This window comes from Dendrobates tinctorius, unplaced genomic scaffold (assembly GCF_039654945.1).
Source record: "Dendrobates tinctorius isolate UK_male_01 unplaced genomic scaffold, ASM3965494v1 ptg000070l, whole genome shotgun sequence".
NCBI classification, from domain to species: Eukaryota; Metazoa; Chordata; class Amphibia; order Anura; family Dendrobatidae; genus Dendrobates; species Dendrobates tinctorius.
Genome location: NW_027361738.1, coordinates 38,650,617 through 38,722,705, shown reverse-complemented (window position 1 = coordinate 38,722,705; position 72,089 = coordinate 38,650,617). Strand labels below are relative to the sequence as shown.

The 72,089-nt window shown below is 44.5% G+C and overlaps 1 protein-coding gene and 2 long non-coding RNA genes across 4 annotated transcripts; 2 read left to right on the top strand and 1 right to left on the bottom strand.

Annotated features, from left to right (window-relative positions):
- Nucleotides 1-12,967: 12,967 nt before the first annotated feature.
- On the bottom strand, nt 12,968-36,089 carry INSIG1 (insulin induced gene 1). Of its 2 annotated transcripts, none has more exons than XM_073581579.1 (6): nt 36,063-36,089; nt 30,353-30,704; nt 20,858-20,982; nt 17,086-17,252; nt 15,492-15,591; nt 12,968-14,680 (listed from the first exon to the last, which is right to left on the bottom strand). In XM_073581579.1, the coding sequence occupies exons 1-6, from the start codon at nt 36,072-36,074 to the stop codon at nt 14,651-14,653; spliced, it is 786 nt and encodes a 261-aa protein (XP_073437680.1). In that variant the 5' UTR covers nt 36,075-36,089; the 3' UTR covers nt 12,968-14,650. The 2 variants fall into 2 exon arrangements, with proteins under 2 accessions (XP_073437680.1, XP_073437681.1); XM_073581580.1 differs by lacking the exon at nt 36,063-36,089 and adding an exon at nt 35,815-35,980.
- On the top strand, nt 36,034-36,917 carry LOC141095537 (uncharacterized). The gene is made up of 2 exons (XR_012233417.1): nt 36,034-36,469; nt 36,621-36,917. It is a non-coding gene; the product is annotated as an uncharacterized lncRNA (long non-coding RNA).
- A 4,502-nt stretch (nt 36,918-41,419) lies between these two features.
- Nucleotides 41,420-61,202, top strand: LOC141095535 (uncharacterized). The gene is made up of 2 exons (XR_012233416.1): nt 41,420-43,572; nt 60,157-61,202. It is a non-coding gene; the product is annotated as an uncharacterized lncRNA (long non-coding RNA).
- Nucleotides 61,203-72,089: the final 10,887 nt, after the last annotated feature.

Below are 72,089 nucleotides of genomic sequence, written 5' to 3'. Positions count from 1 at the left end.
CAAACTTTGCAAAAAAAAAAAAAATTGTGCCCTTTTCTGAGACCCGTAGCATCTCCATTTTTCGTGATCTCAGGTTGGGTGAGGGCTTATTTTTTGTGCACCGAGCTGATGTTTTTAATGATAACATTTGTGTGCAGATATATTCTTTTGATCGCCCGTTATTGCATTTTAATGCAATGACGCGGCGGCAAAAAACCCCCACAATTCTGACGTTTCGATTTGTTCTCTCGCTCAGCCATTTAGCGATCGGGTTAATCCTTTTTTTAGTGATAGATCGGGCCATTCTGAACATGGCAATACCAAATATGTGTAGGTTTGGTTTTTTTTATAGTTTAGTTTTGAATGGGGAGAAAGGGGGTGATTTAAACTCTTGTTTTTTTTAATTTTTTAATATTTTTAAAAACTTTTTTTTATTTTGGCATGCTTCAATAGCCTCCATGGGAGGCTAGAAACTACCATGACTCGATCGCCTCTGCTACATAGAGGAGATGCATAGATCACCTCTATGTAGCAGAATTACAGGTGTGCTATGAACGCCGACCACAGGGTTGCGCTCATAGCAATCCGGCATCAGCAACCATAAAGATATGACTCTAATCTTATAGGAGTTTATCATTGATTTGTTTTTCTTACTTTTTTATATGATTTTCCAGTTGAGAAGAAAAATATATCTGCATTAAACTTGGGAGAAGAGAAAAACCCAGAAATAGTGGCAGAGACAGAACCTAGCAGTGGTAAGTGTGACAATAAGGTCTATGTTGTCTGATGTCGACAACTGGGAATAATTGAGGAGGAGGATATATTATATGTCAAAGGTGGGATTTTCACATCTATGACTGACAATAATCATTGACTTGTTTTTCTTACTTTTTTATATAATTTTCCAGTTGAGGCGAAAAATACCTCTGCATTAAAACTGGGAGAAGATCAAGACCCAGAAATAGTCGCAGAGTCAGAGCCTAGCAGAGGTAAGTGTGACAATAAGGTCTATGTTGTCTGATGTCGGCGACTGAGAATAATTCACGAGGAGGATATATTATATGTAGTGATGAGCAATTGTGCTCGTTACTCGAGCTCTTCTAACATGTTCGGGTGTTCTCTGAGTAGTTTGGGCGTGCTCGGGAAGCAAGTTTTAGTCCCCGCAGCTGCATGATTTGAGACTGCTAGACAGCCTGAATTCATGTGAGGATTTCCGAAGAAACTGGCAATCCTCCCCACATATATTCAGGCTATCTAGCAGCTGCAAATCATGCAGCTGCGGGGACTAAACCTTAATTCACGAGCACGCTCAAAAGGCTTAGAGAACACCAGCATGCTGGAGTAACGAACACACTCCCTCATCACTATTTGTCAATGGTGGGATTTTCACATCTATGACCGACAATAATCATTGACTTGTTTTTCTTACTTTTTTTATATGAATTTCCAGTTGATACAAAAAATACATCTGCATTAAAACTGGGAGAAGATCAAGACCCAGAAATAGTAGAGACAGAACCTAGTAGAGGCAAGTGTGACAATAAGGTCTATGTTGTCTGATGTTGGTAACTGAGAATAATTCATGAGGAGGATATATTATATGTAGTGATAAGCGAGTGTGCTTTTCCTCGAGTTTTCCGAATATGCTCGGGTGTTCTCTGAGTAGTTTGGGCGTGCTCGGAAATCAAGTTTTAGTCCCCGCAGCTGCATGATTTGAGACTGCTAGACAACCTGAATACATGTGAGGATTTCCAAAAAAACGTGCAATCATCCCCACATGTATTCAGACTGTCCAGCAGCTGCAAACCATGCTGCTGCGGGGACTAAAATTTAATTTCCGAGCATGCCCAAAATACTCAGAGAACACCTGAGCATGCTTGGAAAACTCAAGTAACGAGCACACTCGCTCATTACTACATATAATATATCCTCCTCTGGAATTATTCTCAGTCGCCGACATCAGACAGTCAGTCCCCGCAGCTGCATGATTTGCAGATGACAGCCTGAATACATGTGGGGTTGCCGTTCTTTAGCAAAAATCCCCACATGTATTCAGGCGTTCCAGCAGCCGTAAATAATCCGGCGGTGGGGACTAAAACTTAATTCACGAGTACGCTCAAAATACATGGAGAACACCCGAGCATGCTCGGAAAACTCCAGTAACGAGCACACTCGCTCATCACTATAAGTCAGTGGTGGGATTTTCACATCTATGACTGACAATGATCATTGACTTGTTTTTCTTACTTTTTTACATGAATTTCCAGTTGTGACAATAAATACATCTGCATTAAAACTGGAAGAGCAAAACCCAGTAATAGCAGCAGAGACACAACCTAGCAGAGGTAAGTGTGACAATAAGGTCTATTTTGTCTGATGTCGGCGACAGAATAATTCAGAAGGAGGATATATTATATGTCAATGGTTGGATTTTCACATCTATGACTGACAATGATCATTGACTTGTTTTTCTTACTTTTTTACATGAAATTCCAGTTGTGACAATAAATACATCTGCATTAAAACTGGAAGAGCAAAACCCAGTAATAGCAGCAGAGACAGAACCTAGCAGAGGTAAGTGTGACAATAAGGTCTATTTTGTCTGATGTCGGCGACAGAATAATTCAGGAGGAGGATATATTATATGTCAATGGTGGGATTTTCACATCTATGACTGATAATGATCATTGACTTGTTTTTCTTACTTTTTTACATGAATTTCCAGTTGAGACAAAAAATACATCTGCAATAAAACTGGGAGAAGAGCAAGACCCAGAAATAGTAGTAGAGACAGAACCTAGCAGAGGTAAGTGTGACAATAAGGTCTATGTTGTCTGATGTCGGCGACTGAGAATAATTCATGAGGAGGAGATGTTAACTCCCAGTGATACGATTGCCACATGTATGATGACTGACAATGATCACTGACTTGTTTTTCTTACTTTTTTATATGAATTTCAAGATGAGACAAAAAATACCTCTGCATTAAAACTGGGAGATGATGAAGACCCAGAAATAGTCCCAGAGACAGAACCTAGCAGAGGTAAGTGTGACAACAAGGTCTATGTTGTCTGATGTCGGCGACTGAGAATAATTCACGTTGAGATGTTAACTCCCAGTGATACGATTGCCACATGTATGATGACTGACAATGATCATTGACTTGTTTTTCTTACTTTTTTTATATGAATTTCAAGATGAGACAAAAAATACCTCTGCATTAAAACTGGGAGACGATGAAGACCCAGAAATAGTCCCAGAGACAGAACCTAGCAGAGGTAAGTGTGACATTAAGGTCTACATTGTCTGATGTCGGCGACTGAGAATTATTCATGAGGAGATGTTAACTCCCAGTGATACGATTGCCACATGTATGATGACTGACAATGATCACTGACTTGTTTTTCTTACTTTTTTATATGAATTTCAAGATGAGACAAAAAATACCTCTGCATTAAAACTGGGAGATGATGAAGACCCAGAAATAGTCCCAGAGACAGAACCTAGCAGAGGTAAGTGTGACAACAAGGTCTATGTTGTCTGATGTCGGCGACTGAGAATTATTCATGAGGAGATGTTAACTCCCAGTGATACGATTGCCACATGTATGATGACTGACAATGATCACTGACTTGTTTTTCTTACTTTTTTATATGAATTTCAAGATGAGACAAAAAATACCTCTGCATTAAAACTGGGAGATGATGAAGACCCAGAAATAGTCCCAGAGACAGAACCTAGCAGAGGTAAGTGTGACAACAAGGTCTACATTGTCTGATGTCGGCGACTGAGAATTATTCATGAGGAGGAGATGTTAACTCCCAGTGATACGATTGCCACATGTATGATGACTGACAATGATCATTGACTTGTTTTTTTACTTTTTATATGTATTTCTAGTTGAGAAGAAAAATAACTCTGCAATAAAACTGGTAGAAGAGGAAAATGCCAAATTAGAAGAAGAGCGAAAACCTAGAAGACGTAAGTGTGATAATAAGGTCTATGTTGTTTGATGTTGGCCAGTGAGAATAATTCATGTGGAGAAGATGTTATCTGTCAGTGGTGGGATTGTCACATGTATGATGACTGACAATGATCCTGTTCCTCTGCACAGTTAAGGTTTCTCTACCGTCCTGCCACAATGAAACCAAAGCAGTATCCTCTAATATGGAGTCCCATTACTTACATTAGTTTTATATCTCTTCTCCTAGGATCCATCTTCTGCCGGATTATATCATCCTGCCGGCGTGGATTATCCAGGGCCGGTCGCAGCATCAGAAGATGCATTTGCCCAATCTCTGATTAGGGCACCATATACATCTAGTACAGCAAGTCCATCATCAAAGCTGTACTTGGGCAGCACGGTGGCTCAGTGATTAGCACTGTTGCTTTGCAGCACTGGGATCCTGGGTTTAAATGTCACTAAGGAAAACATCTGCAAGGAGTTTGTATGTTCTCCCCGTGTTTGCGTGGGTTTCCTCCGGGTACTCCGGTTTCCTCCCACACACCAAAGACATACTGATAGGGAATTCCTAATATAAAAAAATAAAATTAAAATTCTGAATTAATGTTCCTTTGTAATAGAATATTTCTGAAATATATGGCATACCAATGCTGTACGTCGTACATGTTTGAAGTACCCTCATGAAGTTTTGTTTTTTCACTAAACGTGTATGTATTGTAGTGTGGTGGGGTAATATACTTCCCTACTGCCGTCTTCTCTGAGATCAAGCTCTGTCCGGCTCCTCTTTTGTGTGATGTCATAGCTACATAGTTACATACATAGGTTGAAAAAGACCTAGGTCCATCAAGTTTAACCTTTCTCCACCAATTGTCCATTTTGTCACTAAATTAAATATAACCACAATGTTATGTGTATTGAGGAAATCATCCAGCCCTGGTTAAAAGCTGTTGTAGTGTCTGCCATTACTAGTTCTTGTGGTCGGCATTCCACAGTCTGACTGCTCTAACTGTAAATAACCCTTTCCAATTTAGCTGTCAGAATTGCCAGTCATCGCTCTTCGGCTCACTCTATGCTCTCGGTGTGAGCGAGAAGTTTCTTCTATAATGCAAGCCTATGGGGCCTTGCTCTGACGCTCAATAGGCTTACGTTGATAAAGGCAACCTGTCTCCTCATTTTTCAGCTATAAGCTGCGGCCACTGCCTTTCGGGGCTTATCTACAGCATTCTAGGAAGCTGTAGAAAGGCAGTGGCCTCAACTTATAGCTGAAAAACGAGGTGACAGGTTCCCTTTACTCACTGCATACTTGCCGATGTGGGAGATGCTGTGACCTGGTCATCATCTAGCCGTGACAATTATTCCCTTATAAAAACTTCTAGAGACATGCATAACTGGTAGGACTTGGGCATCCTAAGACAGTCCTACTTGGACTATATTCACGTTGGACTATGATCAGTGGCTCTGTCAGTATTTGTGTCTGAAGCCTCGGAGAATGGGATTCAGATGTTCGCACCAACAGGAACACTGACTATAATGATGCAGGCAGAGTCAGTGTTCTATGTTGGCATCATTATATGCCTATTTGAGGCAGGCACCAAGACGCCATCTTAGTGTCTGCCTCAAAAAGGCATACGAGTCCAAAAATTATGTCCTACAGAGCACACAGCGACTCCATCTACATCATTATAATCAATGGCTTCATTAACACAAACAGCGGAAAACGTTTTTCTAGGGCTTTAGCTGCAAGCTCCCGACCGTAGACAAAGACACAATGTGAACTTAGATTAAGTAATTAAGTTATAGCCATCAAGAAGAAAGAAAAAAAAATGGATCGAGCTCCGGGCTTGTAGTCCAAATGGAGATCGTAAAGAATAACTTTTGAATAGTCTGTGGTCAGGCGCATGAGTCGAGATACATACCAGGCTGGCTCCATAGTCAAATAGCTTCAAAAAGTAGTAGTAGTATACACCGTGTACAGAATTATTAGGCAAGTTGTATTTGAGAGGATACTTTTTATTATTGAATAACAACTATGTTCTCAATCAACGCAAAAGACTCAGATATCAAAGCTTAATATTTTTGCAAGTTGGAATGTTTTTTTTTAGATTTGGCTATTTTAGGAGAATATCTGTTTGTGCAGGTAACTATTACAGTGCAGAATTATTAGGCGACTTAATAAAAACCAAATATATACCCATCTCACTTGTTTATTTTCACCAGGTAAACCAATAGAGCAACACAAAATTTAGAAATAAACATTTCTGACATTCAAAAACAAAACAAAAAAAAAAATCAGTGAGCAATATAGCCACCTTTCTTTACGATAACACTCAAATGCCTTCCATCCATACATTCCGTCAGTTGCTTGATCTGTTTACGATCAACAACGCGTGCAGCAGCCACCACAGCCTCCCAGACACTGTTCGGAGAGGTGTAATGTTTTCACTCCCTGTAGATCTCACATTTTATGAGGGACCACAGGTTCTCTATGGGGTTCAGATCAGGTGAACAAGGGGGCCATATCATTATTTTTTCTTCTTTTAGACCTTTACTGGCCAGCCACGCTGTGGAGTATTTGGATGCATGTGATGGAGCATTGTCATGCATGAAAATCATGCTTTTCTTGAACGATACCGACTTCTTCCTGTACCACTGCTTGAAGAAGGTGTCTTCCAGAAACTGCCAGTAGGTCTGGGAGTTGAGCTTCACTTCATCCTCCACCCGAAAAGGTTCATCTTTGATGATACCAGCCCATACCAGTACCCCACCTCCACCTTGCTGGCGTCTGAGTCGGAGTGGAGCTCTCTGCCCTTTACTGATCCAGCCTCGGGCCCATCCATCTGGCCAATCAAGAGTCGCTCTCATTTCATCAGTTCAAAAAACCTTAGAAAAATCAGCCTTAAGATATTTCTTGGCCCAGTCTTGACATTTTATCTTTGGTTTCTTGTTGAAAGGTGGTAATTTTTCAGCCTTCCTTAGTTTGGCCATGTCCCCGAGTATGGCACACCTTGAGATTTTTTATACTCCAGTAACGTTGCAGCTCTGAAATATGGCAAAACTGGTGGCAATTGGCATCTTGGCATCTTCATGCTTGATTTTCCTCAATTCATGGGCAGTTATTTTGCACCATTTTTTATCAACACGCTTCTTGCGACCCTGTTGGATATTTGCCATGAAACGCTTGATTGCTCGGTGATCACGCTTCAAAAGTTTGGCAATTTCAAGACTGCTGCATCCCTCTGCAAGACATCTCACAATTTTTGGCTTTTCAGAGTCCGTCAAATCTTTCTTCGGACCCATTTTGCCAAAGGAACGTAAGTTGCCTAATAATTAAGCACACCTTATATAGGGTGTTGATGTCATTAGACCACACCCCTCCTCATTACAGAGATGCAAATCACCTAATTTACATAATTGGCAGTTGGCTTTCAAGCCTATACAGCTCGGAGTAGGACAACATGTATAAAAAGGATGATGTGATCAAAATACTCATTTGCCTAATAATTCTGCACCCAGTGTATGTAATTACTGCTATCTCCTGCAAAATTCCGTAGTGAGGAGTGCCGAACATTTATTCAGGTTTTCAACCAGAACGCTTAAGACAATGCATAGGTTAAAAAAAACACACTATGCCAATAATATTTATGCCATGTTCTTATATGGACCTTGAGAATATATCCATGTCAGAAGGAGCAGACATCAGAAGGAAGGGGTGGAGGTTGATCATAGAACTTTGCTTTACCTTATTGACTTAAAGGAGTACAAAATATGAACCAATTGGCTTTATTAAAAAAAATATTTTTTTTCCTGATACCGAGTGACAATCAGAGTGGGCCTACAGGCATTTAGGCTTCACGGCGATCATAGCCAGAACAAAGAACAATTAGTTCCAGTCAGAGCATAACAGTACATTTTAACGGCTACATTTCATCAGCAACATTCCCTTTATAATCTACAGTAGATGACAAATGGATCTGGCAGATTTAAAGGGAATGTGCCCATTCATTTTTTTCTCAACAATTGGAAAAAAAAATGCAAAAATGTATATTTTTTTAATGTTATAAAATAGCAATTTTTGTTCATATTTTCAACTTTAAAAACTGGAGGGAGTGGGGGGGGCAACTGCTGATATTTGCCATAAAAAGTTAGTGTAATGTGAGATAGTGCAACTGCAGTACACATTGGTGGGATCTGCTCCATGTGTGAGATGTCACTCCTCGCCTTATAGATGTTTGGAAAGGATAAGGCAGGATGAAGCGTAGGAGCCATTTTGTTAGTGACGGCAAAGTGGTATTGACAAGTGGACAGTGACACAGAGGTCGGTCGTTAGCACCGATTCTGTTAGTTGAAGGTGTGCTGCTCACCGTTTCAGTGACCGCATGAGATACACGGCTCAGCAGACCGTCACACATGATGAGACTAGATAAATGGCTGTGCTCAGTGTAAAGCCTCACTCAGATATATAATGTAAGGACATCTGAATGAGGCTTTACACTGACTGAGCAGAGAGGAGTCAGTGTTCAGAGCACAGCAGCGTGATGATGAACTCTGAATACTGAAGTGAGTACAGGTCGGCAGCCTGATATTGTATGACTAATCCCAGGTTACCGAGCTGCTCAATAGTCTGATAATAGTACAGCGTCAGGCTCCTGAGCTGTGTTCACCACATCTGACAACTACTGCGCAGACCTCCTGTCACCAACAGCTGCGTGATATGGGGGTGTAAATTGTAGCCAAGAGCATAGTTCTGGACTACAATAAAATGGCACCTGACTCCCCCGCAGCGATGAACTGGACACCCCATGGGGAATGCACAGGCCATAGCTGAGGCAGACGCAATATAGGAGGCTGTGGTCTGTGCGTCTCTAGTCTCCCATGGCTGCAGTATTTGCGGTGTGCAAGTGTCATACCCAAACAGTTACACAGCAGCAAATATAAACTGGCAGCAGAAAAAATAAATAAATGTTAAAATCGTGTCATTTTACGGTAATAATACATGATTATATAAATCAATGCAAAACTAAAAATGGCAACATTCTTCTTAAGAACCCGTGCTCTACAATGGGCTGCAGGGCATTGCTACACTGCACAAACAAAAGAGAAGATTCAAATGAAATGATCCACAACTTTAATAAAAAAAAAATTTGATACACATATAAAGCATTCACAGAAAGCCTACAAGTGAAGATCATTAACTGGAAAAATACAAAGTATTAGTGTATCCATAGTCCAGCATAGTGCAATTATTCGCATGTACTTTTATATCTTGGCCGATTTTGGTTTCAAAGACTTGCTGCAAGTATTGGCAACGTGAAATAACAGTGGTCAGATTTGGCTTGGGGAAAAAAAACAATTTTTGTTTTTATAATTCTATAATAAAATAGATGGGACGATTCATTAAGACTGTGCTGTGCAGGCCAGTGTAAGAAGAGGATTGCTGGAGTACAATGCGCCTAATTCTTTATGCAGGTGGGTGCAGTCATGCCCTGTCCATATAGGCATAGCTGGCGTGTAAACACCAAATGTTGCAATATTTTTGAGCAACTTCACCAGAATTCTGCTGAAAATAGCTTAATAAACCAGGACCCAAAAGACTTCAAAATAGTGAATAATGAAGTTATTAAAATCTAATAAAGGATCATTTTAATAGCTTACACATGTAGAATATGAGCACCGAACCATTACTTGCCAATTACAGGTGGGCTACATAGAGGTAAAGGGACCCCATCCCATTAGAAGGGAGGTACAGTTTACCATTACCTTTTTTTGGGACAGTCACAATAACAGCCCCAATACACGTTAGCGGAAAGCTGGCTGAAGCCACAGATTTTGAGGATCGCTCGGCCATCTGATGTGTATGGGCAGCTCCCGGCTCTCTCCAGATAGTAGAGAGAAGCATCGGGCAGGTGGACTGGCAGTGCCTGATACTTTTGTTCTCAGCAGAGATAATCCCGAAATCCCCAGTGCTCACAAGTATGTGGAGTCGGGAGTGATAGCCTTTGGCCGAACATTCAGCACATGGCTACCCAATGTGTATAGTCAGCTTTCTCTATCTCGTGTAGCGTTACAACTAGAGTTGAGAGAATATGTTCGGAAACGCCAAATGATAGCGTTATGCTATACCCGCTAGTGCAGATGAATCACCAGCGCTAGCAGTGACGGAGCATCAGACGCTGCAGCCCGCGTCCGAGGCTACGTTACTGAATGACGGCACGCGTCACATAATGGGGTCAATGGCAGCGTTAGATGGACTGCGTTACACCGCGGTGTAACGCAGTCTGTTAACGGACTGCCTAAACGCAATGTGACCCCGGCCTCATAGACACTACTAGAATTTTAATGCCAGGTAACACAAGAATACCAATCATCTTGCAGCAAGAAATCAAAACAAAGTTTCATTGCATAAAGTAAAATATGAAAAAGGCAACTTCACAAAAAAAACAAAGAAACCTTCATAATGTTGATACAGGAAAGATGTATATCTTTGTACCGTGTTAGCCAGTGGATAGAAAAATATTCAGGATTGAGAGTCCTCAGTAATTGATACGTTTTAATGGCTAACTGAAAAGATGGTAACACATTGCAAGCTTTCGAGACTACTCAGGTCTCTTCATCAGGCTAGACTAATACAAAATCTGAAGTCACATATTTATGCACAATGCAGCCTAGAAAAAATGCAATAGATAAGACAAGTGACGTGAAGCAGAACTATCAATATGGGAGAGGGAGAAACATAAATATAAACATTGGACCAGTTCATAGATAAGGAGTCCGGATGTTAAAACCTTGCGGGGCAACACAGAACTAGACCCCAATCAGAGGACCATAAAACATCCAGACTCCTTATCTATGAACTGGTCCAATGTTTATATTTATGTTTCTCCCTCTCCCATATTGATAGTTCTGCTTCACGTCACTTGTCTTATCTATTGCATTTTTTCTAGGCTGTATTGTGCATAAATATGTGACTTCAGATTTTGTATTAGTCTAGCCTGATGAAGAGACCTGAGTAGTCTCGAAAGCTTGCAATGTGTTACCATCTTTTCAGTTAGCCATTAAAAGGTATCAACCACTGAGGACTCTCAATCCTGAATATTTTTCATAATGTTGATAATAAATGGAGTTTTTAGAAATGCAAAAAAAAAAAAATTAATGCATACCATTTTTTCCCATTAAAGAAATTATTGCTGATTTGAATCCACAGAAACCCTCTTGGCAGTGAACCTGTCAGACACATGATGTGGGCGTTTTCATATTAGGCCGGGATCACACATGCAAGAAACTCGGACGAGTCTCGCATGTTAATACCCGGCACTGCCGCCGGCACTCGAGAGCGGAGCATTCGGTTGCATGCATTTCTATGCAGCCGCACGCTCCGCTCCTGAGTGCAGGCGGCAGTGCCGGGTATTAAAATGTGAGACTTGTCCGAGTTTCTCGTATGTGTGATCCCGGACTTAAACCAATTGTCGGTGGTAAGAACATTTTATTTGCTGCCGATGTGTACGGACAGCAATTGGTGTGAAGAAACCGAGACATTGTTCATAGGACGGCACTTTTTATTGCAGCTTATCCCATTTTACATCAATGAAGCTACAATAACGAGCTAATCCCCTGGACACGAGTATCTAATTATCCATTTATTAGATTTGCTGGTGTTTACAAAGTACGGTGTTGTGCACACGACTGTATTATGGCTCCATACAAGCAAAGCGTTGTATAATCATAGCCAAACTAGAGAGCCAATTCTGCACCTCTGGGTCTCATACGGAGGGTTTTTTTTCATGGCATCCATTGTTTTTCTTGTGAAATTCTCAATAAGTTTGATGTGTCACATGATCCTCTTCACATTGAATTTAGGTGTATCCATATAAATGGCCCACTCTGTATATTGGGATAGGATCTTGGAAATGCGAATACCCCTTTAAGGCCCAAATACACATTTGAGTACTTTTATTCGATCCTGACGAAATGTGATGTCAGGGAAGAGAAAAAGTTCCAGGTGTTGAAATTTAAAGGACCCGACTTGTGTCAGAGGAGCGTGTGGGTGGTTAAGGGAGAGATCACTGACGGCTGAATGAGCAGTGGTCCGTTTGCCATCATTAAGTGTATGGCTGGCTTTAGTCTACAGCTCCCACATGAGTGACAGGTTCACGTAGTTACACGTCTACAACAGTTTAGCGGGTTGCAGTAATGCTGCAGTTACACGGCCCCAGAGGGCCACCAGTATACAATTCCTAATTACATTTCGCATAATTTAAAGGGAATCTATCATGTTAAAGAGGCAAACCTGTACCTACAAGGCAGATATCCTTCTTGTATGTACCAGGGTTTCTGGGACATAAGCAATATATTGTTATCCACCAATAAGCACCCAGCTTCTAAGGGGTAAACAATAGATCCCTGGTTAAAGATGGCCTTGCCCATTACATAATTAAATCTAGTGGCCACATCACTCAGGCGGTGAGCAAAATCTAAACAGGTTCCAATTTTATAGACTGTACGATTAAAATATTATGAATGCTCAAAGGGGTTTTCCCAGGTCATTAAAAGCAACAGAAAGTCTCATCTGAAATGTCAGTGAAAGTCCCCGATGGTCTATTATTAGTGGAGCCCCCGATGGTCTAGTATTAGTGGAGCCCCCGATGGTCTAGTATTAGTGGAGCCCCCCGATGGTCTAGTATTAGTGGAGCCCCCCGATGGGCTAGTATTAGTGGAGCCATGGTACAAGATAGCAGATTACTGCAGAACATCTTTGCTTCTCATATTTACTGCTTAGCTAAGGTGAACATGATCATTGTATAGATATGCAAGATACCACCGTCCCTATAAAAAGGGCACCTACAAGTCTAAAAAAAATTGTGCAATATTAATTGTAACACTACCACCTCGATCAGAGAGATTCCCTTTAAGTTATTTTTTTTTTTAACACATTGCACTTTGTAAACTGACGGATTGCTGTAAAATCACCATAAAGTACAGGTCATTTGATGCGATGGTGAATTCTCTGTACTCACAAATACTATAGAAGAATGAAAACACCACAAGTTTAATGAAGTGACAAATGCACTTTTCTTTTTACAAGGCAATCACAGACTGCAAATATTAATAAGGCTGCAAGACAGGAAAAAAATAAAAAAAGTAGCAGGTTCTTCTTCCAGGATGATAAATTACACATTTAGAAGGTAAACGTTTGTCAATTTGCTTACATCTGCTGCCCTTGGAATACAGTCATTGCTGGTCGTATTTGCATGTACAGGGTCATCAGTTTAGATGGGTTTTCTGTGACTACAATATCGATGGTCTATCCATAGAATCAGGAGCCAATCAGCTGGTTGAAGGGATGGGCACAGCACCAGACCACTTGTGGTGGCCATGCCTGGTACTGCAGCTCAGTATAATTTAAAGTGTAACCTGCAGTAGAATGTCTGTCTCTAGTTCCTCTCTCCATAGAACTTTATAAGCACCAACTGACATCTCAATAATCGGAAAGTCCTTCACTGAATACAGATTTTAACCATCACTTGAGTGAAAGCTCAGTCCAGGAGGAGGAGAAAGCAGATGCATCTGATAAGATATTACAACGTTGCTTATTTTATATATGTACTATTGATTTATGCAATAAAAATGTAAATGACAGCTACGCTTAAGTGAATAGAACAAAACTGCAATACCAGGAATAGCCACTGTAAGGTGCATGGAGCTGTGCATGGTAGACAATACACAGAAGGCTGCTCTTGCTGGAGTGCTGTGGCCAGCTGATTGGCCAGGATAGCAAGGGATGGATACCCATTGATCTGATGGGATCAAAGATCAATATTCTTGTCCTGGAAAACCTGTTTAAAATGGCTCAAAGATCACATCTAACCATAAATCTTTGTGAGATTAGTCAGAAGATGACAACCAAGGATCTCTACGTATGCAGTCACCTCCCAAAAGCGCCTAACGTGATCCAGTCATTGGACTAAAAAAATCACTCACTATCAGCCCAAAATGGAAAATATTCTAACTTCTAGTGCCCACCAAAACTTACTATTCATTGGGCAGCGAACCAAGAAGTTCACTTCTAGAATATGTAATTTAATTTGCAAAGAAGTAAATTCTTGGCTGTCTATCAAGCATTAAGTAAAAGCCAACAGCCTCCTTGTCAGATCGATGGCTTCCACATGTTCGGCATTGTCTATACCACCATTTCCCCCCACAGCCTTATTTTCCATTGTAGATAAATAATGCACTCCTATTCACGTTATCTTATTTTTCTTCTTTTCTCCTTGCATCCATCATGACTTCCAGAGGTTATGGCAAGACTCCATAACAGACATGTCCTCTTCAGCTTCTCAGAATGAAATTGTAACACTGATACTTAAAGCCGGCATCCAGCCTTTTACATCATGCAGAAAACATCTGAAAGCCTACCACTAAAGAGACAGAAAAATCTGCTGCAATCATGGACGAACAGATGTAATACCGGGCCATCATTTCTCCTCTCATCTCAGTTCCGCTGTGTATAGGAGTAGTCTGATGTGGCAATAATCCAAAGGGCTAGATTCTGCACAAGGTATAACGTACTAACCAAATTATGAAGAGACAGCCTTCACATTAATGCGTTTTGCAGATGAAAAGTTTGCGAGTTACTCAGTAACATAGTGCAAGTTTTTCTTGAATGAGTGCTGTTCTTCTCTTAGTACATGTATGGGGGGCATGTTGAGGCATCTAGTCTGAGTGTGCTTTTTCTGTAGGACCCTGCAATAAAAAACAAAAATTAAAGCAAAAACCTCAAAAAAACAAAACGTAAACAGATACAGTATATACTTAATACTAGACTAGTTGGTACATGCTGTGCACGGGAACAATGTTACTTGCACTAATTTGACAGTTGAACATTAAAAAACAAAAAAAATAAAAAAAAGCCCTGCTGTTTCCTCACCTATCCTAAAGGCCCTTTTACATTTAGCGATGCACCAGCGATCCAACCAGCGATCCGACCCGGTCAGGATCGCTGGTGCATCGCTAAATGATCGCTAGTGAGCTTTCATACAGAAAGATCTCACAGCGATGCAGCAGCGACGCAGCGCACGATACTTACCATTCACACACAGCGATCCTGCGTCCTCCCGCCCGCCTCCACGCGTCGCTGGACGTCACAGCAGGAAGTCTCAGCAGGAAGCTCCCGACGAGAAATGGAGCCGGACATTCTCGCGCGATCAGCGATGGACAGCGGGGGAGCCGGTCGTTGGTAAGTATCACACATAGCGATATCGCTAGCAATATCGCTATAACGTCACAAAACCAGTGACGTTTTAGCGATATTGCTTAGTGTAAAACCCCCTTTAGTCTCCGCCACTGCTCCAGATGTCTGATATGTTGCCAGCGCTGCGGCTAATCAGTGAGATCAACTTGGGCAAGTCAGCGATATTAACGTGACATCAGCACTGCAGAAAATATCAGACAACTGGGAGCAACGGCTGAGATGCAGCGCTGGACCCAGGGACCGAGTAAAGAGCATTTTAATTTTCTACTTTTCAAATATATTTAAATAAAAAAAAAAAATTACCATGGCTAGCTGCCTTCCTATATTTCCAACAGTCACCCCACCAGAAAAGAATATGCACGGCAGCCAGGATCGAATATAGAGGAAGTCTGGGGAGGTGTACCTAAAAGAAAGCAAAACAAGAGTTAAGAACATGAAAAAACAAACACTGTTTCACGCAAGGCGAGTAAGGAGCATTCAGTTTTACCACCATTTTCTCTCAGATTTCTAGTAGGAAACAATCTGCTAAAAACTTTGCCACCATAGTTGTCCAGCACAAATAGTTGATGACTAGTAGAAGAGCTTATTTTAATTTAGAAGTAAAGCCCGTTTCATCAGATCATACACGTTGAATGGACTTAAAGGTTATTCCAATCTCCTATCCCAATAAGTAGTAGCTGTAATATTAGCATATACTTCCAATTAGAAATTTAGTGTAGTTTTTCAGATTCGCCATGTCCCTTTCCTCATGTGCAGGTATCCATGATTACGGCCACTGATATAGTGACAGATATCCATGGTCACGACTACTAGCAACAAGGTAACTGTCACTATATCAGTGGTCGTAATCATGGATACCCAAGGTCCTGCAGTGCCTGCACATGGGGAAGGAGACAGTGAATAAGAAAAATAAAAAAAAATTTCTAATTGGAAGAATATGCTAATATTATACACCTACTACTTACTGGGATAGGATCTTGGAGATGGGAATACCCATTAACTTGTACAGTAGAATCTCAAGGGTGGCTTGAGAATCAGTGGTACCGTTTCTAGCACTCCACCTTCTTTACTTGAAAGAGGCAAAGCTGAACTGAAATACCAAACATAACATGTAGACAAGAGTGGCACTGTTTCTGGGAAAGAAGCAGACTTGGTGTTTTTTTCTAGTTCCATAGACTCTATAGACCAGGGGTCTCAAGCATTCAGCCCTGGAATAATCTTAGCACCTAGCAGCCATAGGCTAACTGGGCCAGCACTGTCTTTAAATGTGTCAGGTGCCATATCTCAAAACAGGAGATGTTCCGCACGCTGTTCATGGCCACGTCTGGTGAATGACTCACACAACGCCTTGTGCTGCTGGTACCCACCAGAGAGGATCTCCACACAAGGCCAGAGGGAGCATGTGCTGGGGGGCATTACACTGTATAAATGGAGCTGTGGGGCCATCATACTGTATTTAATGATGGGCATTTCAATGTGACACCATTTACTTTTTTTTTTTTAAATTTCTTTAAGTGACTCAGGAACCAGCTTTATTTTAAGACCCCTGCCGTAGACAGAGTATATGTGGTTTCCCAGTCCATTAAAAAAAGATTTAAAACAGCTGATAAGGTGAAAAAAATGAAAGCCCTCAAAAACAAGTAATATTTCCCTCACCAATCGCCTGACACTCCCATGCCATCCCTCCCCTGGTCACCAGCTGGTCTGTTTACCCACCTCCAGCTAGGATGGGGCCTGCAGACATTACCGAGATCACTGCCGATGGCAGTAAATGCCTGCTTGGTCACATGTTGGGATGACAGCATCATTTAAGCTGGGGAAACCGACCGGCAGAGCTGGAAAAACCCATTAGGTTTGTAAATTTTTACCCCTCAGAAACAAAAAACATGCAACTTACTGGTATACTCCATTATAGACCAAGAATTGTGTGATGAGTGTTGCAAGAAAGGCTATTGTAATCCCAAGTCCCAGGCCACTACGGGAACGATCAAACGTCCACCACAGGCCCAACGACAAGGCTGCCAGCGTCAGGGACAGCTGAACGTTATTAGCAAAATCTAGTTTCTGATTGAAAGACTGAAGTTAAGGAACAGAACAGAAGTAGTCGCACAGTGTACGATTACATTTACACCCTTAAATAACCGGAGGCTTTCACAAGAGCTTGGATTCCATGGAAATAATGAACACAAAACATTGATCGATAAATGCAATTGGTGCAAGACCCAGCCCACTGAGTGATCAATAATCTGTGGCCACTGGATGAAAGACCTGAGTACTGCCTCCTACCTCCTCTTGATTAACAGGTCTAATGCAACATTATTGCTGTAGCTTGAAGTAATTGCACCTTCGCACCAGGCCGACTAGGTATAGTAGAGTGGTTTTCAGGGTTCACATCCAGCGGCCAGAGAGTAGTGACATGGCTGCTGGAGGGCGTAATCAATTAGCACCAATACCATTGGTAATGGTAAACCTCTTTCTGATCCAAATATCTCATACATGGCATGGAGACTATTGCAGCACATGGAGTCCTACAAGACATGACACTTAGACCTCCATCCAAAGCAGTTTTCTTCAGGGCTGTGGAGTCGGAGTTAGTTTTGGTTGGAGTCGGTAGAAATGTACCGACTCCAGCTTTAAAAAAAAAAAAAAAAAAAATGTATTAATATTTCATAATTGAACTTTCATATGAATTTTATAAATGTTACTCAAATATATATGTTCTATCAAACTATGAACAACAGTGATAAGCCGTTCTGCTGGAGATAGAGACATTTCTTACTTCTTGTGTGTCACTGTTCTCCACTGCCCTTATCTAATCTTATACTTGGTTAACCTCATGCTGCCCCAACCCCCCTACTTACAATGTATGAAACTGAAAGTGAAAAGGTGTTGCAAATTCTTAGTAGTAAAGCTCCTCCTCTAGACTAGATCATACTAGGTGTGCGTCTTCCAAGCATCTCACAGCTGCCTGCTACTCAAAAGAGGAAGACTGTAAGAAGTATTATCCTTTCAACAAACTTTGCATCAGTTAACTGTGAGTACATGAGGAATAACAACAGTATTACTGACCACTATATCAGTTGTACGACCTGGCAATAATTTTGTACAATTGTTTTTAGGAAAAACAGTTGTCATTTGGATTGTGAATGCAGAATTAAAAACCTGAGAATGTCAAAGAAGCATCACATTAAATCAGCTGTATTTGAACATTTCACCATCACTCAAGATAGAAAACATTATGTCTGTCAGTGTATGACAAATGATCCAGACGAAAACAAATGCTGTGAAGCCAAGATGAGTGCATATTCAGGCAAAGATAAAAATGCTCCTACCAGAGCTTCTAATCTAAAGAGACATTTACAGCGCTTTCATCCAGAAGTACTGAAAGCAGTGGATGAGAGAGACTGCATCCAAACCAATGAACCAGTGCCCAGCTCTTCCAGCCAAACAAAGGAGCAGAGAACTTTGCAGCCATCAGTTGCAAGATATTTTGTCAGTGACAAAGTTACTGTGACAATGACTGTAGATACATTTAAAAAACAGATCATAGAGCTTGTTGTAAAGGATAGTGTGTCTATTTCATTATTTTCACGACCAGCTTTTATGTGTCTGAATGGGGAAATGGCCCGCAAGCTTGGTGTTTCTCTGGAGAGAGAGTATTAGAAAATTAGTAATCGAAGAAGCTTTTAAACAAAAGGAAGAACTTAAAAAAAAAAAAAAACTCTCAAGGGACGCTTTCTGTTTCTTAAAATGGATGCCTGCACACGTCACAGAGTGAACTATTTTGCCATCAATGTCCGATTTGTTTGTGACAAAAATGAAATAGTTACCAAGACATTGGCAGTAAAAGACACCAAAGCTCATCACACCAGTGAGTTTCTCCAGGTCTTGGTGGAAAAGGTTCTGCAAGACTATGAACTTAAAAAAGAGCAAGTTCTTTCTGTCGTAACTGACAATGCTTCAAATATGATAAGTACTATTAAGCTAATGAATGAGAGTAATGATGGTGACCAGCAGCTAGAACATTCTGGGTCCACAGACACAAATGTTTGAAATAGAGGAACACAGTATTGTAACTGAGGAGCAAACTGAAGTTGCTTCAGATGAACAGCAACATGATAGTTTAGATGATCTTGTTGAAACTGTGTCAATATGTTCTTTCATTCATCACATGCGCTGTGTTGTGCATACGCTACAGCTGGCTATAAGAGACAGTCTGCAAGAAGGACATGCTGCTGCACTGATTGGCAAGGTGAGAAAATTGGCTACTGTTGCCAGAACCCCTAAAGTTGACTCAATTTTGAAGAGACGTGCTGGAAAAGGGGCAATTATTGATCAAGCCACACGATGGGGCAGTACTTAATGATTCAGCGCTTGGTTGAACTGAAAACCTTTCTTGTAGACATGGCTAACCCTCAACTGACGCTAAATGAAAGTCAGTTGAATCAGGTGACCGAGCTGGAAAAATTGCTAGAGCACCCATTTACAGTGACTAAAAAATTACAAGCAGAGTACTTAACTCCAGGTATTTTCTTAAAGGAGTGGAAGAACCTGATGTTTCGCCTGTCCCAAAGAGGAGGGTTAATTGCAAGTGGCATTGCTACATCAATGAAACGGAGAGAGGAGCTACTATTACAAAATAACATTCTTTTGGCAGCTGTTTATGTAGACCCAATGCATCGGATTCTTCTAGATCAACAGCTAAGTAAAGGAAAAGAAGCTCTGTTTGAAATAGCAGTAAGGATGAAAGGGTTGCAGAACAGTCAGGAGGAACAAGAAGAATTTGGTCGTCCTGCCACATCTTCACCCTCATCATCAACTGATGAAGAATTTAATTTCGAAAAATATTTGGATCACAAGGACCGTGCAAAGCGTTCCCGCATAGAAGAGTCATCCCCATCAAGGAACACAGCCAGTACATTTCAGCAGAATTTTTCATGTGCACTAAAAGAAATTGAGAAATTTGACCCTTCATCAAAAATAACAGTGCAACAAGCGATTCCTCTGTATCCTGACATAGTCAGAGATGTTGCCCGAGTGGTTACTGCTTTGCCACCAACACAAGTTAGTGTAGAGAGGTTGTTCTCTGCTCTCAAAATAATTAGATCAGATTTGAGGGCATCCATGAAGGAGGATCTGACAGAGGCAATACTTTTTCTGAGGACAAATTTATAGATTTCTTCTTATTAACTGCATAAAAGTGTTCATTGCATATTTACTTACAGTTTAGAAAAGTTCATAAAAGTTATTTGATATATTCTAATTGTATTCTAATAAATGTAGTTTTTGCTCTAAGTGGTCTGATTACTTATATGATGGTGAGAAACTGAATAAGCACGATGTTTAATATTTTACAACAGTAAATTTGTGGTTATGAATTGGCCATTTATGAAGGAGTCGGAGTCTGATAAAATCCAGGAGTCGGAGTCGCAACTGTGGCTTACCGACACCACAGCCCTGGTTTTCTTACATGTAACCTAAAGGAGTATGCTAGAAATCAAGACCTAAAAAAGTCAAAAGCATATGGAGCCACAGTTAAGGTGCCCTACTATAGTGCTGTACAGGGCTGCACCATAATATGGCCATACACATGCCTTACAACACATTGCAGATCATAAAGCCACCAGTAAAAAGGCAGCACTGGTTGTAACATTCAGGCGGAAGGATACAGCACTAGCGTGATTGATGCCAACAAATACTGCTATACATCTCATGACACTGGCCCATTCTCTCTTGAACTTGTGAGGTTCTCCAAGGTGGCTGTCAATGCAGGGATAAAGAAGGCCAACGACAGCTGGAAGACAACAGCACAAGAGATTATTATTAGAATATATATATAATAAAGAGCATTAAACAGAAGATATAAATAAGCCAATCTACTTCCAGAGGGAACATCAGTTATATGGGCACAAGAACCACAAAACAGGAGATGGCAGCGGATGCCACCCAATTATTGAGATCTTTGGTGTCCATTATCCCATAAATAGTAGCGTGCCATTTTCCATACTTCTTAGACTGTGAGCTCATATGTTCAGTGTATGTAGCTGGAGTCATTTTTACAATAGTCTTTGTACAGCAACATGGAATATAATGGTGCAATATAACAAACGTTAATTACCATGTAGGTAAACTTAATTAGGAGATAAAGATACTTTGCATTTCTCTTATAGGGGCTTACATATGTTGTGTAAGTGGAGAAAAGATGTATATTTTAGGCCCAGCTGTATAACAGCGTTCAGCTCTCCTTATTTGCCCCTGCCATCTGGAGATGATTTATGGCTCGTTCCTTGTGAATGTTGATCACTTCCTTATTTTCGTCTGGAGCAGTGGCGTGTTACATGGGAACGCCAATGGGGTTAGGGCCGGCAGCTCACCAGTTTAGGAGGCCACCAATCACAGGACGAGGAGCTTACAACATTTCCTGTGCTATCTAGACCTTGCCAGGCAGATGTGTGCAGGGAGGGAGAAGCCGTTCTAGTCCCTTTATTCCATAAAAGAACAAAACATTCATTTTCAGGCGATTCTAGCACATTACATAATGTAACGAGACAATCCGCAGTGAAACAATTTAACAACTCTGCAGAGAGGAGGAAGCCCCATAGGATATCAGCCACCACAGATGCATACAGCAACATAAACACAGACCATACAAGGTATGGCTCGTAGCGGAGAGATCATCCCATTTTCAATACTTAAAGGGGTTGTTCAGGTTTGGGACAAATCTGAAGTCACTACACGAGACAGCATTTAAGGATAGTGGCAGGTGCGCGTGGGCGATCATGTGACCCATGTGTACAATTCACTAACCAACTAGATATGTTCAGTCTCAAAGTGAGATGAGAGAAGGATGAGTCACGTGACAGCCCACTCGCCCCAGCAATACCAGGGGGGGGGGGGGGGGGGGGGGGGAAGAACACGGGAAAACATGCAGTCACAACTTGACAGTCTGCAGACTTTTCTCCCATGTTCAGTCAACCCCTTTAATTCCACCATTCATGTGGTGGTGCCATCGAGAAATTGAACTCTTCCTGTCTGGTTTCTCACATATTACAGCTGACTGCTGGGGGAGGGAAGAAATCCTAGCAGACTGTCAAGTTGTGACTGCATGTTTTCCCGTGTTCTTCCCCCCCCTGGTATTGCTGGGGCGAGTGGGCTGTCACGTGACTCATCCTTCTCTCATCTCACTTTGAGACTGAACATATCTAGTTGGTTAGTGAATTGTACACATGGGTCACATGATCGCCCACTCGCACCTGCCACTATCCTTAAATGTGGTCTCGTGTAGTGACTTCAGATTTGTCCCAAACCTGAACAATAATGTCATCTTACTATGGTCAAGGAATACTTCTAAAAAAAGGCATTTTACTTGGGCATATTTTCTGACATCAAGCACTGATAAGGCAAAAATGGATCAACGCTCTACTAACTTGTGCAATGGTTGTACATCCGCCCAGTCAGCCTGTGTGAAAGGTCCCTAAAGAATAATATGGACTGTCCAAAGTGAACTGCCCCTGTAAGATCAAGAATGAACTTAGCCTACAGGGTCCCAGAGACCTTTAATGACTGTTAGGCAAATCAGCCGCCTCTCCCCACTCCACCCATAAGAAGAGGGAACAAGATGCAATCAGGCATTTCTGGCAGAAGCTTCTCTGGGGAGAAAGTTGGGTGTTAAAACGTAACCACCTCAATCATTCTGCCCCCCCATGACATCTTTTGGAGAAGATTCTGGAGGCCTTCATACACATTAGATGTTTGCATGAATTTCATGAAAACAGTGTTTTTTCCTCTTATGTGCATGGACCTAGAAGGGAATTTGTCAGTATGCTCCACCATCCCAAATCATCTATATGGGCATATAGGTCATAAGAAGAGGAATAAAATACATTGATATCTGTGATCTGATGTTTTATGGCAGAGAAATCCACATTTTTATTAATAGGTAAATGAGCTGTTAAGATCTATGGGCCGGACATAGATCTCCCATAGAATCTGCCTCCTGAGATTATTTCCAATTAAAAGGTGTTACCATTGTGAGACCTGTAGATCAGGAGAACAGACTGTCAGCCATTACATGTCTCATACTGGTAATGCGATTCCCGTGGAATAAAACACTGCATTGAGATATTAAGGTATCATTCCATTCAGCTATATAGATGGCTTAGGAAGGTAGCCCCCACTGAGATTCCCTTTAATGCAAGTACAATGCATGAAAGAACTGGCTGATTGTTTCAGATGGGAAAAGTGGCTGAAAGAAGATATAAAAGAAAACAATAACTCTCCCAGCACCTGCTTTTACCTGCAAGGATTGGGCATGTTGTTAATCATAAGCCCTCCTGACCTATGCCAAGGGTGGCGAAATTTTGGAAGTCCACATACATTTAACCCCTTCACCCCCAAGGGTGGTTTGCACGTTCATGACCGGGCCAAATTTTACAATTCTGACCACTGTACCTTTATGAGGTCATAACTCTGGAACGCTTCTATGGATCCTGGTGATTCTGACATTGTTTTCTTGTGACATTTTGTACTTCATGATAGTGGTAAAACTTCATTCAAATAACTTGCGTTTATTTGTGAAAAAAAAAAAAAAATAAAAAATAAAAATGGAAATTTGGCAAAAATTTCGCAATTTTCCAACTTTGAATTTTTTATGCCCTTAACCCCTTCATGACCCTGGCCATTTTTTGCAATTCTGACCAGTGTCCCTTTATGAGGTAATAACTCTGGAACGCTTCAACGCATCCTAGCGATTCTGAGATTGTTTTTTCGTGACATATTAGGCTTCATGTTAGTGGTAAATTTAGATCGATAATTTTTGCGTTTATTTGTGAAAAAAAATCAGAAATTTGGCGAAAATTTTCAAATTTTGAATTTTTATTCTGTTAAACTAGAGTTATGTGACACAAAATAGTTACTAAATAACATTTCCCACATGTCTACTTTACATCAGCACAATTTTGGAAGCAAAATATTTTTTTGTTAGGAAGTTATAAGGGTTAAAAGTTGACCAGTGATTTCTCATTTTTACAACAAAATTTACAAAACCATTTTTTTTTTTTTTTTTTTTTTTAGGGACCACCTCACATTTGAAGTCACTTTGAGGGGTCTATATGGCAGAAAATACCCAAAAGTGACACCATTCTAAAAACTGCACCCCTCAAGCTACTCAAAACTACATTCAAGAAGATTATTAACCCTTTAGGTGTTTCACAGGAACTAAAGCAACATGGAAGGAAAAAAAGGACATTTTAATTTTTCCAACCAAAATTTTCTTTCAGCATCAATTTCTTCATTTTCACATGGGCAACAGGATAAAATGGATCCTAAAATTTTTTGGGCAATTTCCCCTGAGTACACCGATACCTCATATGTGGTCAAAAACCACTGTTTGGGCGCACGGCAGGGCCCGGAAGGGAAGGAGCGCCATTTGACTTTTTGAATGGAAAATTCGCTCCAATCGTTATCGGACACCATGTCGCGTTTGGAGAGCCCCGGTGTGCCTAAACATTGGAGCTCCCCCACAAGTGACACCATTTTGGAAACTAGACCCCTTAAGGAACTTATCTAGATGTGTAGTGAGCACTTTGAACCCCCAAGTGCTTCACAAAAGTTTATAACATAGAGCAGTGAAAATAAAAAATCATTTTTTTTCCTCAAAAATGATTTTTTTAGCACGCTATTTTTTATTTTCACAAGGGTAACAGGAGAAATTGGACCCCAAAAGTTGTTGTCCAGTTTGTCCTGAGTATGCTGGTACCCCATATGTGGGGGGGGGCACTGTTTGGGTGCACGGCAGGGCGCAGAAGGGAATGAGCGCCATTTGACTTTTTGAAATGAAAATTAGCTCCAATCGTTAGCGGACACCATGTCGTGTTTGGAGAGCCCGTGTGCCTAAACTTTGGAGCTCCCCCACAAATGACCCCATTTTGGAAACTAGACCCCCTAAGGAACTTACCTAGATGCATAGTGAGCACTTTGAACCCCCAGGTGATTCACAGAAGTTTATAATGCAGAGTAGTGAAAATAAAAAATCATTTTTTTCCCTCAAAAAAAAAAAAGAATTTTAGCACGCAATTTTTTTTTCACAAGGGTAACAGGAGAAATTGGACCCCAAAAGTTGTTGTCCAGTTTGTCCTGAGTACGCTGGTACCCCATATGTGGGGGGGGGAAACCATTGTTTGGGCACACGTCAAGGCTCGGAATGGAAGTAGTGACGTTTTGAAATGCAGACTTTGATGGAATAGTCTGCAGTCGTCATTACGTTTGCAGAGCCCCTGATGTGACTAAACAGTGGAAACCCCCCACAAGTGACCCCATTTTGGAAACTAGACCTTCCAAGGAACGTATGCAAGATGTGTTGTGAGCACTTTGAACCCCCCCCCCCCCCCCCAAGTGCTTCACAGAAGTTTATAATGCAGAGACATGAAAATGAAAAAAATCATTTTTTTCCACAAAAATAATTTTTTAGCCCCCAATTTATTTTCCCAAGGGTAACACGAGAAATTAGTCCCCAAAAGTTGTTGTGCAATTTTTCCTGAGTACGCTGATACCTCATATGTTGGGGTAAACCACTGTTTGGGCACACGTCAGGGCTTGGAAGGGAGGGAGCACCGTTTGACTTTTTGAACGCAAAATTGGCTGGAATCAATGGTTGCACCATGTCGCGTTTGGCGACCCCCTGATGTGCCTAAACAGTGGAAACCCCTCAATTCTAACTCCAACCCTAACCCCAACACACCCCTAACCACAACCCTAATTCCAACCCCAACCCTCTTTTCAACCCCAACGGAAAAATAAAAATATTTTCTTTATTTTATTAGTTCTGCCTACCTATGGGGGTGATAATCGTGGGGGTTTATTTACTTTTTCTTTCATTTTGATCACTGTGAGAGTGATCAAAATGAAAGAATGGAATCTGCAGCCGGCAGATTCGGGCGGGCGCACTGCGCATGCGCCCGCCATTTTCTAAGATGGCGGCGCCCATGAACCAGACCCGCCGGACACCGGGAGCGACAGGGGGGGGCAGATGATGACAGCGGCGGCAGATCGCCGCTGTCATTCAGTTGCGGGGGGGGGGGGGTGGAATCGGTGTCTCCAGCCATGTCCGATGCTACAGCAGCATCGACCATGGCTGGATTGTAATATTTCATCAATTTTCATTGATGAAATATTACTATCGCTCTGATTGGCTGTTAAAAGTGAAACAGCCAATCAGAGCGATCGTAGCCACGTGGGGGCGAAGCCACGCCCCCTGTATCTGCGGGTCGGGTGACTTTTCAGTGACCTAGGTCACCCGACCCGCAGGGGGGCTTTAAAGTCATGACGCCACATAGACGTCATGGGTCGTTCTGACACGACTTTTCATGACGCCTATGTGGCGTCAAAGGTCGTGAAGGGGTTAAATCACAGATACGGCACACAAAAAACTTTTTTGAAGCCACTTTGAGGGTATGATAGAAAAAACCCAAAAGTGACACCATTCTAAAAACTGCACCCCTTAAGGTGCTCAAAACCACATTCAAGACGTTTATTAACCCTTTAGGTGCGTCACAGGAATTTTTTGAATAAAAAAAAAAAAACCTAACTTTTTTCCACAAAAAAAAAAAAAAAAAAAAAATACTTCAGGTCCAATTTTTTTTTATTTTACCAAGGGTAACAGGACAAATTGGACTGCAAAAGTTGTTGTGCAATTTGTCCTGAGTACGCTGATACCTGATATGTTGGGGGGGAACCACTGTTTCGGCGCATGGCAGAGCTCAGAAGGGAAGGAGCGCCGTTTGACTTTTTCAATGCAAAATTGGCTGGAATTCAGATCGGACGCCATGTCACGTTTGGAGAGCCCCTGATGTACCTAAACAGTGGAAACCCCCCACAAGTCACCCCATTTTGGAAACTAGACCCCCCAAGGAACTTATCTAGATATGTGGTGAGAACTTGGAACCCCCAAGGGCTTCATAGAAGTTTATAACATACAGCCGTACAATTAAAAAAAATCATTTTTTTCTACAAAAATGATCTTTTCACCCTCAATTCTTATTTTTCCAAGGGTAACAGGGCCCTAAAAAGGTATTGTGCAATTTGTCCTGAGTAAGCTGATACCCCACATGTGGGGGTAAACCACTATTTGGGCGCATGGCAGAGCTCGGAAGGGAAGCAGCGCCATTTGACGTTTTTGGCTGGAATTGAGATCGGACACCATGTCGCGTTTGGAAAGCGCCTGATGTACCAAAACAGTGGAAACCCCCACAAATGGCACCATTTTGGAAACTAGACCACCAAGGAACTTATCTAGATGTGTGGTGAGCACTTTGACCCCTCCAGTGCTTCACAGAAGTTTATAACGCCCGGGCGTGAAAATAAATAATTCTTATTTTTTCCCCACAAACATGATCTTTTAGTCACCAATTTTTTTTTTATTTTCCCAAGGGTAAGGAGAAATTGGACCCCAAAAGTTGTTGTTCAATTTGTCCTGAGTACGCTGATACCCTATATGTGGGAGAAAACTACTGTATGGGCACATGTCAGGGCTCGGAAGGGAAGTAGTGACGTTTTGGAATGCAGACTTTGATGGAATGGTCTACGGGTGTCATGTTGTCTTTGGAGAGCCCCTAATGTACCTAAACAGTGGAAACCCCCCACAAACGACCCCATTTTGGAAACTAGACCCCCTCAGGAACTTATCTAGATGTGTGGTTAGCACTTTGAACCCCCAAGTGCTTCACAGAAGTTTATAATGCCCGGGCGTGAAAATAAAAAAAAAAAATCATTTTTTTCCACAAAAATGATATTTTTGCCCCCAATTTTTTATTTTCCTAACGGTAACAGGGGAAATTGGACCCCAAAAATTGTTTTGCAATTTGTCCTGAGTAGGCTGATACCCTACATGTGGGGGTAAAACACTGTTTGGGCGCATGGCAGAGCTTGGAAGGGAAGGAGCACCATTTGGCTGTGTGCACACGCTGCGGATTATGTGCGGATTCATCCGCGCGGATTTTGTAAAATCCGCAGGTGAAACCGCAGGTCAAAAGACCTGCGGTTTTACCTGCGGATTGCTCTGCGGTTATTAATCTCCTCAATGGAGGAGATGGCAAACCGCAGGAGAATCCGCAGAAAGAATTGACATGTCAATTCTTTCTGCGGATTGAAAACCGCAGATAATCCGCGCGGAAAATTCCGCACCGTCTGCACTGCGGTTTTTGATTCCCATAGGGAATCATGGTACTGTACACCGCAGCAAAAACTGCTGCGGGTCCGCAGCGGCCAAAACCGCTGCGGAACCGCAGCAAAATCCGCAGTGTGTGCACACAGCCTTTGACTTTTTCAACTCAGAATTGGCTGGAATTGAGATCAGACGCCATGTTGCATTTGGAGAGCCCCTGATGTGCCCAAACAGTGGAAACCCCCCCCAATTCTAACTCCAACCTCAGCCCTAGCCCTAACGGGAAAATGGAAATAAATACATTTTCTTTTAATTTTATTATTTTTCCCTTACTAAGGGGGGGGGTTTGATGTACTATTTTTGGCGGCTGTCGCACGCTAAAAGACGCTTTTTATTGTAAAAATAGTTTTTGCATCACCACATATTGAGAGCTATAATTTTTCCATATTTTGGCCCACCGAGTCATGTGAGGTCTTATTTTTTGCGGGACGAGTTGACGTTTTTATTGGTGCCATTTTCGGGAACGTGACATTTTTGATCGCTTTTTATTCTGATTTTTGGGACGCAGAATGAACAAAAACCAGCATTTCATGAATATCTTTTGCGGGGGTGCGTTTACACCGTTCCGCGTGCGGTAAAATTGATAAAGCGGTTTTATTCTTCGGGTCAGTACGGTTACAGCGATACCTCATTTAGGTCTTTTTTTGTTTTGTCGGTTTTATGCAATGAAAACTATTTTATATAAAAAATTATTTTTGCATCGCTTTATTCTGCGAGCTATAACTTTATTTTTTCGCTGACGATGCTGTATGGCGGCTTGTTTTTTGCGGGACAAGATGACATTTTCAGCGGTACCATGGCTATTTATATGCATCTTTTTGATCGCGCGTTATTGCACTTTGTTTGGCGGTATGATAAAAAAAACAAGCAAAAAATTATTTATTTTTTAAGGGGTTCGCTAAAGGGGTTAACTAATGGGACAGTTTTATAGGGCAGGTCCTTACGGACACGGCGATACCCAATATGTTTACTTTTATTGTTTTTTTTTTTTTTATTTAAAAAAAATGGATTTATTGGGGGAATATTTTTTTTTCCCCCCTCTAATTTGGCGATTTTTTAAAAATTATTTTAACACTTTTTTTTAACTTTATTACATAGTCCCAGGTGGGACATCACTGTCCTGTGACAGATCGCTGATCTGTCACATCACTGTGACAGATCAGCAATCTGTCACAGGCAGTTCTGCAGACTTCCTCATGTCTGCGCTTTGCAGGCACTGAGGAAGTCAGCTCCCTACAGGCCCCCGTCGCCATCTTGGATCCGGGGGCCTGTAGGGAAAGAGACCTCAGCAGCAGCGCTGCACATTGCGCTGCCGTGGGGGGCTCTGGGAAGCACGGAGGGAGCCCCCTCCCTGCCGATGCTTCCCCTTTAACCCCCGGTACACCGCGATCATGTTTGATCGCGGTATGCAAGGGGTTAACGTGTCGGGGGCGGTCCATGACCGCCCCTGACACATAGTGCCGGGTGTCAGCTGTGATAATCAGCTGACACCCAGCCGCGATCAGCGGCGCTCACCACGTGGGCGCCACTGATCGCGGTAGACGTACTATCCCGTCCATGGGCATAGGGGCCCGGGACCCATGGACGAGATAGTACGTCTGATGTCAGGAAGGTGTTAAAGCTGTTGGGTCAAGCTTTCCAGAAGAGTCAATTTACGTAATTTGTAAACTCAGCTTTTTGGTAGTGGATTGCATGGTTACCAGTTTGTAGGCACGGAAATACAAAGTTTTCCACCTCTGCACTAATGTAAATTCAGATATTATAAAATCCAGTGTTTGGGGGGTCAACACCATCTGGTGCATACAACTTCTGGAAAAAACCTAATATTCAGTAAGAAATAAAATAACGCTGACGCTTGTAGTTCCACAACTATTACACAGACACATAATCACAGGGTCCACCAGACAGAGCAATAGTTAAGAAGCGGCAGGGCTGTGACACTTACCAGCTGCTGTGCCACAACAAGGAGGGACCCACCAGGCTGAAGAGAAGATGGTAGCAATTACTTCTTCAGGAAACAATGTCACATTCCTCTGAATCTGGAGAAGATTAAGCACTAGAGCTAGAAAGGCACCCACAGTGAAGAGGACCAGGCTCCTCTGGATCAGGCTGCGGCCCTGGGTGCTGGCTAGGGTGCTGTACGCCAGGCTGAGGAGGGAGTTGAGTGAGGACATGGCTTCTCCTGCTCTCCGTGTCAGCCAAGTGCTCAACTTCTTGCTATCCTTGTCTATACTTCTGGTGTAAGAGCAACTCCAGCAGTGCTCCTCGAGTCTTGGCATTTGTTTATTAAGATTTATCTGCAAAGGAGATTGAGGAAGAATTGTAATCCCAGATTAGTAAATGAGAATAATATTGCACCTGAAGAAACAGAGGAATGGAGACATGTGACCCAGAGAAGCAGGAGGATCAGGAGGCAGTCAGCACCCATACTGCTCAGGAACCAGTACCAGGCTCTCACGCAGGAAAACGATGAAGAAATACATCAGGATAAGACTTTGCCAACAAACAGCAACCTTGTACGCCCTCAGAGTCCTCCTGGATGGAGAAAGAAAAATGTTGTGAAGAAGAAACGGAGAGTGGTGGTCATGGGGGATTCCCTGCTGAGAGGAACAGAGGCCGCTATCTGCAGACCGGATATAACTACAAGAGAAATGTGCTGTCTTCCAGGTGCAAAAATTAAAGATGTGTCTGACAGGATATCAGGACTCTTCAGACCTACAGATGACTACCCATTCCTGCTACTACATGTGGGGACAAATGACACCGCAAGAAACGACCTGGAAATCATCTGCAGAGACTTTGAAGACTTAGGCAAGAAAGTGAAAGAACTGGGAGCGCAGGTGGTCTTCTCTTCCATCCTCCCAGTGGATGGCCATGGAACAAGGAGGTGGAATAAGATTCTGCAGGTGAACAACTGGCTACGTCGATGGTGCCGTCAGCAACGATTTGGATTTCTGGATCACGGAGTGAACTACTTATACGATGGACTACTTGCTAGAGATGGGGTGCACCTTACGAAGACTGGAAAGCATGTATTTGGAAGTCGCCTTGCTACACTTGTAAGGAGAGCTTTAAACTAGAACAACATGGGAAGGGAAGCAAAAGACCAGAAAAAGCCATACACCTGACAAATGCTATTGAGAACTCTGCTATTAGAAGTGGAAAGGAAGAACAAAGACGAAAGAATCTAATTAATAAAAATATTGGAGAAAGAGAAACCAATCACAAACTAAAATGTTTCTATACTAATGCACAAAGCATGGGCAACAAACAAGGAGAATTGGAACTACTAACACAGGAACAGAAATATGATGTAATTGGAATCACTGAAACTTGGTGGGACAATACACATGATTGGAATACAAGACTAGAAGGATACAACTTATTTGCAAGAAACAGACTTGATAAACGAGGAGGGGGTGTCGCATTGTATGTTCGAAACGCGTATATCTGCACAGAGATTGAAGCTTCAGAGACTGGGAGTTCTGTGGAAACTGTTTGGGTAAGAATACAAGGACAGAACAATGGAAAGGACACCATTGTAGGCATTTACTACAGGCCGCCTGTGCAAGCCGAAGATATAGATGAACTCTTTATGCATCAGATGGCCAAGTTCTCCAAAAAATATGACATAGTTGTCATGGGAGATTTCAACTATCCAGACATTTGTTGGGAATCTCTCTCAGGCAAAACTAACAGGTCAAGGAAATTCTTATCCTCTCTTGCTGACAACTTTATCTTCCAAAAGGTAAGGGAGAAAACAAGGGGAACTGCTACCTTGGATCTAATCCTTATAAACAGGGAGGAAATGGTTGAGGAGGTAAAAGTGGCTGGGACCCTAGGAGGTAGCGACCATGCTATTTTAGAATTTTGGATTACTAGAGGTGGAAGACCTGTGAAGACTCAGACGTCAAGGTTAGATTTCAGAAAGGCAGATTTTAAGGGATTCAGAAAGAGAATTGGAGGGATCCAATGGCTGGATATCCTTAAAGACAAAAATGTCCAGGAAGGATGGGAAATCTTGAAAAATGAAATTCTCAAAGCACAGTTGTTAACAATTCCGAAAAGAGGGAAGAATAGGAAGCATTTAAGGAAACCAGGATGGATGAACACAGAACTTAAGCACATGCTAAAAAGGAAGAAAAAAATGTTTATAAAATGGAAAGAGGGAGCCATATCTAAAGAAGAATATAATGCTGTCTGCAGAACCTGCAGGGCACAAATCAGATTAGCTAAAGCTGAAAATGAACTGAGGCTTGCAAGAGATGTCAAAAGCAATAATAAAGGATTTTGGGGATATGTCAAAAGTAAAAGAAAAGTCAAAGATGCTATAGGATTTTTACAGGATGAAAATGATGAAATGGTAAGACAGGATGTTGAGAAGGCTGAACTTTTAAATTCCTATTTTGCATCTGTTTTCTCTCAGAAAGGAAATGCAACATCAACTGTTATTCACTGTCCTATTAAGGGAATAGAAGAATCCAGGATATCTATAAACAGAAAGATAGTGAGGAAACACTTAGCTAACCTAAATGAATTCAAGTCTCCAGGTCCAGATGAATTACACCCCAGAGTACTGAAGGAGATAGCAGAAGAAATTTTTGAACCCCTCTCCATAATCTTTGAAAATTCTTGGAGAACAGGAGAAGTGCCAGAAGACTGGAGAAGAGCAAATGTTGTTCCTATCTTCAAAAAGGGGAAGAAGGTGGACCCAGGCAACTATAGGCCGGTGAGTCTGACTTCTATACCAGGAAAGATCTTTGAACAAATTATTAAACAACATGTATGTCAATACCTGGATAAGAATGAAGTGATTAAACAGAGTCAGCATGGGTTTGTAACTAATAAGTCATGTCAGACTAACTTAATTTCCTTCTATGACGGTATCACTGATTGGGTGGATCAAGGAAATGCTGTAGATATAGTATATCTTGACTTCAGCAAAGCATTTGACAAAGTCTCTCATACAATCCTTATTGAAAAAATGACTAAGTATGGAATGGACAAGGCAACTGTTAGGTGGATTCATAACTGGCTTAGTGATCGGACCCAAAGAGTGGTCGTAAATGGCTGCACATCCAGTTGGAAGAATGTCTCAAGTGGGGTACCACAGGGCTCTGTCCTGGGCCCTGTATTGTTCAACATCTTTATCAACGATTTAGATGAAGGAATTGAGGGTAAACTGATTAAATTTGCTGATGACACAAAGCTAGGAGGGATAGCTAATACTAGAGAAGAGAGAGAGAGGATTCAAAAAGATTTAAATAAACTGGAGAAGTGGGCAGCAACTAACAGAATGGTTTTTAACAGGGAGAAATGCAAAGTACTACATCTGGGCAATAAAAATGAAAAAAGCATATATAGAATGGGAGGAATAGGGCTAAGTGACAGCACATGTGAAAAAGACTTGGGTATACTAATAGATCACAGACTGAATATGAGTCAACAGTGTGATGCAGCAGCAAAAAAGGCAAATGCAATTCTAGGATGTATTAACAGAAGCATACAGTCTAGATCACGTGAAGTCATTATTTCCCTCTACTCCTCTTTGGTCAGACCTCATCTGGAATATTGTGTCCAGTTTTGGGCACCACATTTTAAAAAAGACATCAACAAACTGGAGCAAGTTCAGAAAAGAGCGACCAGAATGGTGACCGGTCTGCAAACCCTGTCTTATGAGGAAAGGTTGCAGGATTTGGGAATGTTTAGTTTGCAAAAGAGAAGACTGAGAGGAGACTTAATAGCTGTCTACAAATATCTAAAGGGCTGTCACATTGTAGAAGGATCAACTTTATTCTCATTTGCACAAGGAAAGACTAGAAGCAATGGGATGAAACTGAATGGGAAGAGACACAGATTAGATATTAGAAAAAACTTTTTGACAGTTAGAGTGATCAATGAGTGGAACAGGCTGCCACGAGAAGTGGTGAGTTCTCCTTCAATGGAAGTCTTCAAACAGAGGCTGGACAGACATCTGACTGGGATGATTTAGCGAATCCTGCTTTGAGCAGGGGGTTGGACCAGATGGCCCAGGAGGTCCCTTCCAACTCTACGATTCTATGATTCTATGATTCTATGTGACCCTGGCCATGACCCATGCACCAGTCACAGCACATCAGCCAATGACCAGACACGATGGGCATGTCGTGGAAGAGCAGGAAGTGCTACGTGAACATGACTCTTCAGTGACTTCCTTTAATGGCAACAGACGGTAATAAAGCCCTTCACTAAAAGGCTGTGCTGAATCCACAACCTGAACCAGTGCTGAGAGTACAACACAGGACGTGCCCGCATGTCTGCCGTGCCAGCTGATCACTCACATAGCTGGCAGCATCTAATAGACCCTTTTTTTTTTCCCTCTCTCTCTTCTATGCCCCTCATCAGGCCAGGCTGCATGTGGCAGAGGTAAAATCCAACTACTACTAAGCTTTATGCCACACACTGCAGAGACCAATAAGTCACCACCATATGGTGCCCACCGCTCGCATTACACAGCTTCCTTGCCACAACTACAGAAGCTGGAGAAAACTATAAACCTTCCATCCACTGACTGCAGAGACAACCACAAAGACTCACTACTGCTGGCATAGTACATGTGCCCACAATTACTAACACCCATGACAGCACATCTACCTCTCACTATTGCTGTTACTTATATCCTGTGCCCATTTCTACTGGCATCCTGACTTACTACCACTACAGGCAACAGTGCCCACCACAGACAGCATTATTACTGGTCACCAGTTTTATATGAGCAATTGTCAAACTAAACTGGCAGAAACACTTACAGCCACCTCTGCTATGGGCAGCACTGGTGCCCAGCATTGACATGACATCACATCTTGTGCCAAACTGCTGGGGTCTTTGTGCCCACCACTACTGGCATCATGGCCAGTAGTCACCTCTATCCAGAACAACAACATTTGTGCCCAAAATTAATCACATCGAGTGCCCACCTGTATAGGGGTCAGTGCCCACCACTAACTAGACCCATGTCACCCTGTGTTACCTCTGACAGTGCCCATCATTACTGTCACCACTAACATCCAGTGCCCACCAGCATATGGTCAGTGCCCCCCACACCCACCAGTATAAGCTCAGTGCCCCCCACACCCACCAGTATAAGCTCAGTGCCCCCCACACCCACCAGTATAAGCTCAGTGCCCCCCACACCCACCAGTATAAGCTCAGTGCCCCCCACACCCACCAGTATAAGCTCAGTGCCCCCCACACCCACCAGTATAAGCTCAGTGCCCCCCACACCCGCCAGTATAAGCTCAGTGCCCCCCACACCCGCCAGTATAAGCTCAGTGCCCCCCACACCCGGCACCCACCAGTATAAGCTCAGTGCCCCCCACACCCGGCGCCCACCGTTCCCGCCTCCTCCCTGGCTGCCGCCCGCCTCACCTAGCAGCAGGGTACAGTGCGGGTGTCAGTCAGCGGCCGCCTCTCTCCAGCTGTGGCCACTTTTCCCTTTTCTCCCGCCGTTTCCTGCTCCTTCTCCCTCCGTCTCCGCTATAAATACGTGAGACCGGCTGTCCGTGCAGCTGTGAAGAGCCCCCGCCCCCGCAGGTACCGCCGCCGCCGTCCTCCTGTGCCCCGCTCCCCCGCCCACACTGACGAGCAGAGGAGGAGGCGGCCGCAGCTGTACTCACCGAAAACAACATGCGTGTCTGGTGAGGCGCCGGCAGCCAATCAGCGGCGGGCTGCCCATATGACGTAGCGGACACACCACAGACACCTTCCCGGCGCTGCAGGAAGGAAGAAACCAAAACAAGGAGGCTCGGGGGCGCGCCCGGACGGCGGCAACGCGCAGTGCATGGGGAGAGAGGACGTGAAAATTCCGCCATGTCCCTCCAGGGCACTGACCTGGCGCCCGCTGACCGGGCCGCAGCCAGGAATAGCCCGGAGCGCTCACCTCCGTCAGGGGCGTCCGGTGGGAGCCATGCTACCCAGACTCTCTCTGCTGGGGGAGGGGAGGTCACACTCTGACCATTTACTGCACGTTTGGGGGAGGTGCAGCTACCAATAATCAGGCATTCTGCTTTTTCTTTTCTCTTTGGTGGGTAATTCCTGTTCTATCCGGATAGTTCTGCCTTTTGTGGCGATATCGAATATGTTTAATATTTATAGTCTTGATCTGACAAAAATGGGCAATCCCAACTTATTATGATATTTTTACATTATTGTTTTTACTTCGTTCACGCCACTAGAACCAGTGATCGTCTGCGCCATACCAGTATCGCAGTGGCCTCATAGGAGCACCAAGATGGCGGCAGCTGCCATGGCAACCCACAGACATGTTTGAGGCCGATGCTGGCTGTATACCACGGGGTTCACTTGACACCGTGCACAAAGAGCCCCGCTGCCAGGAGGAAATGAACGTTGCTCATCTCTAGCCTACACTCACCGGTCAGTCTGATGCCCACCTGTCACTTCATCGGGTGCACATTGTAAAATTACCAAAAATAAAACCAACTGGCTCCATTTTACAGGACATAGCTTGCAAACCTGTGACCCATTTATCTCTCAGACTTCTCCCTAAAACGTGCACCTTATAGTCCAGGTGAAGGTTGAGTTGTGCGGTATGTTCAGGTTGCATTTAAAAATGTTGCATATCCATAGAGAAAACTAGTACATTCACCGTTACCATCCACTGGTCCAGCACTGCCTCCCTGCCACTGCTCCAGGTTTTTATCTGACAAGCTGCAGTGATGACAATAAGGCTAGTGAGCACATGATCACTGCAGCCAATCTCTGTTCTCAGCAGTGACGTCAGTCCCAAGGATTATTTGCAGCCGGCACATGCTTTGTAGACTTGACACCATCGTTGCAGCATGTCCTCAAAGGGGGCAGGGGCAGAAAGATGTCTCTGGATCTGCGGGGAGTGAGTAACTATGACTTTTTTATTTTCTCATAGCACAAGCTTATGAATTTAAAGAAATTAAAATGGAAACTGTCCATCAGACACAGATTATATATTAGAAAAAACTATTTGACAGTGAGGGTGATCAGTGAGTGGAACAGGCTGTCATGAGGGGTGCCAAGATGTGCTTCAGTGGAAGTCATCAAACAGAGGCTGGACAGACATCTGTCTGGGATGATTTAGTGAATCCTGCATTGAGCGGGGGTCGGACACGGTGACCCTGGAGCTCCCTTCCAACTCAACATCCTATAGTTCTATGATTTCTCACTACACTCCCTGACAGAAGTTATGTCGCTTATCCATGTTATGTAAATAAAAGCTTATAACCTGACGTTAAATTTATCCATTGGTTGTATAAATTATTCTTTTGAAAGCTGAAACCCTCCGAAATGCGGTTTAGGTTAAGAAAATAAATTGGCATCCATGCAGAAATAGTGATCATTTAATGGACACAGAATGGTCAGATTTTGGGCAGACAAAAGTTTTGTCGCCTGGTCATATAATGCACCCAATCCTAGTTTACATCCTCACCTGTGCTCAGTAAATGATCGGTTAATTAGTGGGTGTGTATAAAAAGAAACCCAGCACCCCAGACCTTCACTTGAGCTCTGACAACATGCCAAAAATCCACCCTGCGACCAAAGCCTGGATTATCAAGAGGCTGGAGACCAGATCCACTGCAGAGGTGGCTGGCACCTTTAATGTGTCTTAGCATCAAGTACAAAGAATTAAAAAAAGATTCAAAGAGACTGGAGATGTGTCTGACAAGCCCAGGTCTGGCAGACCCCGCAAGACAACTGCTCAGGAGGAACATTTGTTGGTTAGAAAATCCAAAGCAAGCCTCTCTTCCACTGCAGCAGAGCTCCAACAGGCCTGGTCACCTCAAGTCCCTGTGTCATCTAGAACAGTTTGTAGGATTCTGTCGAAATGGCCTCCATGGTCGAATCAGTGCCCAGAAGCCAGTACTAAACAAAAGGCGAATAAAAAACCATGTGGCATTTGCAAAGTCCCACAGCCTGCTAAACAGGTGGGCGCTGGAAAAGTGGCAGAAGGTGGATTTCTCTGATGAATCTTCGGTAGAATTACACCACAGCTGCCGCAAATACTGCAGGAGACCTATTGGAGCCCGTATGGATCGAAAATACACCCAGAAAACAGTTAAATTTGGTGGTGGAAAGATCATGGTCTGGGGATACATTCAGTATGGGGGTGTGCGAAACATTTGCAAGGTGGATGGCAATATCAATAGCCTAAAATATCAAAAAGTATTAGCTACCTCTTATATTCAAAATCATGAAAGGGTTCAAATTCTGCAGCAGGGTGGTGCTCCATCTCATACATCCATCTCTACAACAAAGTTCCTCCAGGCAAAAAAGATCAAGGTGCTCAAGGACTGGCCAGCCCAGTCACAAGGCACGAACATCATTGAGCATGTTTGGGGTAGGAAGAAAGAAGAAGCTTGGAAGACAAAACCAAAGAATCTAGATGACTCTGGGAGGCATGGAAGACTGCATTCTTTGCTATTCCTGAAGACTTCATTAATAAATTGTATGAATCATTGTTGAACCACATGGATGCAGTCCTTCAAGCTCATGGAAGTCACACAAAATATTAAATATGACTCTAATAGCACCACAACTTCATTCACCAATGTTATGCAACATATATTTGTATTTTAAGCTAATTATTTGTTTGAATATCACATTACTTTCTGTAGGCGACAAAACTTTTGTCTTGCCAAAATCTGACCATTCTGTGTCCATTAAATGATCACTATTTCTGCATTGATGCCAATTTATTTTCTTAACCTAAACCACATTTCGGAGGGTTTCAGCTTTCAAAAGAATAATTTATGCAACCAATGGATGAATTTAACGTCCGGTTATAAGCTTTTATTTACATAACATGGATAAGCGACATAACTTCTGTCAGGGAGTGTAGGATGATCAGTAAAGGTAGTTTTCTCATCATCTTGTTCCCGGTACCCCAATTCTATCTTGTGATTACACTGATGTCTTCAGGAGTCAACCAACATTTCCGGGTAATTGTAAGATGACGGGTAGTGTTTGCTGGTGATGTCATATAGAATAAAATCTATTTGAGATGACCACAAAAAATAGATTGACAAGTAGTCCTTAAAGGGAGTCTCTCAGCAGGAGCAACCCTCCTGAGCCATCTATATGGACATGCAGGTCATAGGAATATGGATAACATGGTACCTTCATATCTGTGATTTGATGTCTTAATAAGAAAAACGAAGATTTCTCTGGAATATGTAAATGAGCTGTTAAGATCTACTGTATAGGCAGAACTCCACCTTCAGAGGTGTATTATAAATGAGAGGAGGCATTACCAGGGTGAGACATGTAATGTCTGACAGTCTGAGCTACGTGTCTCACCATGGTAACGCCACCTATTATTTCAATTATGCTTTGAAGGTGGAGTCTAGGTGACATCTGTGTCTAGCCTGTAGATCTAAACAGCTCATTTACATATAAGAAAAACATGGATTTCTCTGGAATAAGACATCGGCTCACAGATATCAAGGTATCATTTTATTCAGCTTCCTATGACTTACATGTCCATGTAAACGGCTTAGGAGGGTTGCACCTACTGACATTCCCTTTAAAGCAAGCACAATGCTGAACTGGCTGAGTCAAAGTGATTTTTTTTTTTCAGATGGGAAAAAATGTTAAAAAAATATGTTGAAAAAGTTAACCCTCCAGTGGCAGCTTTTGCCAGCAATGACAAAAAGGATTGGGCATGTTGTTATCCAGAAGCCCTCCCTACATATGCCAAGAGGGGAGGGGACATATAGCAGCCACTGTGTGAAGACGCGTTACAGGCCCAATGTATACTGTGTGAGTATTGGACACCTTACTCACCAGCCTCCTGATGACCAAGAGATGATTTATAGCCCACATTATTTACAAGTGTCACTGCTGAGTGATCGGAGACTAGACTGACGGTGCTGGAGACGATCTCAGAGATGAGATGCTTACTCAGCATATCTATTTATACACCCTGGGACTGGCTCTCAAGGAATGTCCATCACTTGGATCTTGTATTTTGTGGTGGACTTAGATCAGGTTAAAGGCCATTTCCATGGACTGATTATTGACCCTATAAAAAAAAAATCTTTTTAGTGGGAATCTTATTGTGGTAATGAAATTATTTAATTTGTGATGCACTATCAAAAGATTCTAAATACAAGGAAATTATTAAAGTAGGAAATGATTGGCTGCAGTGGTCACAAAACATTGTTTATATCACATAGCCACTGGGGGGACACAGGCAGGGCTGTGGAGTCGGAGCCCATTTTGGTGGAGTCGGTGTCATGGAAATTGAGGAGTCGGAGTCAGAGGTTTGGCTTACCGACTCCACCGCCCTGCACAGGTCTGGGATCGGAGGAATGGTGCCTGTCCAGGAGGTAAGTATGCAGGAGATCTATTAATATGGGGCCATTCAGTAATGAACAACCCCTGTAAATTAGTGGGCAGCATCTACAATTGGCACAGTTGGTATCGCTTCTTCTGAACTCGCCATAATATGAAAAAATGATCCTCCCAATAAATTGAGTATTCAAGCTCGGCACTTATCGAACTGGTGGGCTGCAATAGTAATTTGCACCCTGGTTGTCAGTGAGGTGCAGCTGGGGACTTGAATCTGAATAGTTCTTTCTCTTTGGCAAACGGTGAGGCCTCGGCACCACCTTGGTCTCTCCATTAGGAGTTGTCTGAGGAGCCGTGATCTAGGCGACACCTTCGCTTCTGGCTGCACTGAGTTTTTAAACATGAGACCAGTTTTCTCTTATATACATTAAATATTGATTCTAACTATCCCACAAATTTTGATACTTTGTAAGGAATATACACTCACTGGCCACTTTATTAGGTACACCATGCTAGTAACGGGTTGGACCCCCTTTTGCCTTCAGAACTGCCTCAATTCTTCGTGGCAGAGATTCAACAAGGTGCTGGAAGCATTCCTCAGAGATTTTGGACCATATTGACATGATGGCATCACACAGTTGGCGCAGATTTGTCGGCTGCACATCCCTGATGCGAATCTCCCGTTCCACCACATCCCAAAGATGCTCTATTGGATTGAGATCTGGTGACTGAGGAGGCCATTTGAGTACAGTGAACTCATTGTCATGTTCAAGAAACCAATCTGAGATGATTCGAGCTTTATGACATGGCGCATTATCCTGCTGAAAGTAGCCATCAGATGCCTGTTCTTAGCTGAGAGGAGTGGTACCCAGTGTGGTCTTCTGCTGCTGTAGCCCATCTGCCTCAAAGTTCGACGCACTGTGCGTTCAGAGATGCTCTTCTGCCTACCTTGGTTGTAACGGGTGGCAATTTGAGTCACTGTTGCCTTTCTATCAGCTCGAACCAGTCTGCCCATTCTCCTCTGACCTCTGGCATCAACAAGGCATTTCCGGCCACAGAACTGCCGCTCACTGGATTTTTTTTCTTTTTCGGACCATTCTCTGTAAACCCTAGAGATGGTTGTGCGTGAAAATCCCAGTAGATCAGCAGTTTCTGAAATACTCAGACCAGCCCTTCTGGCACCAACAATCATGCCACGTTCAAAGGCACTCAAATCACCTTTCTTCCCCATACTGATGCTCGGTTTGAACTGCAGGAGATTGTCTTGACCATGTCTACATGCCTAAATGCACTGAGTTGCCGCCATGTGATTGGCTGATTAGAAATTAAGTCTTAACACACAGTTGGACAGGTGTACCTAATAAAGTGGCCAGTGAGTGTAGGTTCTGAACTGAAGTTTGCCATGCATTATACATATGGATGCACTATTTAAGCCAGGAAAGGTGATAAAAATAAGAAATTGGTAGGGGTCTGATACGTGGGGGTCTGATACATCGGGGTCTGATAAGCTGTTCCAGCTCCACATGTAACCATGAAGAGCTGGAGAATTGAAGTGTAGTGGCTGTTGCTGAGAAATACAGCTCCGCTTCTATTTAAGTGAATAGGATAGGTTATCAGTATAATAAGCCCGAGAAACCCCTTTAAGACATGACTTTTATTATTAAAATGAACGTTTCTTTATTCACCAACTAAGAAAGAAACGTCTTATTTGCCAAAAGAAATCCACTCTAACGGAAACATCCCAGTCCTTTACTATCTCAAGCCTGTATTTATTATTAATCTTAGTTTTACCTTTTTTTTGTTTTTTTTTAATAATTTTCTCTATTTTTGGTAGTCTGTTATGTTCTCATTTCTTTCCATGCAAATAAATTATTTGGTGGTAAACCGCTCTGTAAATGCCTCCGGATTTGAAAGTGTCCTTACTGTGGACCATCTGCACAAGAACAGGTGCTGTTGTGGACTATCGTGCAAAAGAGTTGAGCACACGTGAGTATTTCATTACTGGGACCATTTTCTAGATCCTGTTTTGCAGCGAGCATTTAGCAAATACCACCGAGGTTATACTAGGTCACTTGAGAGATACAAAAAAAAAAAAGCGAGGCGAGGGTGTGCCTGCTCAGGTGATGTGGAATTGGCTGAGGAGCGCCGCTGCACAAATACAATTACAACACCAGGTACTTGTGGGGCAAAGTCCAGGAAACACCTGACATTTTCACCCCATACTTTTATTGCACCAAGTACAGTTCTTCATCATAAAAACCATATTATACAGTTTTGCTAAATATTGATTACTTTTACTGCATCTTACTACACTGGGAGTGCTTTTCTAGATTATCATGACTATCTTGGTTTCATAATGACTTTGTCAATTTTGCTGGAACATTTGTAAACACCAGATTTATATGATTTCTTCTTTGTAATTCATATTACTTGCCTTTATTCACTTCTGCCTGTATCTTAAGGGCTCGTGCACACAATTGCATTAATTCTCCGTTTTGTACGAAGCAGTGATAGTGTTTTTTTTTTTATTTCAGTGCTGAAGTGGTGCTACTAATCTAAGTTCCCTGACCCTAGTATTATATTCACCCGCTGCCGTTTTCAGCTCTTCCTGGCGCCGCTCCGATCCTGATCCTCCATCTTGTGACTGCAACTTTTGACTGACCAAAAGTTAGAGGTAATGGTCTCAAGTTCTCAAAGTAAGTGTATAATAGCCTCGTTCTTGTTCTCATAGATTCATATTGAGTTTTGACTTCTGGATTGCCCATCAAACACTGGAGTGATTCGGACGGTCACAACCACCAGAAAACTGACCGGAGCGGCGCCAATATCAGATGAAGACATTGACTGGTAAATATAAGACTAGGCGCGGGGAACTTAGATTAGTAGCACCACTCCAGCACTGCAATAAAAAAAATACTCAAGTGGTGCTTTAAACCCCTTATACACTTTAAACAGCTGTCCTGGGAACTTTCCTCAACTCTCCCATGCGCTATAGTGCTCAGCTAGCCGGTCCCTCCTGTGTTTTCTATGACAGAGCCGCTGCCAGACACCCGTGGCATTGGCTTATCTTTTCGAAAACAAAAGGATTAGTAGTCTGAAATGACATGTCGAATCCTTCTGTCCCCTGAGAGATGGACGTGTATGTGAATCCTTATACACGTAAGACTGTTGGCCATACCCATCGATATCACTGATTCCGCCAATGTTAGTATATGGTGCCGTTAGAGCTGTGATTGATTTGGCTTATGAATTTAGGTAATGGAAGGAATCACACTGTTTAATTCTCTAGAAGTAGAGCAACCTTTTTACTTGTGTTCACAGCTCTGCTGCCAACTTATGTGAGGTTTGAGTCTTCACATAGTGTGAGAGACTGCCTCACTTGGTACGATCATGTATACCTTGTCTTTGATTGAACTCCATTTTATACAAGATTTCTCCTTTGGTGGACTCTGATAAAAATGTGAAAAGCCCCCAGCTTTTTGCAGCATTGACAGCTGATCCCAAGAATTTTAGCTGCTGCACTTACAAGAGCAGTTCACTGACCATAGGAAATAAATATGAAAAATGAAATCTACAATGAACATCCAACCCAACCCTGCTGCCTAAACAAGGGGGATATAGATTTTTGTGTATATAATACTGTAAGTCCTGTTCTACCAACATGCAGTGGACATCTTATATCAAGCATAACAAGCATCCTGTCCAACACACAAACTTACAGAATGCCAGATTCATGGCGTACACAAAGCCCGCACCCTCTGATATACATAATATATGTATAGTAGCTATTAGGCTTTATCCGGTAATGCTTAAAATATTTTTTTTCTATCTTTTATTCATCAACTCACACATAGTTGCATAATCTAAAGGAAAGTAGTTTAATACTCCCTAATGTGGGTGCTCAGCACATTTCAGTGCTCTTTCATGATTGGCCATGGTGGTGTGCCAAATAATGCAATTGGTTTTGCAAGGGCATTACGGAATTGAATCTACGCTATACTTTACATTTTTGAAAGTAGTAAAGAAAAATTGTGGATTTGGCAAATTTATAAATGTGCTACATTTACTAATAGTGCGTTCCAGTTTCTATGCACAAACTAACGGGCAAAAGTTGCTAACTTCAGCAAGATGCACTAGATCTATCACAACGTATGTGGCACTACGTTGCATTTGGCCCATCTTAAAGACCACTATACACACTAGAATAAACCAAACCTGATGATTTTGGCAGGATTGGCCAGCCTTCCAATGTGTATGGAGGCCTCGCATCTCATCCTTGACAGATGATGTTCGGGGAGAGATGGATCCGACATGTTGAATTTCGACAGCCGATCCTTTTGTTTGGGGCGGAGATCACAGAGGAGTCTGGCAGTGGTTCTCTTATAAAGAACACAAGAAAATTTGCCAGAGTCAAGCTTTACTGTGTATGGGGGCGTCTAGAGAGATAGCGGTCAGCTATCATCATTTTACCATCAAATATCTAATGTGTATGCTGGGCATTTAAACTCTTTTGGAATAAGTTCACACATTTGAGCTATTAGATCGCTTTATTAACTGTGGATCATAGTGAAAGTTAAAATTGTTCACTGTGATTCTTCTTATTTCTAATTTACCGGTATGTTCTTTTGAAATGTTTACAATTAAAAGTACCAACCTACAAAAAAAATGGCGCAAGGCCCCAAAGCCACGTAAGAGAAATGGGATAGTGAAGATGGAGTCGCTGTCAAAGTATGCTCAAACCAACAGAAATGACTACATTCACAATATTTATGTTCCAATGACATTTAACTTTATTAATTACGTAATCAGCATGAAACATTTAAAATAAAAATAAACTGGAGATGTGATCCTGCCTAAAAACTTGTGGAGGAAAATGGTCGCAGTACAAAGTTTTACAAATAATTAGGCATAATAATCTCATGTTAATTATGGCATAAAGGGAACATTATTACATATAGAATTAAAATAATGTCAAGAAAGTGCTTATTTCATCTTAGGAGCTATAAATAAATATAAATAATACAATGCATCCATAAATGTATAGCTTTCTGCTCTCTTATTATCAGTAATCAAAATCTAGTTGTGAAGTGTCAGGAGAATAAAAGGTGCACTCGCACAGCTAGGGGATTGGGCAAAGATTGTGCTATGCCATAAGTTTCCAAAACCTGCAGCCCCACTGCTCAGAATAATAATACAGCAGCTTCTGCATACGCTCTAAGGGTATGTGCACACGTTGCGGATTCTGCTGCGGTGTAAAGTACCATTTAAGGCAACGCAAAATGAAAAACGCAGTGCCCACGGTGCAGAATTTTCCGCACGGAGTTGCTGCGGCTTTAAATCTGCAGCATGTCACTTCTTTGTGCGGATTCCGCAGCGGTTTGGCACCTGCTCCATGACAGGTGTCAAACCGCAGGCTAATCCACAGATAAAACGCAGGTCTATTGACATGAGGATTTACCTGCAGATTTAGACAAATCCACAGCAGAATCCGCACTGTGTGCACATGCCCTTAGTAGGCACATGCTGTTTTGTAGTATATCTATGCACACTATATAGACTAACGTATCAGGATACCTCCACATTACACCTACAGGAGCTTTAATGATTTTAGGCATCGGGTTCCTGCAGCGGCTCAACAGGAATCCTCTGCGGTCTCCCATTATCTGTCGACCGCAGAGGAGATTGCTCAACAGTCCCGGCGTCCCAGACGCTCTGCCCAGGCCTGCTCTGTGGGTCCGGCTGTTGCTGCCACCTTTGGGTCAGCAATGGTAATGCAGGCTGCTCAGCAGCAAATCGCTCCATAGGCTAAGTCCCTCCGTCGCTCTACTAGGCATGCTTACAAGACGATCTTCCATTGGAGATCGGGAGTCACATGCCCAGGTCCTTCTCGTGATCTGATTGGTCCATCTCAGGGATCTGGAAGCTTCCGGAAGGTCTCGGCTATAAAAGGTTTGCATGGCCGCTCGGCCATGCGCTAGTATAGACTTTAGTTGCTACTGTGTGAATGATGATGGATGCATGAACCTGCGAATGACTGATTAAGATTCCCCTCCCTCTGATATTACGAGTGTGTATAGGGACTTAGGTTTAGAGTCAGCGCCAGCCAGTGGCAAGCTTCTAGCCACAATAAGCATCCTCCACAGTGCTAGCGTCTGACCGTGCGCCTCCTCTTGGGCATCGTCGAATAGCGGCAGTGTCTCTCGCCTCGCTGCAGTCTGCAGTTCCTCTTGGCGTTCGCAGTTGTGACGTCGCACGCACGGTAGGTCTAGATGGACTCTGACCCTCTGCCTAGGGCCCAGCTCCTGTGACCATATACCGTGCATGCACTTTTCTGAGACCTGTGAGTCCAACAGGCTCAGCATTTATGTTAATGCTTCAGGTGTCTCTGTGAAGCTAACAGTACGCCCAGCGCACACCGGGTGACGTTGAAACCCGCGTGCAATATACCGCCATATAGCGTGTCTGCCATTATCTAGCAGCGGTGTAACACCTACTGCACGGTGGACCCGGGGCGGCGGACGCACGTATTATTTATTTATTTAGTGCGTTCCGCCGTCCCTAACAGATTATATCCCATTCTAAATCTTTGGGCAATGCTATAGAGTTGGTCCTTCCTTTGCACCTAAAACAGGCCCCACTCTTCTGAGAAGGCTTTCCTGATGTCTGTCTTTTGGAATTTTTTGGTCCATTCAATCAGATGAGTATTGGGAGGACCTGTTGTGCAGTCTGAATTCTAGTTGATCCCAAAGGCATTGGACAGGGCTGAGCTCAGTGTTCTGTGCGGCCAGTCATATTCTTCTACATCTACACTAAATTCACCCAACCATGCCTTTATGGACCTTGCTTCCTGCACTGGGACACAGTCATGCTGGAACAGAAAAGGTTCTTGTCCAAACTGTTCACACAAAGTTGGAAGCAACAATTGTGCAAAATGTCTCGGTGTTCTGAAGAATTCAGACTCCTGAGAAACAACCCATAATATAATCCCTGCTCCACTAAACTTTACTGTTGACTTAATGCAGTCAGATAGGTAACGTTCTCCTGGCATTCGCCAAACCCAGACTTGTCCATCAGAAAAGCAATATTCATCACTCCATAGAATATATTTCCACTACTCCATTTGACGTTTTGTCATTGCGTTCTATGATGGCAGACTTGTACACAGCTACTCGGCCATGGAATCACAGTTACTGTGCTGATGTTAAAGGGAACCTGTCGTGAAAAATGCTATTAACCTGAAAATGTTGGGTTAATCTGCGGGTTATTAGCTTCCGAGCCTTTACAGCACCCGCACTTAGGGCTCCATTGCAGGGAGAAAATTATCTTTATTCCTCCCAGCAGTGTTCAGGTGTCAGTCACAGGAGTGGCACCGGTGCAGGTTCAGGCACCTCTCTGTGTAGAGAAACCTCTGGCTTTAAATGCGCCCCCGGCAGTGACTGACAGCTTGCCCATCATTAGGACTGGCTGTTAATCAGTGCTGTTACAGCCGTTGTTCTCTATACATAGAGCGGTGACTACCCGTGTCTGAAACCTGAATGCTACTGGGAGGAATAAAGTAAATTTCCTCCAAGCATCGGGCACTGGGCAGGTTCAGAACACTATTAACCTGTAAATTAACCCCATATCTGCAGGTTAACAGCGTTTTTTCATATGACAGGTTCCCTTTAATGCCCGAGAAGGTTTGGAGCTTTGCAGTCATTGAGTGAGCAGCTTGTTGGTGTTTTTATGCACTATGTGCCCCAGCACTCAGCCATGTAGTTTGTTAGCGATTGCTATATGCTGCTTTATTCTTTTGCAGGGGCGGGCTGGGCCGGTTGGCAGGGAGGCAAATGCCCCCTGGGCCGCTCCCCCAGGTGCACACGTCGGCGCTGGGGCCGGCAGCTTTCTCTGAGCTGTGCATAGCTGTCTTACCTTGACAGCTGCGCAGCTCCGACTCTCTCCCTCCGCCCTCCCTGGACTTCTGGGCAGGTGACATGGTTGTAGCTAGAATGTATAAGCTCCTTGCAGGTCCTGACTACAGCCCAGACATGGCCACACAAGACCGACGCATGTAGTAAATAAAGACATAAAACATTTATCAATGGAGGAAAAACGGCCGTGAGTTTTATTTAGGGTGAAATAATTTTAATTAAACATCCAAACCTCAATAAATAAACGTATAATAACCACTGTAATCATCCCAAGACCAATCCACCCAGATAATGGGCGATTATCCTACAAATAAACCTCACGACAAGTACATAAAGCAGGCGAGGGTGGGAGGGGAAGCTTCTTTCCTGACAGGAACCGTTACTGAGGTAAATAAGCAAGCTGCACAGCCTTACATACTGGTAAATGAACTGCTAAAAATAACCACCAATCACAGACGCCAGAAATAGCGCCAAAAGGGCCGGTTAACACTGGTTCTGACCACTTTTCAAAGACCAGTGAAGAAACTGCTGACCTTAATTTGACCTTTTTCTGACAGGAAAAAATACCTTGAGTGAATAATAAAGAATAAATTATTTTTGGCCTGTGCAGCCATATGAACCCCCTTTATTTTATTGATATGTGTGGGGGGGGGGGGGGGGCTATCATTCTAGCTGTCTCAGTAGTGAATGCGCTAGCTAGACTGTATAGGCTCCTCTCAGGTCCTCTCGGCAGCTCATACAGTCTGGCTGATTCACTGCTGAAAGTGATACAGCGTATGGGCCCCTTCCAGGTACAGCGTCTACCATGACCAGGAGCTGTGCCTGCTGGGGATCACTGGTGAAGTAAGTAGGAAAAACGCTTTTTTTTCTTTACAAAATGAATTAAATGGGTGAAGGGGGGCTGCAAGTGACGGAGGGGCCTGCAAGTGACGGAGGGGGGCTGCAAATGATGGAGGGGGGCTGCAAGTGACGGAGGGGCCTGCAAGTGACGGAGGGGGGCTGCAAATGATGGAGGGGGGCTGCAAATGATGGAGGGGGGGCTGCAAATAATGGGGGGTTTGCTGGAAATGATGGAGGGGGGCTGCAAGTGACGGAGGGGGGCTGCAAATGATGGAGGGGGGCTGCAAATGATGGAGGGGGGGCTGCAAATAATGGGGGGTTTGCTGGAAATGATGGAGGGGGACTGCAAATGATGGAGGGCCTGCAAATGATGGAGGGGGCTGCAAATGATGGAGGGGGCTGCAAATGATGGAGGGGCTGCAAATGACGGAGAGTCCTGCAAATGATGGAGGGGGGCTGCAAATAATGGGGGGTTTGCTGGAAATGATGGAGGGGGGCTGCAAATGATGGAGGGGGCTGCAAATGATGGAGGGGGGGCTGCAAATAATGGGGGGTTTGCTGGAAATGATGGAGGGGGGCTGCAAATGATGGAGGGGGGCTGCAAATGATGGAGGGCCTGCAAATGATGGAGGGGGCTGCAAATAATGGGGGGTTTGCTGGAAATGATGGAGGGGGACTGCAAATGATGGAGGGGGGCTGCAAATGATGGAGGGGGCTGCAAATAATGGGGGGTGTGCTGGAAATGATGGAGGGGGACTGCAAATGATGGAGGGCCTGCAAATGATGGAGGGGGCTGCAAATAATGGGGGGTTTGCTGGAAATGATGGAGGGGGACTGCAAATGATGGAGGGCCTGCAAATGATGGAGGGGGCTGCAAATGATGGAGGGGGCTGCAAATGATGGAGGGGCTGCAAATGACGGAGAGTCCTGCAAATGATGGAGGAGGGGGCTGCAAACAAAGGGGGGTTTGCTGGAAATGATGGAGGGGGGCTGCAAATGATGGAGCGGGCCTGCAAATGATGGAGGGGGGGCTGCAAATAATGGGAGGTTTGCTGGAAATGATGGAGGAGGGCTGCAAATGATGGAGGGCCTGCAAATGATGGAGGGGGTGTGCAAATGATGGAGGGGGGCTGCAAATGATGGAGGGGGGCTGCAAATAATGGGGGGTTTGCTGGAAATGATGGAGGGGTGCTGCAAATGATGGAGGGGGGCTGCAAATAATGGGGGGTTTGCTGGAAATGATGGAGGGGTGCTGCAAATGATGGAGGGGGCTGCAAATGATGGAGGGGGGGCTGCAAATAATGGGAGGTTTGCTGGAAATTATGGAGGGGGCCTGCAAATGATGGAGGGGGGCTGCAAATAATGGGGGGTTTGCTGGAAATGATGGAGGGGGCTGCAAATGATGGGGAGGGCCTGCAAATGATGGAGGGGGGCTGCAAATAATGGGGAGGTTGCTGGAAATAATGGAGGAGGGATGCAAATGATGGACAGGGCCTGCAAATGATGGAGGGGGGGCTGCAAATAATGGGTTTGCTGGAAATGATGGAGGGGGGCTGCAAATGATGGAGGACCTGCAAATGATGGAGGGGGCCTGCAAATGATGGAGGGGGGCTGCAAATGATGGGGGGTTTGCTGGAAATGATGGAGGGGGGCTGCAAATGATGGAGGGCCTGCAAATGATGGAGGGGGCTGCAAGTGACGGAGGGGGGCTGCAAATGATGGAGGGGGGCTGCAAATGATGGAGGGGGGGCTGCAAATAATGGGGGGTTTGCTGGAAATGATGGAGGGGGACTGCAAATGATGGGGAGGGCCTGCAAATGATGGAGGGGGGCTGCGAATAATGGGGAGGTTGCTGGAAATAATGGAGGAGGGATGCAAATGATGGACAGGGCCTGCAAATGATGGAGGGGGGGCTGCAAATAATGGGTTTGCTGGAAATGATGGAGGGGGGCTGCAAATGATGGAGGACCTGCAAATGATGGAGGGGGCCTGCAAATGATGGAGGGGGGCTGCAAATGATGGGGGGTTTGCTGGAAATGATGGAGGGGGGCTGCAAATGATGGAGGGCCTGCAAATGACGGAGGGGCCTGCAAGTGACGGAGGGAGGCTGCAAATGATGGAGGGGGGCTGCAAATGATGGAGGGGGGGCTGCAAATAATGGGGGGTTTGCTGGAAATGATGGAGGGGGGCTGCAAGTGACGGAGGGGGGCTGCAAATGATGGAGGGGGGCTGCAAATGATGGAGGGGGGGCTGCAAATAATGGGGGGTTTGCTGGAAATGATGGAGGGGGACTGCAAATGATGGAGGGCCTGCAAATGATGGAGGGGGCTGCAAATGATGGAGGGGGCTGCAAATGATGGAGGGGCTGCAAATGACGGAGAGTCCTGCAAATGATGGAGGGGGGCTGCAAATAATGGGGGGTTTGCTGGAAATGATGGAGGGGGGCTGCAAATGATGGAGGGGGCTGCAAATGATGGAGGGGGGGCTGCAAATAATGGGGGGTTTGCTGGAAATGATGGAGGGGGGCTGCAAATGATGGAGGGGGGCTGCAAATGATGGAGGGCCTGCAAATGATGGAGGGGGCTGCAAATAATGGGGGGTTTGCTGGAAATGATGGAGGGGGACTGCAAATGATGGAGGGGGGCTGCAAATGATGGAGGGGGCTGCAAATAATGGGGGGTGTGCTGGAAATGATGGAGGGGGACTGCAAATGATGGAGGGCCTGCAAATGATGGAGGGGGCTGCAAATAATGGGGGGTTTGCTGGAAATGATGGAGGGGGACTGCAAATGATGGAGGGCCTGCAAATGATGGAGGGGGCTGCAAATGATGGAGGGGGCTGCAAATGATGGAGGGGCTGCAAATGACGGAGAGTCCTGCAAATGATGGAGGAGGGGGCTGCAAACAAAGGGGGGTTTGCTGGAAATGATGGAGGGGGGCTGCAAATGATGGAGCGGGCCTGCAAATGATGGAGGGGGGGCTGCAAATAATGGGAGGTTTGCTGGAAATGATGGAGGAGGGCTGCAAATGATGGAGGGCCTGCAAATGATGGAGGGGGTGTGCAAATGATGGAGGGGGGCTGCAAATGATGGAGGGGGGCTGCAAATAATGGGGGGTTTGCTGGAAATGATGGAGGGGTGCTGCAAATGATGGAGGGGGGCTGCAAATAATGGGGGGTTTGCTGGAAATGATGGAGGGGTGCTGCAAATGATGGAGGGGGCTGCAAATGATGGAGGGGGGGCTGCAAATAATGGGAGGTTTGCTGGAAATTATGGAGGGGGCCTGCAAATGATGGAGGGGGGCTGCAAATAATGGGGGGTTTGCTGGAAATGATGGAGGGGGCTGCAAATGATGGGGAGGGCCTGCAAATGATGGAGGGGGGCTGCAAATAATGGGGAGGTTGCTGGAAATAATGGAGGAGGGATGCAAATGATGGACAGGGCCTGCAAATGATGGAGGGGGGGCTGCAAATAATGGGTTTGCTGGAAATGATGGAGGGGGGCTGCAAATGATGGAGGACCTGCAAATGATGGAGGGGGCCTGCAAATGATGGAGGGGGGCTGCAAATGATGGGGGGTTTGCTGGAAATGATGGAGGGGGGCTGCAAATGATGGAGGGCCTGCAAATGATGGAGGGGGCTGCAAGTGACGGAGGGGGGCTGCAAATGATGGAGGGGGGCTGCAAATGATGGAGGGGGGGCTGCAAATAATGGGGGGTTTGCTGGAAATGATGGAGGGGGACTGCAAATGATGGGGAGGGCCTGCAAATGATGGAGGGGGGCTGCGAATAATGGGGAGGTTGCTGGAAATAATGGAGGAGGGATGCAAATGATGGACAGGGCCTGCAAATGATGGAGGGGGGGCTGCAAATAATGGGTTTGCTGGAAATGATGGAGGGGGGCTGCAAATGATGGAGGACCTGCAAATGATGGAGGGGGCCTGCAAATGATGGAGGGGGGCTGCAAATGATGGGGGGTTTGCTGGAAATGATGGAGGGGGGCTGCAAATGATGGAGGGCCTGCAAATGACGGAGGGGCCTGCAAGTGACGGAGGGAGGCTGCAAATGATGGAGGGGGGCTGCAAATGATGGAGGGGGGGCTGCAAATAATGGGGGGTTTGCTGGAAATGATGGAGGGGGACTGCAAATGATGGAGGGGGGCTGCAAATGATGGAGGGGGGGCTGCAAATAATGGAGGGTTTGCTGGAAATGATGGAGGGGGACTGCAAATGATGGAGGGCCTGCAAATGATGGAGGGGGCTGCAAATGATGGAGGGGGCTGCAAATGATGGAGGGGCTGCAAATGACGGAGAGTCCTGCAAATGATGGAGGAGGGGGCTGCAAACAAAGGGGGGTTTGCTGGAAATGATGGAGGGGGGCTGCAAATGATGGAGCGGGCCTGCAAATGATGGAGGGGGGGCTGCAAATAATGGGAGGTGTGCTGGAAATGATGGAGGAGGGCTGCAAATGATGGAGGGCCTGCAAATGATGGAGGGGGTGTGCAAATGATGGAGGGGGGGCTGCAAATGATGGAGGGGGGCTGCAAATAATGGGGGGTTTGCTGGAAATGATGGAGGGGTGCTGCAAATGATGGAGGGGGCTGCAAATAATGGGGGGTTTGCTGGAAATGATGGAGGGGTGCTGCAAATGATGGAGGGGGCTGCAAATGATGGAGGGGGGGCTGCAAATAATGGGAGGTTTGCTGGAAATTATGGAGGGGGCCTGCAAATGATGGAGGGGGGCTGCAAATAATGGGGGGTTTGCTGGAAATGATGGAGGGGGCTGCAAATGATGGGGAGGGCCTGCAAATGATGGAGGGGGGCTGCAAATAATGGGGAGGTTGCTAGAAATAATGGAGGAGGGATGCAAATGATGGACAGGGCCTGCAAATGATGGAGGGGGGGCTGCAAATAATGGGTTTGCTGGAAATGATGTAGGGGGGCTGCAAATGATGGAGGACCTGCAAATGATGGAGGGGGCCTGCAAATGATGGAGGGGGGCTGCAAATGATGGGGGGTTTGCTGGAAATGATGGAGGGGGGCTGCAAATGATGGAGGGCCTGCAAATGATGGAGGGGGCTGCAAGTGACGGAGGGGGGCTGCAAATGATGGAGGGGGGCTGCAAATGATGGAGAGGGGGCTGCAAATAATGGGGGGTTTGCTGGAAATGATGGAGGGGGACTGCAAATGATGGGGAGGGCCTGCAAATGATGGAGGGGGGCTGCGAATAATGGGGAGGTTGCTGGAAATAATGGAGGAGGGATGCAAATGATGGACAGGGCCTGCAAATGATGGAGGGGGGGCTGCAAATAATGGGTTTGCTGGAAATGATGGAGGGGGGCTGCAAATGATGGAGGACCTGCAAATGATGGAGGGGGCCTGCAAATGATGGAGGGGGGCTGCAAATGATGGGGGGTTTGCTGGAAATGATGGAGGGGGGCTGCAAATGATGGAGGGCCTGCAAATGACGGAGGGGCCTGCAAGTGACGGAGGGGGGCTGCAAATGATGGAGGGGGGCTGCAAATGATGGAGGGGGGGCTGCAAATAATGGGGGGTTTGCTGGAAATGATGGAGGGGGACTGCAAATGATGGAGGGGGGCTGCAAATGATGGAGGGGGGGCTGCAAATAATGGGGGGTTTGCTGGAAATGATGGAGGGGGACTGCAAATGATGGAGGGCCTGCAAATGATGGAGGGGGCTGCAAATGATGGAGGGGGCTGCAAATGATGGAGGGCCTGCAAATGACGGAGAGTCCTGCAAATGATGGAGGAGGGGGCTGCAAACAAAGGGGGGTTTGCTGGAAATGATGGAGGGGGGCTGCAAATGATGGAGCGGGCCTGCAAATGATGGAGGGGGGCTGCAAATAATGTGAGGTTTGCTGGAAATGATGGAGGAGGGCTGCAAATGATGGAGGGCGTGCAAATGATGGAGGGGGCGTGCAAATGATGGAGGGGGGGCTGCAAATGATGGAGGGGGGCTGCAAATAATGGGGGGTTTGCTGGAAATGATGGAGGGGTGCTGCAAATGATGGAGGGGGGCTGCAAATAATGGGGGGTTTGCTGGAAATGATGGAGGGGTGCTGCAAATGATGGAGGGGGCTGCAAATGATGGAGGGGGGGCTGCAAATAATGGGAGGTTTGCTGGAAATGATGGAGGGGGCCTGCAAATGATGGAGGGGGGCTGCAAATAATGGGGGGTTTGCTGGAAATGATGGAGGGGGCTGCAAATGATGGGGAGGGCCTGCAAATGATGGAGGGGGGCTGCAAATAATGGGGAGGTTGCTGGAAATAATGGAGGAGGGATGCAAATGATGGACAGGGCCTGCAAAAGATGGAGGGGGGGCTGCAAATAATGGGTTTGCTGGAAATGATGGAGGGGGGCTGCAAATGATGGAGGACCTGCAAATGATGGAGGGGGCCTGCAAATGATGGAGGGGGGCTGCAAATGATGGGGGGTTTGCTGGAAATGATGGAGGGGGGCTGCAAGTGATGGAGCGGGCCTGCAAATGATGGAGGGGGTGCTACAAATGATGGAGGGTGTGCTGGAAATGATGGAGGGGGGATGCAAATGATAGTGGGGGCTGCCAATGATGGAAGGGGGCTGCAGTGCAAATGATGGAGGGGGGCTGCCAATGATGGAGGGGGGCTGCCAATGATGGAGGGGGTGCTTCAGTGCAAATGATGGAGGGGGTACTGCAAATGATGAAATCGGGGCTGCCAATGATGGAGGGGGTGCTGAAAATGATAAATGGGGGCTGCAAATCATGGAGGGGGTGTTGCCAATGATGACAGCGGGGCTGCCAACGATGAAGGGGGGCTACAAATGATGGAGGGGGTGCTGAAAATGATAAAGGGGGGCTGCAAATGATGGAGGGGGTTCTGCAAATGATGAAAGGGGGATGCAAATGATGGAGGGGGTGCTGCAATTTGCAAATTATGGAATAGGGCTGCATATGATGATGTGAGGGAGGGGACAGGGGACTGCACATGAACGAAAGGGGACTGCACATGATGAAGTGGGGGAGAATGGGGGACAGCGAATGATGAAGTGAGGGACGGGGACAGCAATTGAATTGAAGGTGGGGGATGGGGAGAACAAATGAGGCCCTGGGGGATAGCAAATAATGAATTTTCAGCGTAATGGGAGTAAATGATGTATTGAATGTGGGGGGAGAGCAGTTGATAATGAATAGAGGGTGGGAGAGAGAGAAGACATGACAGTGAATTGGGACAGAAGGGGCATGTAAATATAATGAATTGGGGGAGCGGGAGGCACATAGTGGGGGATGTTGAGGATGCAGTGACTGGTAATGAATTGGAGGAAGAGTACAGGGGCTAATTAATGTATATATTAGCTAGCTATGAACCCGTTCTACGCCTGGGTGGGGAGCATTTTTACTGGTATATGGTCTCCCATCCTGGTATATGCATGCCCCCTCATCCCTATAATGGAATGCATGACCCCCTCATCCCTATCCTGTATGCATGGCACCCTCATTCCTATAATGGTATGCATGGCCCCCTCATCCCTATCCTGGTATACATGGTCCCCTCATCCCTATAATGGTATGCATGGTACCCCTAACCCCTATAATGGTATGCATGGCACCCTCATGCCTATAATGTTATGCATGGTACCCCTCATCCCTATATGCATGGTACCCCTCATCCCTATAATGGTATGCATGGCCCCCTCATCCCTATCCTGGTATGCATGGCCCCCTCATGCCTATAATGTTATGCATGGTACCCCTTATCCCTATCCTGATATGCATGGTACCCCTCATCCCTATCCTGGTATGCATGGCCCCCTCATCCCTATCCTGGTATGCATGGTACCCCTCATCCCTATAATGGTATGCATGGTACCCCTCATCCCTATCCTGGTATGCATGGCCCCCTCATCCCTATAATGGTATGCACAGTAACCCTCATCCCTATCCTGGTATGCATGGTTGTCAGGATTCGTACCGGGGTCTAGTCTGTGTTCCACAGCAAGTCTCGCTGCCTTACTTGCTGTGCCACACAACCATTCGTAATATACAGTTTCTGATCAACTAGTTCTTTTTCATTCATTGTTCTTCCTCCGTTCTGGTGATTGGCTGCTTCACTGTTTCCTGTGCTTATGTCCCGCCTTTTTCCTATTTAGCACTCCACAGGGCTCTCACTCCCTGCCGGTGATTCTTCTGTGGTACGGATTCCTGTCTTCCCTACAGCGCTGTCCGGTACAACCTCTGACAGCCTCCCGGTCTCTCTTTCGTTGAGTACTTCTGGACTCCAGCTTTCCGCTGTGGTCTTTGCTGAAATCTTAGTATTTTTTGTGTTAGCTTGGGGTTTTCGTGGTTTTACCCTTCAGGTTCATTCACTCGTTAGTTTCACTCTAGGAGTCCTCCTTGCTGCTGCTTGTCTCCCTTAGGTTGTCCTGCACACATTCCACCCTCGGTTTACCCTCACTGTAGCTCCCTGCACTTACGCGAGGCAGGGACCGCCGCCCAGTTGTCGCCCACCGGCTAGGGTGGGACCGGCAAGTAGGTAGGGTCAGTGGTGGGTGGAGCTCAGTGGCACCCTCTTCCCCTGCCGTGTGGTGGAATCATAACAATGGTCCTTTCACCCCCCAATCCTGGTTATGTTAGCCCCCTTTACCTCACATCTGGGGGCAGCGCTGCCCGGGAACCACACGATGAAGGTAGCACAGAGGCGGGTCCTGCCATGTCTCCTGCCTCGTAGTCCGGCCAGACAGTCCCCAGGTCTGCTGCTCCCAATGAGGAGGGAGGAGGACGTGGAGCAGCTCCCCTCCCCCTCCCCGGTGTGCAGTGGTGACAGAGGCCCTGCGCAGTCTACCTCACAGGCCACGTACACTCATGCTCCGGAGCCTGTCACCGCGCCACCCCCAGCCCCCCGGCAGCTGACAGAAACCCTGACAGGTCAGTGTAGACACTAATGTGCATGTCTCCGATGCGATTGGGGCCGGAGCATCGCTTCCGGAACCTGTTAGTGAGGTGTGCGGGTCACTGACGTCATTGGGGAGTTTCCCGTGAACCACACCACCATGATGGTGCCAGAGGTGATTCTGTGGCGCCTCTGAGGCTCAGTCGCTCCTGAGGTGTGGTGCCCCACCATCCAGGTAAGTTGGAGGCTCCTGACCACGCTCCAACACCTGTATCCCACACAACACGGTAGTTCAGCAAAGCTACATTGCGGCTCCCTGCTTGGAGTGTAGCAGAGCACCTTTGGTGGCTCCCTGCTTGGAACATGAAACGTGCTGGGAGGCGGGTGGAGTTAGAATACATAAAAGAGCGGGAGGCTTTAGGACTAGAGGTCAGTCAGTCAGAGAGAGTCACTCAGAGAGGAGTGAGGAAAGGAGATCCCTGGAAGAGGGATGGAGGAAGGAGGTGCTGCAGCAGATCTCAGTGACCTGGGTCTGCTGGCACGGGAAAGGAAAGAAGGAGAAAGACATTGAACCAAAACCTGATCTTCCATAAGAAGCAGAGACTAGCACGGAATGTAGGAGTAAAAGGGAACAGAGGACGTGGGTTAGAGGAAGAACCCTGCCTAGAAGTTCTAAGCGCAAGGCCGGGGCCCGGTCCCCGAGGTTGTATGGACACTAATAGTTCTACAGCAGACACCGGTGGAGTAGTGGGCTGTAAATGCACTACTCCCATTTAAGACTTGGGGGCACAACAGCAACATTGATAGTGAGCCGGGACTCAGGAGTAAGGAGTCCCCGAAGCAGGCTACAGCTGTCTGCCGTACAAGTAGAGTTCTTGGGAACATCTGTCAGAAGGCACTCCAGTGTAACTCAGTACTAGGAGTACTTCACACCAAAGGTGCTATAAGAGGAGACGTTCAGAAAGGCACATGTTGGCGGAGTGTTGGAAGGGAGCATTCCATCTGGCCTGGAGGTTGACTGAGTCCCTGACCCGAAGGACACAGCACGGAGGCAGGCACCTGTGTGTACTACAGACTGTGAGTAAAGCTTTGGAACTACAAGCCCTGGTGTCCTCCATTCATTCTTGCGCCAACGCACCCAGCACCGCTACAGCTACCAGCTTCTACACCGCCTGTGCCTCTCCTCTCCCCCTACATCTACACTGCCCTGGGGCTACAGCTCCACCTGTGGGGAGCTTCACCATCTTGGCTGCAACACACCACCAGCCCCAGAGGATCTGCATGCAGCGTTGGCCTAACATCTCACTTGCCGAACACCACAGGTGGCGTCACGAACTATTCCATTAACTACATTCCACCATTCAATCTCCCCTGTTTACATTGGGGGCCCAGGGCCACGGACCCGGTCCCGCTGCTGTGACACATTCCGCTGACACCGGCCCGGTACCGAGCACCCCACAGCCCTGGAGGGGGGCGACCCAATTCTATAATATAACACTTGGAGCGTCACTCTGTACTGCGCAGGCGCGTCGTGCTTGCACAGTCAATAAAGGCTTCAGACAGAGTGACGCTTCCACCGTTATATTATAGATTAGGTGGGGAAATTGCTATTTATTGTTGGTGGAGGCGCAGTGGTGAATTATATTTTTTATTTGGAATGGTGGATTGCATAATAACTAATTATATATTAATGGTGGGTGCACGTCTGTATTTAGATGTGTAGTGTAGAAGAAAGGAGAAAAATTGGGAATGTGCTCTGGAAGCCGTGCTCTAGGTAACTTTGTGTTATTTTATGCAGAGACGAGTCCTGGCTGAAAGAAATGATGGCGGTCTGTGCTACATGAAAAAGAAAAGCAAAGATGAGGGACTTCAGCTAGAGACGTCACTGGTGAGTCAGTGTGTTACCTGTACACTGACAGTATACACTATAATCTGTTCACTGTGCACAATATACAGAGCTTCTGTGTATAATGTCACTGGTAATCACTGTATTACCTGTACACTGACACTATATGCAGAGCTCCTATGTATATTGTCACTGGTGATCGCTGTATTACCTGTACACTATATACAGAGCTCCTGTGTATAATGTCACTGATGATCGCTGTATTACCTGTACACTGACACTATATACGGAGCTAGTGTGTATAATGTCACTGGTGATCTCTGTATTACCTGTATACTGACACTATATACAGAGCTCCTGTGTATAGTGTCACTGGTGATCGCTGTATTACCAGTACACTATACACTATATACAGAGCTCCTGTTTATAATGTCACTGATGATCACTGTATTACCTGTACACTGACACTATATACAGAACACCTGTGTATAATGTCACTGGTGATCTCTGTATTACCTGTACACTATATACAAAGTTCCTGTATATAATGGCATTAGTGTTGTGTTTTTTTTAAATTAATGATCTATATTGTAGTATTCGGTCACTATATGGTGGTAGTATGTGATCTGTTTAAGGAGGGCAGCACTATGCAATGGGAATGTAGTCACAGAATAACTATTTAATATCTTCACCTTCATCTTGACTGTGGTGGGAGTTACTCTGACATTTGGACCCCCACTTGGGAACTAATAGTTACCTAATCCCTGAGTAACCCCCAAGATGAATTTGAAGGAGGGTGGCTTTTAATGAGATACACTCTCTTATATTTAAATTATTGTTACTAATCATTTCTCTAGGGGAGTACCATGTTTTTGTGTCTTATTTGAATTTGAAATGCCTTTCTGATGTGTCTTCACCTTGGATATAGACTCATTTTGTCAGAAAAATATTTTTGTATTTTGTATAAATTGTGTAATAAAATTCAACATTTTTATTGATATGTGTGACTTTAATTAGTCTCTATTGAGTATTTTTTACTCCGGTATTCTATGTAGGTCTTTATGATATGGGGAGTTGCCCATTAATTTTGATGTTCTGAAAATTTATTTATAGCAGATATGATTTTATCTGTTCTACTAGTTTTCCCATATCTCTGTAGTAAGCTCTGTTCTGCTCCCATATCTCTGTAGTCAGCTTGCTTCTGTTACAGTATCTTTGTAGGCAGCAAGCTTGATTCTGCTCCCTTATCTCTGCAGTAAGGTCGGTTCTGCTCCCTTATCTCTGTAGTAAGCTTGGTTCTGCTCCCATATCTCTGCAGTAAGCTCGTTTCTGCTCCCACATCTCTGTAGTAAGCTCCTTTCTGTTCCCATAGCTCTGTAGTAAGCTCCGTTCTTTTCCCATATCTCTGTAGTAAGCTTGGTTCTGCTCCCATATCTCTGTAGTAAGCTCCAGTCAGTTTCATTGTCTACGTAGCAATCTTGGTTCCGGTCTCGTGTCTATATAGTCAGCTTGCTTCTGTTACAGTATCTATGTAGGCAGCAAACTTGGTTCTGCTCCCATATATATGCAGCAAGCTCCGTTCTGTTCCCATATCTATGTACCAGCCTGTTATCTCTGCTGCTTTAAAGGGAATCTGTCACCCCCTCCAGGCATTTTTAAGTAAAAGAGCCACCTTGTGCAGCACTAATGCTGCATTCTGTCAAGGTGGCTCTTTTATTTAGCGTCCCTTCGACCGCCAAAATAATCGTTTTTAAAATTGGTCAGACATACCTGAAGTTTGTCAGGGGGGCAGGTCTTTCCCCCTCTGACAGAGACGCCTCACATACGTCAGTCATGTCCTGCTTTTGAATTTGGCGCTGCCAGCAACAGTTCTCTGGCATGCGCAGTGCGCGCTGCCCGGGAACTGATATCAGGCTATCGTGCCTGTGTGTTTTGCAGGCTGTAGATTCCCAGCCCTGCAGTGTGAATGCATCATAACACACTGCGGGGCGGGATCTGGCGTCTGCGAAACATGCAGGCGCAAGAGCCTGATGCCAGTTCCCGGGCAGCGCTCACTGCGCATGCCCCAGAACTGTTGCCGGCGGGCGCCTGCGCTGTGCCATGTAGTGGCGACAGCAAGACAGGAGGAGGCGTCGCAGGGCGGGCATGATTGATGGCGGGGAGGCGGCTGCTACAGGGGGACGCACCATACCTATGGGACGTATTACAGGTATGGGGACATATTTATAAAAGTTAATATTTCGGCATTCCTGGGGATCAGAAACAGAAGAGCCACCTTCACAGAATGCAGCCTTAATGCTCTTTTATTTAAAAACGCCCTGGGGGGGTGACAGGTTCCCTTTAATATATTGCAATCGTCATTCCTATTATATAGCACTGTGTACTTACAATTGCTCATTTTGCCTTTCTACCCAACTAATTCTTCTCTTTTCTCTATGTAGTAACAGGAAGTCTCTTGTTCCTGCATTTATCATTCCCATTTTCACCTCCTGACCCAGCTGCTCTATCCTCCTCCTGTCAGAGACTTTTTCAGCGATGTATGACTCAAACAGGGAAAATTTAACTCCTGTTTCTACATAGAGCTTAGAAGGATTCAGCTAGTCAGTTTTTAATCATGTGATGTCATAGATCTTATGGAAAACAGAAGAATTATCTGGGTAGAAAGGCAAAATGAGCAATAGTAAGTACACAGTGCTGTATAATATGATGACTATAAATATATTAAGAGGATAATAAATTTGAAAGGAGGAGTGCTTCTTTAAACTTTGGGAGGTGGTGGCTGCCCTAAGTTTGATGGTGGTTTCCTTCCTTCTGACCATAGCAATACAGGTTGTATATATTCTTTTTTAGTACCTGGAATGACAGCCTGTATTTTGTTAATGGATTTGCAGAGCTGTGGTGATAACTCACCCCCAGGCTTGTATTTCTGTTCTCATAAAAGGTACTGCTAGTTAGACTCATCAAGGAGATCCTTATTACCTGCCAGGTTCTACTGCTTGACTGATATCAGATTGTGTTATTCCAACTATAGTTTCGGCCCTCTCCCAGTCCCAACCTACTCCTATGATATTTAAAGTGGACAAATCATTTTCCTTCTTGCTTTATCACTAGTCTTGATAGGTTTCCTTCAGTATTCGGATCTTTTTACTTTGTCGGACCTCCTCAATCCAATGCCTCTTGACCTTGGTTTCTCTCTTACTTCTGGTTTGTTGAGTAATTATTTTCTAGATGATCCAGTATTGTGTCTCCTATGAGCATCCCCATATTGTCAACTAAGAAATTTGGGAAAACTTTTGCAGCTGAGTCGAAACTCTCCAAAGTTTTTAGGGCAAATACCAAAGTTTTTATTGAAGTTTGAACTCTACTATAGCCTGTGCCATCCACTAACAGCCACCTGGCAATGATACCTTTCTGCAGTCTACTAGTCCTTGCCTATCTGCCTCCTGCCCATAAGGTAACACCAGCTGCTGGCAGCCCATCCAGATTTTTTCACTTTCTGTCCTATTATGCTTTGTCAGGAATCTAAAATCAAGAAACTTAAGAGGGAAGTTGAGCACATCTGAAAGTACAAGTCGTCAGCATATACTGTAGCAACATCAGCACATACCCTTATTAACTGCAAAATGGAAATGCAATCATTTTTTCTGGGACAGTTTATTTTAGTGAATAGTAATGTACAAGGGGGTATAAACAATAATTATGTTCATAGCTCTTATATTGTGGTTTAATACTTTATAACCTGGACTCACTTCTTCATTGAGGGTTTTAAGGGTAGCCATATACACTGGAAGAATGGCATCCTAACCTTCCAATATTCGACCAGCTGACCACCTGTTATATATAGGGGGAAGAAGAATCTGGCATGTTTCATTTCAAATTGTTTTATGCTTTTATCAGAGGTGTCTGGCCGTGACTATACATGATGGATAGCCGTTCGTTATTCCTCCTGACCGCTCCGTTCACATAGTTGTTTGGTAGCTATTCCTCCAGACTGGCTAGAACAAGCATTCATATTCACATGTTCAAAATGTAAAGTGGAGACTATGCCTCCTGTTATGAATGGGTCACCGAGGAGAAAAAAGCAAAATAAGCTAAGCCACAGAAAACCAGAGTGGTTGGTAACTATGCAGATTGCAGATCCCTGATCTTACCACACAACTAGCAGTAGCCGTGGAGCATGCCTATGATGAACCTAGACGCCTCGTCACGGCCGGAGGACTACATAAGCCTAAAGCAAGAAAAGGGAAAACTGCCCCAGAGCAGACCCCAAAGGAATAGATAGCCCCCACATATGTATTGATGGTGAAACAAGATGAAGGCACAAACACAGGCAGGAAAATAGGCTGAGCAAATGATGGGGCCCAAACTAACTAGACAGGAAAGGAAAGGGAAAACACTGTCTGCAACCTGCAAAAAACCTTACAAAAATAATGTCCAACACTTCTGATAGCAAAATTAACCCTGAAGGCACTAGACTTCTCCCACTATATCAGCACTCTGAAATATTCTGAGACAGAGCAAAAAGAGACCGAACTAGTAAGGGACAAAAAGCCAATTGGCAAAATACTGTTAAATAAGAGTGGAAATTCAGCTAAGCCCCCAGCTGGGGCTGGCAGACCACACAAAAAACTGAATAGACCAACAAAATCAAGTGTGAACATTAGCAGAAAAGCTTAGCTTCAGATGACTGGAACAGAGCTGAAAACCAAGATCTGACAAGCCAGAAGGAATCACCAGCAACTGAATAGGGCGTCGGCTGTCTTAAATCCAATCTGAGAATCCTGAGATCCAATCGTCATTCTCATTCTCAGGTGGCAGATCTCCACCGATCAAACCAGCCGCACCACCTCCCGTCACCACCAGAGGGAGTCCAGAAGGGTAACTCACAACTGGTGAACCAGAGAATGAACTCACAACAGTACCCCCCCCTTGAGGAGGGGTCACCGAACCCTCATCCACGCCACCAGGCCGATCAGGATGGGCCCGGTGAAAAGCACGAACCAATCTATTGGCATGAATATCGGAGGCAGAGACCCAAGAATTATCCTCCTGGCCATAACCTTTCCATTTGACCAAATACTGGAGTCTCCGTCTAATCAAACGAGAATCCAATATTTTCTCTACCTCATATTCCACATTGCCTTCGACCAACACAGGGTCAGGAGGTGCTGCCATAGGAACCACTGGCTCAACAAACCTCTTCAACAGAGATTTGTGAAATACGTTATGGATCTTGAATGTAACTGGAAGAGCCAATCAAAACGAAACAGGATTAAGAATTTCCAAAATCTTATAAGGACCGATAAATCTTGGCTTAAATTTAGGAGATGCAACCTTCATAGGAATATTCTTAGACGACAGCCAAACCATATCACCCACTTTAAACAGGAGACCAATGGTCCTATGCCAGTTGGAAAATCGCTGGGCCTTTTCCTGAGAGAGTGACAACTTATCCACCACTTGGTCCCATATCTGCTGCATTCTCTTAACCACAGTGTCCACACCTGGGCAGGACGAAGATTCCACTTGCCCTGAAGAGAATCGAGGATGAAACCCAAAATTGCAGAAAAAGGGTGACATCAAAGTGGCAGAACTAGCTCTATTATTCAGTGCGAATTCGGCCAAGGGCAAAAATGAGACCCAATCATCCTGATCAGCAGATATAAAACATCTCAGATAAGACTCCAAGGTCTGGTTTGTTCTCTCAGTCTGTCCATTGGTCTGGGGATGAAACGTGGAGGAGAAGGATAACTGAATTCCCAGATTGGAACAAAAGGCTTTCCAGAATCTGGAAACAAACTGGACTCCTCTGTCGGACACAATGTTCTCAGGAATCCTATGTAACCGAACCACCTGTTGTAAAAACAAGGGCACCAACTCAGCAGAAGATGGCAACTTTGGGAGTGGTACAAGATGGACCATCTTCGAAAATCTATCACAAATCACCCAGATAACAGTCATTCTCTGAGAGACAGGAAGATCAGAAATAAAATTCATTGAGATATGGGTCCATGGCCTCTTGGGCACCAGCAAGGGCATCAGCAACCCACTAGAACGAGAACAGGGTTTAGACCGAGAACAAGTCCCACAGGACTGTACAAAATTCCTGACGTCACGAGATAAGGCAGGCCACCAAAAGGACCGACTCACCAAATCTCTGGTACCAAAAATACCTGGATGACCAGCCAATGAGGAGCAATGAATTTCAGATATCACCCTCTTTCTCCACTGGTCAGGAACATACAATTTTCCCATAGTGCAACACTCAGGTTTATCCTCCTGAAATTCCTCCAGGGCGCGTCTCAAATCGGACGAAATGGCAGAAAGAACTACCCCCTCACCTAGGATGGTAGTAGGCTCGGTCACACTAAGAGAATCGGCAAAGAAACTCCTAGAAAGGGCGTCTGCCTTAACATTCTTAGTGCCCGGAAGAAAAGAGACCACAAAATTAAAACACGTGAAAAACAAGGCCCATCTAGCCTGTCTAGGATTCAAGCGTTTGGCCGACTCCAGATAAATCAAATTCTTGTGATCGGTGAGGACCACAACTTGATGTCTAGTTCCCTCCAACCAATGTCTCGACTCCTCAAATGCCCACTTCATGGCCAACAATTCCCGATTCCCCACGTCATAGTTGCGTTCAGATGGGGAGAACTTTCAAGAAAAGAAGGCACAGGGATTCATCTTAGAAGTCACAGGGTCTTTTTGGGACAAAACAGCTCCTGCACCAATCTCAGAAGCATCTACCTCCACCTGAAATAGAAGTGAGACATCAGGTTGCTGTAAAACTGGAGCTGAAGTAAATCTCTGCTTAAGCTCCTGAAATGCTGAGATAGCCTCAGGAGACCAATTCAGCACACCAGCGCCCTTCTTGGTCAGATCAGTCAGTGGTTTGACAATACCAGAAAAATTACCTATAAATTTACGATAGAAATTAGCAAAACCCAAAAACTTCTGGAGGGCCTTCAAAGAAGTAGGCTGAACCCAATCATAAATGGCCTGTACCTTGGCCGGGTCCATTTCAATAGTCGATGGAGATAAGATAAATCCCAAAAATGAAATCCTCTGTACACCAAAGAGGCATTTCGATCCCTTAACAAACAGGGAATTCTCCCTCAAAATCCGGAACACAGTCCGGACGTGTTCCACATGAGAATCCCAATCACTAGAAAAGATCAAAATATCATCCAGATAGATGATCAAAAACTTATCCACAAAGTCACGGAAAATATCATTCATAAAGGACTGGAAGACAGAAGGGGCATTAGTGAGCCCAAAAGGCATCACCAGGTACTCAATATGTCCCTCCGGAGTATTAAACGCCGTCTTCCATTCATCCCCGTGCTTGATGCGAATAAGATTATACGTACCCCTGAGGTTAAGCTTAGTAAACCAGCAGGCACTCTTAACTCTGGAGAATAAATCAGACATCAGAGGTAACGGGTACTGATATTTAACCGTCATCTTGTTAAGGGAACGATAATCAATACACGGTCTTAATGAACCATCTTTCTTGGCCACAAAAAAAAAAAAACGGCACCTAAAGGTGACGAGGATGGTCTAATATGACCCTTCTCCAATGACTCCTTAATATAGGATCGCATAGCATCATGTTCGGGTACTGATAAGTTGAAAAGCCGACCCTTGGGAAATTTACACCCAGGCATCAACTCAATTGCACAGTCATAACTCCTATGAGGAGGCAAAGACGCAGACTTGCTCTCACTAAATACATTAGAAAAATCGGCTAGATAATCAGGAATATCATAAGAGTATGAGGAGAGGTGGAGAAAACAGGACACACTGACAACCCCAACTCACCACAGACCCAGATTTCCAATCCAAAACTGGATTATGAGTTTGCAACCAATGAAAACCCAGAACAATAGTATCATGCAAATTATGCAGCACCAAAAATTTACAATTTTCTTGGTGGTCTGGGGCAACCCGCATCGTCACCTGGGTCCAAAACTGAGGTTTATTCTCCACCAAAGGAGTAGCATCAATACCCCTCAAAGGAATAGGCGTCTGCAGAGGCGTCATGGAAAAACCACAACGTTTAGCAAAGTCCAAATCCATCAGATTCAACGCTGCTCCTGAATCCACAAAAGCCTTCGTGGAAACTGTGGATAAGGAGCAGATCAGAGTAATTGCCAAAAGAAACTTAGGTTGTATACTGCCCACAGCAAATGTGTGTGCAAACCGTTTCTCTCGTTTTGGGCAGACAGAAATAATATGAGAGACGTCTCCACAGAAAAAACACAGCTTATTACGCCTTCTAAACTCCTGATGTTGCGCCATAGACAAAACTCCATCACATTACATAGGTTCAGACATTTGTCCAAAAGGTGGCAACTCCTCTCGTGTAGTTTTGCGTTCACGTAAACGCCGATCAATTTGAATGGCTAATGACATAGAATCGTCAAGATCAGAGGGAACAGGAAATCCCACCACAGTATCTTTTACGGTTTCTGACAAATCCTTCCGAAAGAGAGCTGCCAAGGCACCATCATTCCAAGTAGTAAGGGCTGCCCACTTTCGGAATTTTTGACAGTATAACTCTGCAGAATCCTGACCCTGGTTCAATGCTAATAGGGCTTTCTCAGCTTGATCAATAGCATTAGGTTCATCATACAACAACCCCAAGGCTTGAAAAAATGCATCCACATTAGTCAGAATAGGATCTTCAGGTGTCAAAGAAAACGCCCAATCCTGGGGATCACCGCGCAGCAAAGAGATGATAATTTTAACCTGCTGTGCAGAGCTCCCCGATGAATTAGGCTTCAAGGCAAGAAATAATTTACAATTATTCTTAAAATTCAAAAATTTAGACCGATCCCCAAAAAACACATCAGGAGTAGGGATCCTTGGTTCACAGCATGTGAATGAGCGAGATAGGTGGAAATTCCCCGCACTTCAGCAGTGAGCTGCTCCACACGATCAGACAATTGCTTAATCTCCATTAAAAAAAAACCTCCTACGGCCCCAGAGAAAAAGAGGAAAAAATATACATATAAAAAAAAAAAATATTCTGACACTTTTTTTTTTTTACAATTCTTTCCTGCTTTTGAGTACCCTGGAATCTGCGGTATGGCTGGTGATTCTGTTATGAATGGGTCAGCGAGGAGAAAAAAGCAAAACAAGCTAAGCCACAGAAAACCAGAGTGGTTGGTAACTATGCAGATTGCAGGTCCCTGATCTTACCACACAACTAGCAGTAGCCATGGAGCGTGCCTACAATGAACCTAGACGCCTCGTCACGGCCGGAGGACTACATAAGCCTAAAGCAAGAAAAGGGAAAACTAAGTGCCCCAGAGCAGACCCCAAAGGAATAGATAGCCCCCACACATGTATTCACGGTGAAACAAAATGAAGGCACAAACACAGGCAGGAAAATAGGCTGAGCAAATGATGGGGCCGAAACTAACTGGAAAGGAAAGGGAAGACACTGTCTGCAACCTGCAAAAAACCCTACAAAAATAATGTCCAACACTTCTGATAGAAAAATTAACCCTGAAGGCACTAGACTTCTCCCACTATATCAGCACTCTGAAATATTCTGAGACAGAGCAAAAAGAGACCGAACTAGTAAGGGACAAAAAGCCAATTGGCAATATACTGATAAATAAGAGTGGAAATTCAGCTCAGCCCCCAGCCGGGGCTGGCAGACCACACAAAAAACTGAATAGAGCCACAAAATCAAGTGTGAACATTAGCAGAAAAACTTAGCTTTAGATGACTGGAACAGAGCTGAAAACCAAGAGCTGACAAGCCAGAAGGAATCACCAGCAACTGAATAGGGCGTCGGCTGTCTTAATCCAATCTGAGAATCCTGAGATCCAATCGTCATCCTCATTCTCAGGTGGCAGATCTACACCGATCAAACCAGCCGCACCACCTCCCGTCACCACCAGAGGGAGTCCAGAAGGGTAACTCACAACTGGTGAACCAGAGAATGAACTCACAACTGCCTCCCCTCTTTACTTCTGGAGGAGACTTATCTCTCCTAAAACCGAAAGAATCAGACCTGATCTTTCTCTCCATTAGATTGTTGGCTGGTCCTGTTGAAATCATTGGGTTCATTCAACGTTAATGTGTATGGACCTCCTCTACCCTCCTCTTTCCCCACCGTGAAGATTTGGATGTATGTTAAAGGAGAACTTCAGGGACGGAGCAGTTTGGCTGAAACAGAAGCCACCTTATCTTAGTAGAGGTGGAGATTAGATAGTGGTTAGGTAGATACATTTTCCCTTTGCTTTCCCGTTAAAGGGCCGGCGTTTCAGGTGGTTTGTAATCCCCTTTGGATCCTCCACAGATCTCCAAACTTAAATTATCTTTGTGATCATTCAAAAATGACAAATATTATTGTTAATAAAATAAAATACTACAATGTAGCAACGTGGCATCTGTGACGTATATTTTGCCTTCATCCTATAGGATTAATATGTTTTGAAACTCTGCCACACATTCTGGATGTGTTTTGGTCTTGAGTCTTGACCTATGGATGTTTGTAATCCTGTTGTTGTTATATTCTAGGTTTCCTAGTTTTCTGAGATGACCAAAGGGTATTACCCTCGAATGTCAATGATTAACTAAAATTGCTGTAAATAGTTGTTTTGTGAAATCATCAAAGACAGGGTTATAAACTCTGACGAGTCATTATGATATCTGAGTTATCAAGAAAAAAGATATATTTAATTTCAGCCATGAATGGCAGAAATGGGAATAACTCTTTAAATTAAGAGATGCTTGATGAAAGTTGTAATAATATACAATTGTTCTTAATCCCTAATTAATTATGTAGCGTTATCAGTATTTCACATTTTCACCAGGTCCAGAATTAGTTTAGATAGATATTAATATACTTCTTGTACTGTATGAAACACATTTGTATGTACGTCCATAATTAGGAGGCACAGAGCAATGATGCAGTGCTAACGGCACTAATAAACACCCTTCCCTAGAAAGAGGATTATGGGATTATCTAAACATTACTTGGAGCTCTCAGGATGGGATTAGTTCTGTAGATGAGGGATCTAAAGTTCACCGTACTAGAGAGAGTTAGAATTATACTTTGACAATTATGATTAAGTAATAAGGGAAATATAAGCTGTTGTACAATGGGATGTATCTATATAGGATATTTATGCAACTAAAATACAGCGTTTACCCAAGTACTAACACCTTGCCGTGCAGGTAATGTACCTGCCCCTGTGATAATTTCATCTGTAGGATTCTCTGGGTAACTTTGGAGGACCCATCAGAAGTGGAATAAATGGGTTAATTCTGCACTGCTGGTATTAAAAATGGGAAAAAAAAGAATGGTATCCAGGAATGTGGTTTATTACCCAACGCATTTCAAAGTTATAAACTTCTTCATCAGGACAAACCAGTCTGCAAACAATGTCCTACGAGAAACTGTTAGAGGATCTGGGAATGTTTAGCTTGCAAAAGAGAAGTCTGAGAGGAGACTTAATAGCTGTCTACAAATATCTGAAGGGCTGTCACAGTGAAGAGGGATCAGCTTTATGCTCATTCTGCACAAGGAAAGACTAGAAGCAATGGAATGAAACTTAAAGGGAGAAGATACAGATTAGATACTAGAAAAAACTCTTTGACGGTGAGGGTGATCACTGAGTGGAACAGGCTGCCATGAGAGGTGGCAATTTCTCCATCAATGGAAGTCTTCAAACAGAGGCTGGACAGACATCTGAGATGGTTTTAGTGAATCCTGCATTGAGCAGAGGGTTGGGCAAGATGACCCTGGAGGTCCCTTCCAACTCTACCATTCTATGTCTCTGACCATAGTGTGCCTAGTCAATGCATTTCGAACTTCTAGACTTCATCAGGCAAGAAGAAGTATGGAACTACAAAACATTTTGACT

What these genes read in the sequence shown, in the direction of transcription:
- INSIG1 (XM_073581579.1), bottom strand. An exon ending in TTGTTGTGGCACAGCAGCTG is followed by an intron (nt 20,983 to 30,352) that starts GTAAGTGTCACA and finishes GTTGTCTTCCAG; the next exon opens with CTGTCGTTGGCCTTCTTTAT. An exon ending in TAGGAAGGCAGCTAGCCATG is followed by an intron (nt 14,681 to 15,491) that starts GTAATTTTTTTT and finishes TTTTTATTGCAG; the next exon opens with GGTCCTACAGAAAAAGCACA.